This window comes from Lycium barbarum, chromosome 9 (genome assembly GCF_019175385.1).
Source record: "Lycium barbarum isolate Lr01 chromosome 9, ASM1917538v2, whole genome shotgun sequence".
NCBI classification, from domain to species: Eukaryota; Viridiplantae; Streptophyta; class Magnoliopsida; order Solanales; family Solanaceae; genus Lycium; species Lycium barbarum.
This window is the reverse complement of record NC_083345.1, coordinates 69,976,123-70,048,211: the sequence shown is the minus strand read 5'-3', so window position 1 is coordinate 70,048,211 and position 72,089 is coordinate 69,976,123. Positions and strand designations below refer to the sequence as shown.

At 36.7% G+C, this 72,089-nt stretch overlaps 1 protein-coding gene and 1 long non-coding RNA gene across 4 annotated transcripts; one reads left to right on the top strand and one right to left on the bottom strand.

Moving 5' to 3' along the window:
- Positions 1 to 26,086: 26,086 nt before the first annotated feature.
- Positions 26,087 to 57,700, bottom strand: LOC132608928 (uncharacterized). 3 transcript variants are annotated; one of them, XM_060322728.1, is made up of 24 exons: positions 57,491 to 57,697; positions 38,659 to 38,789; positions 37,677 to 37,761; positions 37,098 to 37,151; positions 36,650 to 36,741; positions 36,458 to 36,561; positions 35,274 to 35,349; positions 34,648 to 35,101; positions 32,962 to 33,300; positions 32,658 to 32,867; positions 32,408 to 32,518; positions 32,244 to 32,316; positions 30,648 to 30,763; positions 30,263 to 30,551; positions 29,952 to 30,109; positions 29,742 to 29,866; positions 29,395 to 29,512; positions 28,852 to 28,907; positions 28,611 to 28,701; positions 28,353 to 28,530; positions 28,189 to 28,257; positions 27,994 to 28,097; positions 27,849 to 27,911; positions 26,087 to 26,336 (listed from the first exon to the last, which is right to left on the bottom strand). In XM_060322728.1, exons 1-24 carry the CDS (start codon positions 57,530 to 57,532, stop codon positions 26,229 to 26,231), a joined length of 3,246 nt encoding a protein of 1,081 aa, XP_060178711.1. In that variant the 5' UTR covers positions 57,533 to 57,697; the 3' UTR covers positions 26,087 to 26,228. The 3 variants fall into 3 exon arrangements, with proteins under 3 accessions (XP_060178711.1, XP_060178712.1, XP_060178713.1); XM_060322729.1 differs by lacking the exons at positions 37,098 to 37,151; positions 37,677 to 37,761; positions 38,659 to 38,789; positions 57,491 to 57,697 and having other exon boundaries at positions 36,642 to 36,726; XM_060322730.1 differs by lacking the exons at positions 26,087 to 26,336; positions 27,849 to 27,911; positions 27,994 to 28,097; positions 28,189 to 28,257; positions 28,353 to 28,530 and having other exon boundaries at positions 28,637 to 28,780; positions 57,491 to 57,700.
- Positions 57,701 to 58,759: 1,059 nt separating this feature from the next.
- On the top strand, positions 58,760 to 66,492 carry LOC132608926 (uncharacterized). The gene is made up of 2 exons (XR_009570615.1): positions 58,760 to 58,936; positions 65,977 to 66,492. It is a non-coding gene; the product is annotated as an uncharacterized LOC132608926 (long non-coding RNA).
- The last annotated feature ends 5,597 nt before the right edge of the window (positions 66,493 to 72,089 follow it).

Below are 72,089 nucleotides of genomic sequence, written 5' to 3'. Positions count from 1 at the left end.
TATAAATATGTGTGTGTGGCCGTGTAGTGCTATATGTTGGAGAGAACATGGATTTGTTATAATTAGTATGTTAATTGTGTGGTAATCTTGTGATGAAAATGAGAAAAAGTGTTGTTAATTGGTTGTCGGAAAGTAGATGATTTTAGTATAGTTTATGTGATTATGGGAATGAAATTGTAAGAATATGCTATGGATGTTTATGCTAAAGATTGGAGGTTGCGGGTGAAATATGCCCTTAGTAGGAAACTTGTATATTGCGTATATCTTATGTATATTTGGTGAAAACGATATGATATGCCTCCGATTCATGTTGTAATGATCTTGATGAGTGATGAATATGAAAATGGTAAGCTTGGTTTGAAAGTGTAAGGTCGGAATGGAAGATGTTATGTTATGCCGGAAAGATGGCTAGTTATGCCATATTAGGTGTCTTGTAATGCTTGTTGTTGTTATTGATGTTGTTTCTGGGTTGCTGTGTTAATAAATTAAGCCGAGCTAAGTCTCGGGGATGTTATATATATAGGGGAAATGCTGCCGAAATTTCGGTAGGCAAGTATGTGATAAAATTTGGATTCTTAAAGGCTTGAATTTGACAATTGGTAAACATGACCATTTGTAGATTCTGGACGAAATTGGAATCGAAGCCAAGCGAGCGTAAGAAGCAATCGAGGTATGTAAAGCCTACCCCTTCATTCTTAGGCATGTTCTGAACGTAATAGGCCCGGCAGCGAGCCTTAAACACGACTCCGTTCCTCGGAATTCGAGATGGAAATCCGCCCCAATTCCTTCAGTAAAATTGAATCACTTTTCTTATAACGTGTCCCTAAAGTGAGCTTTTGTATGAGACCTTTCTAAACGGAGTCGGAATACTTCCAAATGATTATGGATGACCTCATAAGGTCTATTATCAGTAATTTACGTATGGCACCTCGAGTTGGTCCGAGGTGGGCCCACGGAGCCCCGATACCTATTGTATGATCTAAATTGTCTCATTTCTGTCCGATTTTCACAAGTAACATCTGGACTATTATTCTGATCATGATATGACTACTTTTTATATAAATTTTACAAAATGGCTTTGACATCTGAAAATCTGATTCTGGTAATAATCTGTCGTGCCTTCCCAAGCAGGATATAGGCGCATATTATGAACGCTATCCGAATACTCTGATTTGATTCGCCATTTGGCCTACTTCATTCGAATTGAGTCGGTATAACGATCTGTATGTATGTGGTTTCTCATTAATCTGTTCGTGGATGTCTCAATGCTTCCTTTCACCGGATCCCGGGCCGGTTTATATCGTGCGGATGGGTCGCCGAGTCCCTTGTCGGGGGCCGGGTCCCATGCATGAATTTCGAAGTATGATGTGTCCGGTTCCGGGGTACTGTGGTATATGTCCGTCCCCGGTTACCGTGTATATGTTACGAAGTATGATGTGTCTGGTTTCCCGGCGTGTGATCTGTCCCCGGGGTTACCGTGGTTATGATATGATGGGTTATGTGACGGAGATGTTCGAAGATATGAAAACTTCTGAAATATGATATGTTGTGGCGCCAAAGGTAGGAGTGGCGACCATGTTCTTGTGCCCTATTATGATTCTGTCTGTCTGACTGGATTCTGATTCTGTCTGTCCGTATGTATGGATTTTGATTCGGTCTGTCCGTATGGATTATTATTCTGTCTGTCCGTATGGATTATAATTTCGTCTGTCCGTATGGATTGTGATTCTGCCCGTCCGTCTGGACCATGATCCTGTCCGTCCGTTTGATTTATGGTTCTGTCCGCTATATGTCTGTGCTTCCGGTTCAAACTTTGATTATGTTTGTTATGTTTCTGCTTTACATACTCGGTACATTTTTCGTACTGACCCCCGGTTCTTCGGGGGCTGCGTTACATGCCCGCAGGTACAGACGCACCTGGAGACACGCCGCCAGTCTAGGGCTCAGATTCTGCTATTTTGAAGAGCTCCTTTGATCCGGAGCGAGTACTTTTGGTATATACCTTCTGACATCTGTATATTCTGTATGTATGGTAATTTGGGGTACGGCGGGGCCCTGTCCCGCCATCTGATTCTGTATGTCTGTTAGAGGCCTGTAGATATGTATGTGGGTTACGGGTTACATCTGTTCAGGTAGGTGCGTACGATTTTGCGACTCTGTCTGTTATGTTAGCCTCATCGGCTTATGCAAAAGTTTCAGTATGCATATATATATATATATATATATATATATTTTCGCGCGCGCCGTATCTGTATTGGCTTGAAGCTGTAAACACCTATTTGAAATGTTCTGTCTGGTACGCCGATTCTGTCAGGTAGGTACGTATGGGTATCCAGTTAGGATACCAGTCGCGGCCCACGGGGTTGGGTCGTGACAGAAGTGGTATCAGAGCGGTTTGTCCTCGGAATGTCTACAGGCCGTGTCTAGTAGAGTCTTGTTTATCGGTGTGTTGTGCACCACATCTATAAACAGGAGGCTACAGGACATCTAGGATGTTACCCTTCTTTGGATCTTAGATCGTGCGATAAAGCTGTATGGTTAGGATGTTGCTTCCCTACGAATTGCTGTATCTACAGCGGGGCTCCAAAAGAGCATCAGTGTCAGTATTTGGGGAAAATGTTTCTGACCCTCTTCCTGCAGGTGATTGTAGATTGACAAGAATGAAGAGGACTGCTTCTGATGATGGGGGTGCTAAGAAGGCCCCTAGGATATCACCAGGACCGAGTAGGCAGATCCCCAGCTACTCGATTAAGACAGACCCTTCGGAGGATCCAGAGACAATCCCTCCAGAGTTTCTGATTCCCCGAGCAGAGGATCCCAGAGAAGATAGTTATGATACTGACCCTTCGGAGGATCCGGCGACGATACCTCCAGAGCTTCTTACTGTTGACACCCAATTTTGTCCCTCCTTTATTTCAATTTACTTACTCGGGCTTCTAAATTTACTGACGAGCCAAATACTTTATTTTCACTACTCTATTTTGACTTCACTACTATTATTTTCGCTACTCTTATTTTCAACATTACGAGCATTACTTTACTACAAATTTTAGATGATTCGTCATCATTTTATTTTTTCGGGTTTGGACTCGTTAAATTAATTACAAGACAACACTTTGTAATTTTTTTTTCTATATATGAATTATTTATTATCTTTGCATAATATATATTATACCAGTTATTAAATTAGAAGCCCAAAAAATAATTAAATAGCGGAGGAAGGATCAACAATTTTCAGCCAAATTAATGGCTTAAAATACAAATACAATGTTATTCCCCTACCCAATTAAACAACCCCACATTTTAAATACCCAACCCATTAGCCATTGAAATAAATCAGCCTACCAGCCCATTACCTAATTCTACCCGGTCCAGCCCAAAACAAAAATACCCGACCCGGCCCATTCTTTTTTCTTCTTCCCCTAAACCTATTCTCTCTCTTTCTCTTATTCTTTCCGCCTCCATCTCCCTTTTCTCCTTCTTTTTCGCCTTCTTCTTCTCCTCCATTCCCGCTTCTTCTTTCCGCCTCTTCATCTCTATTTCTTCCTTTTCCCCCTTTCCTCCGCCTCCACTCACCCGACACCACTCCCACTCGTCGCTGTCCCCCACTCTCTGTCCACGCTCCTCTCTTTCTCAAACCACACCAAGCCCTATAAATCTAGGACGAATTGTTCTGACAAAGGGGGAGGTTTTTTTCAGAAAAAGGGATTAAAAAAAAATCAGACGGGATTTGGGGGGAAGAGACGAACAGATCGACAAAGATCTGGAAATCAAAAAATCAAAGAACAAAAAAGGAAAGAGAGGAATCGGAAAACCTAATCAACTTTAGGAAAAGGAACCACGAAAATCCCCTGCAAAACACAAGTAAAATCGACAAAAACAGCCAACATATCATTCTATTTTCTTTTTTTATTATTTTTTGGTTTGAAGTTTAGTTATTTAAATCGAGTAGATTCGAGACATCGACCCCAGTTCACTGCACCCACAAAAGGTCAGTGTATTCTTTTCTTTCAAAATCTGGAATTCCTGGTGTGTTTGTGTGTGTGTCGTTTCGGTCGGTTTAATTTCATTTAGCAGCTTAGTGTCATTATGCATGTTCATGTTTAATGAGTCCAGGTTCGATTTAGTAATTAATAATGTTGTATGTATGTGCCTTAATTGGGTTTAGTCTCAGTTTGGTAATTAACAACATCCATTTGTTTACGTCTTAACTTTAGTTTAGTTAAATTTCAGTTTTGTGGGTTTTAGATGTTCGTACGAGTTTATGTGGGGATGATTATGATGATGGTGTTTTGACATAGTTACGTTTATTTGGACCTGTTTAGATGAGTTTAGGCATTGGCTGTTTGTCATCTAAGGTGATTTTGGTGTTTGAAGTCAGTGTGTTCTTCAATCAAACTCATGTTGATTCAATTCCTGCAGTTTGATATCTGTATATATGTGTGATCATGATTTTGTGTTTACCCATCTGCTTAACTCATGTGTAGTTGATCATTAAGTATTAGCTTAGTGATTAGTGTGATTCTGCTGGTATTCGTGAGCCATGAATCAAGTTTTTCTTTTTAGCAGTTTATGTATGTTTAATATTAATCAGATGTGGTCTGGCCAATTATTTGTAAACGTAACATTTTGTCATATCAAGTTGTTAGATTAGATTGATAATTATGCATTAGATGCTGTTTGGTTGGCTTAATATGATGCCTAGTGCGACTTTAATGATTTCTGGCAGAACCATCTGTTAAAGGGCCCTTTATATATTTGTTCGATATGTCTCTCTACTTAATCTATAATTTAGTCATCTATCATGTGAAATTTAGGACATTTACTTGCATTCAATCTCACGGCATTCAATTTTACTTCATATATAATGGATCCAAAACTCAATAAACTTGTCTGCTGTCTTTTTTTCTTCTTTTCTTTTCTTCCTTTTGGGATCCTTGCATGTGCGCATGTATGTAGTTCATTTGAATGATTTTTGTTGAACAAAGTGGAAAAGACTAACAGTCAATCTTATGTGTTCATAGGTTGTCAAATATTCTGATTGTAAAAGATAATAAAGGGAACCGGAATCATTTCCCCATAATCTGAACTTAGTTCCTAAGAGTTTATTTGGAACATTTAAATTTCCTTTGCATATCTGTTTGATGTTGAAGTATGGACTATTCCAAAGCACTACAATTGTTGAAACATGTGTGCCCTTTCCTGTCCTCTTCTCTGCATTATCTTCTGTCTCTTGAAGTGTATTCTTTGGATTCATATGAATGTATGAAAATCCTGTAAGTTGGTAGGTGTTTGATAAATGAACATGTAGAGATGGATTTCATTGTGAAGGTCCCTTTCTTTTAAAGGGAATACTACATTCTTTTTCTCTCAATCTGTTTTTGAATCTGGGTACTGAACTTTTCTCCTCAAAACTCTTCTAATTCTTTGAAATAAGAAATGCTCTATGATATTGAACTTGATTTGAAATAGTGTACTCCTTTTCCTTACATTTTTTTTGAAGCATGAGTTGTTTCCTTTGACACTGCTTCTGCCATGTCCCTATGTGTTTTCTTTTTCTTTCTCCTGCATTATCTTGTTTGTCCTCCAGAATATATATACTTTAACCTACCTTGGACCTGAGTGTAAACTCTCTCTATCTGTGCTTAAGTGTGTAACTCGTAGTGAGTCTTGTATCTCTGTATTGTTTTTCTGGCTAATCTGATAATAGAGTACAAGTCAATCTTTAGTCAAAATTCTAAACCTTTTGCGTACTAGCTGAGCCTTACCCTGATTTGTGTACAAATTTTGGGCATGCAACTGTGTTTAAATATATCAGTAATTCCTTGACATGTTTCTGCTAGCTATAGGGTATATCAGGCGTTTCATTTTCCATATTTGCCACTGTCCTATGCTTTCTTTTTGTGCTCTCATGTCTGAATGTCACCCTAATTAATCTTGCAATTGAGAGGCTTCTCATCTTTTCCTCTGTGGCCACAAAATGAGATGCAACTTCTATGGATCAGATATTGATCTTATGTTGTATGTTGTCTCAGTCCTGAAACCTGAAACTCTTGGGAACACATACCTTTTCCTTCTGTTTCACATTATCTGAACTATTGGGAATTGTTCTAATTCTGTTATTCCATGGATTTTTTTTATTGAGTGCTATGTTCGTTGTATCCTCAATAACATTGGGCTGCTGTTTCTCCCATTTTGTGACTTTGTGTTTTGTTTCTTTCCTTTACTTAAAAGAATAGAAATGCTTAACTGTTTTGCCCAGCTGAAATCTGACTGTACACTATCATCCATGCTATCTTGAGTAATTTGCTTGGTTTAACACTCTTGCCTAGACCTGCTTAAGTCATGGACTTAATTTCTATGCTTAATATGTGTGTGTCGTGCTAATAGGTCGTTTCCTCTTTCCTTTCTGGAAATCCTATAAGCTCAATACTCTTTTGAATGTTGCTGTTATCATTTGAGTCGTTCTGAGTTTTTTTTTGTTTCGAGTTCCCTGCGCTCCCTTGCCCCATTTTCGGACATGTTTGTTTTTTTAGATGGACCATGACAGTTTGGGGTCATCCAAGCCTTTCCCGGTGTTAGCCATGCCTGGGATTCATGAAATCTCTTGGAACTTGTGCGACATCGGGAAGATGGAGAGGAGGTTTTCCAACCTTAACCTTTTACACATCCTTATGAATATGTATGCATGAGATATATTTAAATATACACAGAATATATACAACCTGCTGATCTGTTTTGAGCGTGTATTTTACATATTCGTTGATCATATACTAATCGTTTCCTCTCGTTTTATGCATGATCATCTCGCACACGAGCCCAAGGGACTCGTTTTCTTCCGTATTTTGGCGTTGGGCTAAAAGCCCAACATGATTCCATTCTCTATTCAGCCCAGCCTGCAGCACCAATAGAAGATAAAATTTGGGCCAAGCCCAACAGCAGCAGTCCTTAAAAATGGGCTGAGCCCATTTAAATCTATTTGCTCCTCCATTTTATTTTTGTGCATTTAATTGATAATTGCATGACTGATACTTTTACTTGTTTATTTGCTTAGATTAATTAAACCTTGGCAAAATTAGTGGGGTTTGGTTCTAGTAATAAGTAATTAATCTAAAGAAAATCAACTATTAATCCCATAAGTTTAACTACTTATAATATCCATACTGTCTTTTTCTATTATTAGAATAATTCATTTCAAAATAGTATGACTACATATTTTGAGGATTAAGATTTATTCTTAATATCTTAGAAACTTTAAGACGCTACTATTCTTTACATTAACGTTAGCTTACTCTAAAAATAGGCAAACTAGTTTCGATGAACAGCTCTTTCACTTTAGGTTCTTCCCAGCACTTAAGTAAAAATACATATTGAAATACATATTTCTCTAGAATAAATCTTTAAAAACTCTTATCAAATAACTCTTTTAAATTTTAGTCATTTCCTCCACATATAAACATTACATGCCTCACTTCTCTGGGTTTATTTCTAATAAAGCTCTTTTGTACACTTACTATTTTATACAAGTATTATTTTAAATAATGCTATTATACTTTCGTCTTAAAACCTTAATCATATTTATAAGTTGTATTTCAAAACAGCATTAAAAGTACTCTTTTATACGAATTATTATTATTTTTACAAGTTCCATTTTAAATAGCATTCTTACATATTTATTTATAACTTTTAGTCATACTTATAAGACTACTTTCTTTTTTCTATAATACTATATTTACACTTAGCCTAATTAATTATAAGTCCGGTCGGTTAACCATTGTTAATGGGTCTTAAAGGGTGCCTAATACCTTCCCTTTAGACTAATTGAACCCTTATCCAGAATCTTAAGTTTCACAGACCTTAAACAGAGTTAACTTTAAATATAACTTTAATAAACTTTAGGTGTCCTAATTCACCATAAAATAATTAGGTGGCGACTCCTTTAATGTAAACAAAAACAGGAATCTCCAATACGTCATACTTCTAACTTTAACTCTTCCAGGGTTAAAAAGGGGTATGACACTTACTCCCAGGGAGGAGGATGGCCATGATGCAGATCCCCCCGAGCATTCCTCTGGGACGCCGGAGGAGGAGGTTTCCGGGGATGTGCCAGCAGCTCCTGTGATAGAGCACTATGTTAGACAGGCTTCCCCGGAGAGTGTTACGCCCTATTCCAGTCCATTGTCCTGGCCATCAGTGAACCAGGAATTGCCGGGCTACCTATACTCCTCTGATTCGGACGCAGGTAATAGCGAGGGCCAGGCGAGTGGGGGCCAGACAGATGATGATGATGATGGACACAGTTCCCACGGCAGCTCCCCAGGTTAGACCCGAGATTGATCATTTACGAGTACATAAGTTTCCTAGAATTTCCGATGTGTGTATGATATCTGTAACATAGTATTCGATGACGACGACGGAAAGTTTAAAAGGATTAAAGACCTAGTGGTTAAAAGCAAGGGTGAATGAGATGGCTCCACTATCAGTGTGAATCTAGAAACCCCAGATGAAGGTGAATATTGAAGATTCAGAAAGACAACATGGTAATTGTATGGTATAGCCCGGGGTGGGACCCACTACGAGAATTTTCCGAAAATTTACTAAGACCCCGATCTGCCCTAAATTACGTGGCAAAGGTCGTGCGGGGCAGTCGACGAAATTACACTAGCCTTAACGCGTCAAAACGCGTGAAAGTTTCGAGGTTAAGCGTGCTAAGGCTAGAGCAATTCTGGGATGGGTGACCCCCTGGGAAGTATGCAAGAATTTTATATATTCCGATATAAGAGACGAATGGAAAGTTAAGATAGCCCGAGTGGGGTTAGTATATGCGAGATGGTTGAAGATCATAAAAGGCCACACAGCACGCGATCAGATAGATTAGAGAAGTAACAGAAAAAACGCTACAGCTTGGGAATTAGAATAGGTTTGAACGATGTTTGGGGATAATGTGTGGCCTAGTTGAAAATAAATATGTATGCACATATGAATGTGTATGATGCTTTATCTGTGATCGTACTAGTGAATACGTGTGTCCCCGCGACCGGTGCTAGAATGCGAAAGACACCAATTGAATAAGGGTACCGAGCTCCAAGTAACAACAACAAAGGTAAATGGTACAAATGTTATCAGGTAGGCTGTTGTCATCCCCTCTATCTGTTAAGTTTGGAAAGTTCCAGTATAATGATATTGGAAAGGAAAGAGACTAAGGGAAGCAAAAGCAAAAAGGTCAAACATTAGGAGGAGACGAAGGGTAGGAAATATGACCGAGTTGAACCTCCGGAAAAGGATGGAGTATGGTTATATGAAACGAGGGAAAAGTGTGTGGGGTCTGAGAAACTGACTTAAACAAGCGAGACCAAAGGGTGCAATACCGCTCGGAAATTGAGCGAATTTGAATAATGGTCGGAGACGTTCGCAAGTAAGATATTAGTAAATGTATATGTATGTGTGTGATTTTCGTCTGATACCCATATGGATCAAGAGTCGGGTCCCGGCGACCAACGTTGTGATAAACGAAAGGTCTTACTAAACCGAATACACGAAACGAAGCGGAGGTGAGGACACGAATGTTGTCAAAGAATAGAAAAACCCCGATTACCTTACAACTTGGTTTAGTGCGACGATATCTGAAAAAGAAAATGAGTATGGATAGTAGGAAAGATGAAGGATAAGAGATGTGATTAAGCAAAACTTTCGAAAGAGTCGATAAGCGACACGTAAGACGATTTATATGACAATTTGACGAACAAGTTTATGAATGAGTGAACAGGTTTCGATGAGATAACATGTGATACAATGGTCGGGGCGAATAACGAAATGTCGACAAAGGGAAATTTTCGTAAATCACTGGAGCCTCAATAGGAGTGGTCTGGTCCTAATCAAAACTCTGTTTGATGTACTTCTGCACCTCTGATTCTGATGAGGCTCTGTCTATTACGCCTCTGTACTTCTGAATCCGATTACGTTTCCGTCTGATATGCCTCTGTCCGATTGACTCTGGATATGAATCTGTCTGATATATCTCTGTATGTCTAACCCTGATTACGAGTCTGTCTAACACATCTCTGTATGTCTGACTCTGATTACGAATCTGTCTGATACATCTCTGTATGTCCGACTCTGATAACGAACCCGTCTGATATATCTCTGTACGTCTGACTTTGATCACGAATCTGTCTGATACATTTCTGTCCGTCTGACTCTGAACACGGATCTGTCTGACATACTCCCATACGTCTGATTCTGACTACGAATTTGTCCGCCATAGTTTAGTACGTCTGCCTCCGATTGCGAATCCGTCTGATATGCTTCTATGCGCCCGATCCCAGTTGTGAATCTGATTGGTATGACATGGGGATACTATGATGTGGTAAGGAACCGAGGAGTGTAACAAGAAGGGATATGGATTATGATGTCTGAAAAGCTTGGAAGGAAAGGAAGAAGGGACACAATGTCTGTGAAAGAGCGAAAAGCATCCATCTGTTACTAGAATACAATTCATGGCCCAGCGATTATATGGGATATAAGAAAACACGTTATGAGAGCATATGAGTCAGTAATGTGAAGAATTACTCCGCCATATTGGTAAAGAGTCCGTATCGAAAAGTCGACAAAGGACGATTATAAAAAGGACCCTCCCGAAATGATATGACGCCCCATGAGGTCAATTTAACATTCGAGGACGAATGTTTTAAAGGGGGGGAGGATGTTACATCCGGCATTTTTGCATGTTCGAAAAAAATTGAGATAACTTAACTTGTAATGAATAAGGCCCTATTTGGACCTTACTTGGTATGAATGTGTCGGCTATGAATATATTGCTGTGGAATAACGAAAGGAGGCCAAGGGCAAAAATTGGAATTTTGAAAATTTGCTTCATGAATTACAAAATGTAACCATTTGGACTCAAAAAAAAATATAAGAGAAATGAGGCCCAAAATGGGAGAGCCCAACCGGCCATAGGTTGGCCCAAGTCCATGGAATTAATTTCCATGTGATAATTAAGGATAAGGGACCATATTATATGCAAGTCATCCTTATCAATTAGAAGCTTCAAGTAAAATCAAGAACAAAAAAAAAAAAAGGCTCACGGCTAGAAAGAAAGAAAAGGAAAGAAAGAAAAAAAAAATTCTTGGAGCCTAATCTTGGGTTCAAAAATTCATTTCTTGTGGGATTATTACCAAGCTCAAGATTCTCTACAACTTGGTATAATTATTTTGGCAAGAGGACAACTCTAGTGGCAAGTGAAGAATTTGAAGAAAAGGTAAGAATTTCATGCCCTTGTTATGTTATGGAAGGTGTATGCATGTTGTAGAGTGTGGAATTGAGTAAGGAGTATGAAACTTGTGTGTTATGTGTATGAATATGTGTTGGCCGTGTGGGAGGTTTTGACCGTGTGTGTGTGTGTGTTGTATACTTATGATGAGTCGAATTTATGTTATAATCTAGTTGTGGTGATGATGGAATTTGTATTGGAAATGAAAGTTGAATGAATTAGTGAAAGTTGGAAATTTTAGTGCATGGCCGTGTGAATGTATAAATATGTGTGTGTGGCCGTGTAGTGCTATATGTTGGAGAGAACATGACCATTTGTAGATTCTGGACGAAATTGGAATCGAAGCCAAGCGAGCGTAAGAAGCAATCGAGGTATGTAAAGCCTACCCCTTCATTCTTAGGCATGTTTTGAACGTAATAGGCTCGGCCGCGAGCCTTAAACACGACTCCGTTCCTCGGAATTCGAGATGGAAATCCGCCCCAATTCCTTCAGTAAAATTGAATCACTTTTCTTATAACTTGTCCCTAAAGTGAGCTTTTGTATGAAACCTTCCTAAACGGAGTCGGAATACTTCCAAATGATTATGGATGACCTCATAAGGTCTATTATCAGTAATTTACGTATGTCACCTCGAGTTGGTCCGAGGTGGGCCCACGGAGCCCCGATACCTATTGTATGATCTAAATTGTCTCATTTCTGTCCGATTTTCACAAGTAACATCTGGACTATTATTCTGATCATGATATGACTACTTTTTATATAAATTTTACAAAATGGCTTTTACATCTGAAAATCTGATTTTGGTAATAATCTGTCGTGCCTTCCCAAGCAGGATATAGGCGCATATTATGAACGCTATCCGAATACTCTGATTTGATTCGCCATTTGGCCTACTTCATTCGGATTGAGTCGGTATAACGATTTGTATGTATGTGGTTTCTCATTAATCTGTTCGTGGATGTCTCAATGCTTCCTTTCACCGGATCTCGGGCCGGTTTATATCTTGCGGATGGGCCGCCGAGTCCCTTGTCGGGGGCCGGGTCCCATGCATGAATTCCGAAGTATGATGTGTCCGGTTCCGGGGTACTGTGGTATATGTCCGTCCCCGGTTACCGTGTATATGTTACGAAGTAAGATGTGTCCGGTTTCCCTGCGTGTGATCTGTCCCCGGGGTTACCGTGGTTATGATATGATTGGTTATGTGACGGAGATGTTCGAAGATATGAAATCTTCTGAAATATGATATGTTGTGGTGCCAAAGGCAGGAGTGGCGACCATGTTCTTGTGCCCTATTATGATTCTGTCTGTCTGACTGGATTCTGATTCTGTCTGTCCGTATGGATTCTGATTCTGTCCGTATGTATGGATTTTGATTCGGTCTGTCCGTATGGATTATTATTCTGTCTGTCCGTATGGATTATAATTCCGTCTGTCCATATGGATTGTGATTCTGCTCGTCCGTCTGGACCATGATCCTGTCCGTCCGTTTGATTTATGGTTCTGTCCGCTATATGTCTGTGTTTCCGGTTCAGACTATGATTATGTTTGTTATGTTTCTGCTTTACATACTCGGTACATTTTTCGTACTGACCCCCGGTTCTTCGGGGGCTGCGTTACATGCCCGCAGGTACAGACGCACCTGGAGACACGCCGCCAGTCTAGGGCTCAGATTCTGCTATTTTGAAGAGCTCCTTTGATCCGGAGCGAGTACTTTTGGTATATACCTTCTGACATCTGTATATTCTGTATGTATGGTAATTTGGGGTACGGCGGGGCCCTGTCCCGCCATCTGATTCCGTATGTCTGTTAGAGGCCTGTAGATATGTATGTGGGTTACGGGTTACATCTGTTCAGGTAGGTGCGTACGATTTTGCGACTCTGTCTGTTATGTTAGCCTCATCGGCTTATGCAAAAGTTTCAGTATGCATATATATATATATATATATATATATATATATTTTCGCGCGCGCCGTATCTGTATTGGCTTGAAGCTGTAAACACCTATTTGAAATGTTCTGTCTGGTACGCCGATTCTGTCAGGTAGGTACGTATGGGTATCCAGTTAGGATACCAGTCGCGGCCCACGGGGTTGGGTCGTGACACTGCATGAGACACATTAACTTCTGCTTCTAACTCTGAGCTCAACTGATTCTCCATATCAGCTGATTTTGCATCTGTATGGTTCACATTTCTTTTTCTCAACCCCTTTCCTAAGACCTTTTCATCATGTAAATCCTGCACAATTCTGTCTCTGACCTTTGCTTTCATCTCTGGAACTGGTATCGCAAGAATTCTTTTGTTCTTATGAGTGCACCTGTTTATATTTGATGCACACTTGTGCAGTTGAAGCCAATTGTCAACCTTTGAGTGGTTTTGGGTTGATACTCTTTGTGTTGTATTTGCATGGTTGCTGCTGGCTGGTGCTGGTGCTGGTGCTGGTGCTGGCTGCTGTTGTTGATTATGAATCATTTAGTAACGGGTGACTATTGCTTAACCAATGCCAAAAAATCGAATTAGAAAACCGAAACCAAACCGAACCGAACTTCAAAACACCGTACCGAACCGAACTAATTCGGTGCGGTGTTCGGTTTCCACTTTAAAAAATCCGAAACCGAAATACCGAACCGAACTTTGAAAAAACCAAACCAAACAACCGAACACCCACCCCTAATTAAAAGTAAATTTTCACATCTTATCGAAAGTCAATTTTTGTGTCGGCATCTAAAAGAATATTTACTTCCATTGGAGCTTTTGATATTATAGATATACACTTAAAGTGTGGCAACGCACTATTAAAACCATTTTAGTTTAACAGATTGAAAGTAATTGATAAATATTAAGGTTGCAAAGCAATTTATGAATAAATAGTTAAATAAATATTAATGTTTACACTAAAAAAGAGTTAAATACTGCATACTTTTTGTTTCTAGCTTTATTCAAAATAAAAAATAATAATTTTATAACAAATTTATTCAAAATACTACAAATCTTAGCTAATTCTAAAGTGATTATGAGCTGACAAGTCTAACTTGACTTATGACAAATTTTGAAGTATAAACACTTTTAAGTTTATCAAACGTAAATAAATCAAAAGGCATTTACAAGCTGGCATCTTACAGGTTTTACTGAAACATCCTTCTAATCAACATTGACATCAGTAATTTTTTGGCTCCTACACCTAAAAATTATAATCAGGAATCCTACACCAAAATTTAATTTTTAAGTTTACCTTTGTGGAATATCTCTTCCGCGTATCATAATTTTTAGGGTTTAGGACTAATACTTTCTTTTTTATTGGGCATTATGCTACACAGATACATATGGAAAATTTATGTGGTGTAGAGAACATTTAAGAGGTATTTATATTTAGTAACTACAGTTACTTTAATTACATATGGTAGCTAATACCTTTTAACATACGGTTCCTTCCCCTGCATCAAAATTATTCTACTGTATTCAATCTTTTCCCTCAACCCTCTCTCTCTTCTCCCTCAACTCTCTCTCCTTTTTCTCTCTCTTTTTAACAATGGATTCACTAGAATCTCTCTCCATACGATTGCCCAGAACTTAATTGGGAAAAGGGTCAAATTTACCCTCCAACTATGATTTATAGTTTAAATTTGCTCTCCGTCAAAGTTTGGGATCAAATTTGCCCTCCCCGTTAGGATACTTGTTATATTTGCCCTTTTTTGGATGGAAATATGACTTGGACTAAAAAATTAGCCATGTAGGCTCCACATAGACTCTCAAGCCCAATTAATTTAACCCAATTTGAGTTTCAAACTTCGGTTCTTAGGGACACTAGTTGCCAGCAGACAAAATGTTCTTGTCAACACCATGTTGCATGAGAATATACAGTGGTCTGGATCTATACTGAAGGTAGTCCAACAATTAAACAAAAGAAAATGTGTGGACAATCATGTGTTAGATAGGCGCAACCACATTCAACAATAAGAAAAGGTCTAACAAAAAGGGAATGTAATTGGAAAGAAGCATTATCCTCCATAACTGTTGTGGGAGCTGAAACTCACCTCCCACTCCAGCAAAGAATCATATGTTTTCTTCTCACGCATGTCAAACACTGTAATGCCTGTGATTTTCTGTACCCCGTGCTTCACAGCAATCAGGTTCTACATGGGAAAGTGCAACAAAATCATTTTTATGATGCAAGGAAACAACTGAATGATCAAATAAACGACTGAAAGATATATTCGATAAACTCCGTCCCAATTTATGTGGCACCTAGGTGTAATGGTTCTTTTGTTTGTTAATAGTAATATTTACGGTTTACCAAAAAAAAAAAATTGTATGACACCGTTTGACTAGGCACAAAGTTTTAAGAAAGAAAGGAAGATTGTTGAAATTTATGGTCTAAAATAAACCTTAGACATTTGTACGGCTATAAATCATTTCATTAAAGGTAAAATCAAAATTTTAAAGTTAAATTACTTCTAAATATAGAAAGGTGACATTATTTTGAGACAAACTAAAAAAGAAAGAATACCATATAAATTAGGACGGAGGGAGTCTATGTGGAGCTTATATGGAGCGTACATGGCTAATTTTTTAGTCCAAGTCATATTTTCATCCAAAAAAGGGCAAATATAACAAGTATTCTAATGGGGATGACAAATTTGATCCCAAACTTTGACAGAGGGCAAATTTAAACTATAAATCATACTTGAAGGGTAAATTTGACCCTTTTTCCGAACTTAATTAGTTTAGGACTTGGTGCAATACAAACGTGGTCACACATACAAGACTTCATCCTTCACTGCAGATCTAGCCAATTTGACTCGTTATCAGAGGCGGATAGGATTTGAAGGTGGCGGGTGCCACAATTTTCTTCAATATACATCTTGTTAGGAACGTATATTTAAATCAGGTCCATCTCTTTTTAGCTTATTCGAGTCAACTTAATAGGCTTTTTATTTATTTACAAATATGAAAATTACACCTCAAAAATTTAAAAAACGAACATATTTTTCGCATCTTAAACAAGGAATCACACTCATTAACAACAGAAGTAAAATCAACATTTTCACCAAGGGACTTGCATCTCTTATGTATATTAAAAATGAATTTGCACAAGTAAAACAACATCTTCAATAAGGGAATTACATCAATCAAAATAAGAAAAATAATAGAAAAACTCTTCAATAGGTAAGTACTCCCCATAAGTAAATGTAAAATTAGATAAACTACAAGTTCTAAAAAATAAATCATAAATTTCATGTTTTTTCTAAGCAGTACTTACGAAATTTCCATCACAATTTAAGTAGTAAAGTGATTTAGATTGAATTTAACAATTATAGAATAGCATAAATTTTTATAATACACTCCCTCAGTCCATTTTTATTTGTCCATTATACTAAAAAATATATGTCCACTTTTACTTGTAAGTTATATAGTTTGAAAAACCAAGACATAATTTATCATTTTATACCTATTTTACCCTTATTATTAAGTACTCCAATTCATTTCTCATTTTATTTATTGCTTATTAAGAGTGTCTCAAGTCAAATATAGACTAGTAAACATGGACGGAGGGAGTAATAAACAAAAGAAATTATAAATAAATAAAAAATTGAATTTTGATCTCAATCCAAAATTTCCATTAAGACCCAAGTTTTTCGATTAAAATACTCACAGATTTGAGATTAAGAGAAATGCTTAATTTAAGGAATTTTGAAGTTTCTATTTGTGTGTTCTCGCTAGAGATCACAGATAAAATAATAGAAAAAGGAAAGGCAATATAAATAATAAAAAGATAACTAGAAAATTGGGAGGGCCGAAAATGGTGCAAAGGAAGTAAAAAGCGCAAAGAAAAATGGGAGTCGGAAAATATTCAAGATAGATTCGAACTTGTCTACCAGCGGTGACATCTTTGTCTAATTTACGACTGGGGGTGGCAGGATAAAAAATTAAGCAGATTACAAAGTATATAAAAAATTTATTTATCGAGGGGGTGCCATGCCACCCTCAACCTATAGGGTGGATCCGCCCCTGCTCGTTATCAACTTGTTTGAGTATATTTCTCATAACCACCATTAAAAGAGAGCTCCACCATTAAATAGAGCTTCATCGTTGGCTTCTCCTTCAAAATCGCTAGTTTCCCTCCTCCCCGCCGTCGTCTTCTATGGCCGGAATCCATGGCCAATCGATCGATTTTTTTCCAGATCTGAGTGTATTTTCTCAAATCTAAATGTATTTTATTTCTTGTATCTCAGATCTGGCTGTATTTTATTTCTTGTATCTCAGATTTGGCTGTATTTTATTTCTTGTATTTCAAATCTGAGTGTATCTTTTTTCTTGTATTTCAAATCTGATTGTATTTTTTTTTTCTGTATCTTAGATCTAAGTGTATTTCAATGTGTTCGTTATTTTTTTAGTGTAAAATAGAGTGTTTCTTTATGTATTTTCGCTTGTATTTCGAGATTGTTTTATACAAATGAATACAATGAATTTTGAATAAATCCCAGTGTTTATTTTTTGCATTTACGTTGTTTGAATACAATCGAATTTAAATACGATAAGTTGAATACAGTGTAAAAGTATTTACGAATGAATACATTTGAATTGAATACAGCGAAATACAACAGAATTGGAATACAATCGAATTTAAATACATGTTACTGTAGCTATGAAATGTAATTAGCAAAAGTGTAGATATGCCTAAAAAAAAAATCCTAAATTATAGTCATTTGTGTAAGTTTCCCCATATTTAAACAGTGCCTTATCGAATGAAAAAAATAGTCATCCTTAATTTTCGGCAATTTGGCCTGAAACTCCTTCAAATATGTAGGGTATAGTTGGATAATCTCCGCCAACTAACGGCCCGTACAACTTAGGAAATGATTGATTAGAATGCTCTAAAATTGAGACGACAATTTCAAATACTTCAAACCACATGAAATGATTGGCCAGTAAATAGGATTGATAGTGGATTGTTGACCATTATTTGAGTGCGTCGGGTCAATAACCAAGAGTGTACAGAAATAGTTTTCTGTGCTCCAGAATTATTGCGATAATATCCTCATTTCTCTGCAACTCTTCGAATAGTGTCGTGGATACGTCATTTAACCCGTCGAAACTATTTCTTCTGAACAAATAAAATGGAATTCCTCCGTCTCAAAGAGATTGTCTTAGTTTGATTTGATACGGTGTTTAAGAAATAAAGATTTTTTTTTAAAATGTGTGGTCCAAAATAAGCCTTAGATATTTGTGTGGCTATAAATCATCTCACAAAGTTAAATTGTTTCTAATATAAAAATATGCCAATTTTTTAGGAACAAACTAATAAGGAAAGTAAGACCATTTTTTTGGGACGAAGGGAGTATCAAAATTTGAGTGAGGCTTTTCTTTACTTCTCATCATCCTTTTCTGGATTTCTTTCAGTTTTTGTCCAATTTATCTCGTTTATTATTTTGTTCTTAAACTAATGGACGAGTTATAGAGTTAAACAAATGCTGTACATGGTAGTAATACTTAAACGACGAGACTAAGAATATTGAAAAAAAAAAAAGTGGGAGATTCTCCGATCTCTGATCCAACTGGCATTAGGGGTGAGCACAGTTTGGGCCAACTTGAAATCCGAACTTTTTTAATATTTGATTTGGATATTTGGATTATGGATTAGACTTCGAATTTTATTTTTAAAATTTATGAATTTCGGATTGGATATGGATTTAGTACTACGGATTTTTGGATATCCGAAAATTCGAAATTTTCATACCTTTTATCTAGACCTACCTATATCATATGTGCTCAGTACTAATAAGTCTAGTTTCTAAAGGTTCAATAGATTAGTACCTAAGGCCCTACCCAATAAAATATTAAATCTAATACACAATTCTCTACTAAACCAAATGGAGAATTGACATAAATATACAACTCTTAAATAAAATTTGCATAAATTTAACCAAATATTTTATTTAGCAAATGAAACCTAAAAGAAATGGCATTGAGTAGCCATTTGTAGGGGTGGGCGTTCGGTTTTTCGGTTCGATTTGGCTATTTCGGGTTCGGTTTTTTGAAGGTAGACACCAAACACCGAACCAAACTAGTTCGGTTCGGTTCTTTCGGTTTCGATTTTTTAAAGTTCGGTTCGGTTTCGGTTTTTTCAATTCGGTTTTTTTAATATAATATTATAAACGATTCCATTGACACTAATTCATATTCTCAAAAGCAATAAAACATACAACTGATAAATTGAAATCAAAATCAAACAAACAGGATACACAAGAACAGAAAACTATAATCATGACATAGGATTACTAGGTGTTATATACATACCGTAAGAATAATTAAGAAAACACATAAAGGACATACATTAATCCTAAAGAGACATCCTAGTTACCTTTCTTTGTTAAGGATATTTGATTTTTTCAATTGAAGTGGAAAATTAGGGATACAAATGCAAAAGAGGACTTATTACAATTGGGTTTTTTTTGCTTTAAAATTAATGGGCCTAGACTATTTTAATTTTTTTGGGTAATGTATTAAATTTCGGTGCGCGTTTGGTTTTTCGGTTCGGTTTTATCAAACTTTGGTTCGGCTATTTCGGTTTCGGTTTTTTTACGATGGACACCAAACACCGAACCAAACTAGTTCAGTTCGGTTCGGTTTGTTGAAATTTCGATTCGGTTCGATTCGATTTTTCGGTTTTCGATATTTATGCCCAACCCTAGCCATTTGTCTTATGCCGGATCAAAAATAAGGGAAGGAATATTTCCCCCCCTAATCTCACGCTATTCACCCCAAAAATAGGGTAATGGATATCTTTTTATATATTTGATTAAAAACTCCTATCAATAACAAAAATAATTTTAAAAAAATGCAACTAAAGATAAGTTGTTACAAATGGATACCAATTTCAGATATTAATTAAATTTTTACCCAATTATTATATACTTAAAAAGTGGAGAGTTGGTAGTAAAGGGTATTCAAATAAAGATAATTCCTTATTTCAAATTATTGTATCCTTAAAATTAGGGATACAATTTTTTCCCTTTATTTTGTTACGTGATATCTCTAAAATTAGAGATCCAGGAACCCAACAAATAGAAAATTCTAGTAAAGAAATCTATTTAATGTTTCTCTCTTTTATTTCTTCCATCTCTCCATTACTGTGTATATCTCATTAATTTTTTTCACTCTCTTTTCTTCCATGTTCTTAAATTTCTCCGATCAAAATCGAAAATCTATCATGATATATTATAAAGTACCATGTACATATATATATATATATATATATATATATATATATATATATATATATATATATATATATTGAAGTACCATGTATACATATTGATGTATGCTATGAAGTATCATGTATACATTATAATATATATTGTGAAGTAACATAAATTTGATTAAAGAGAATAGTTTACGTATACATTTGATGTACAAAATAAAAAATAAGTTGTTTTCCTTTTCAAGAATAATTTATGTATACATGTAGTCGTCTAATAGAATACTTGATGTATACATTTAATTGATGTATTCTTTTATAATTTAGAAAAACGAGTTCAATTTGTTATGTGCACAACCATATGTATCCAAATCAGAAGGTGTATACAAATCTATGCAAACCAAACTAAAATCAAACAATAAACCAACTGTATTCAACAAACAAGCACGTGTATACAATAGATGTATACAAGCATATGCAATAAAACCCGGCATGTGTATACATTTCGTTTATATAACCAAAAGGTGCATACAATATATGTTTTTTTACAGATTCAACAAAATACAATAATCAAACATATGTATACATTAGGTGACTATAACAACCTGAAGAAGAAAAAAAACTAGAAGGTGTATAAAATATATGTATACAAAATAGCGATGCGATAAAAAAACAAGAACCCAAACATATGTATCCATTAGGTGTATACAACTCAAAATTGCATTCATCATCCAATGCACGAATTCTATCAAACAGATTTAGAATCAGAATTATCCATATCAGAATATTTGAAATCAGAATCTTCAGATTCAAAATTATCCATCAGAATTTTTGAAATTGGAATGTTCAAAATCAGAAACAGAAGCCCGATTCTTGAACTCCACTAAATTCATTTTTTTTTTAAAACAAGATTCTTGTAATGGAAGTTGTAATTGTAATGGGAGTTCTAATTGAATGATTTTAGGAGAAGAAAGTGGTGGGGGGAATTTTGGAGAGAGAATGAGAAACTAAGAAAATAAAGTGGACAAAAGAAATGGAGAAACCAACGTATAAGGAAAACAAAGTAGAGAGAGAATGAGAAGATGAGAGCTATTTTTTCTCAAAAGGTTATGGGTCATGTTGTGCTAAAATACTTGACCCAAAACATATATATTGGCCTTTTTATGCCAACTTATTAAAGATTGACTAATATATGCCAAATTAGTCTAACACTTGGCACACTGTGCCAAATTCCCAAACCAAATATAATATAGGGTTTTCTTACTTCTCAAGTCTCAAAAGTCTCACATTAGTGTCACCCATGACAGAATTCTTTGTTATTTTTCCAGATGATTACTTAGATTTTATTTTGTTCCTTTCCACTTTACCAGAATGCTTTTATTTGGTATGAATTTACTATGTTGGACATGACTTGGATTTGTTAATCCTAATTTAAACCGGAAGACTTCTTTTACTGAGCAATTAAGATTTAAATTTACCTCTGTGGAACTAACATATGAATTTCTATCCTCATAAGTTTGCCTTAAGTTTCAAGAGTCAAATCCGAAAATCCGAAATATCCAAACCGAATAATTTGAAACCGAACTTAAAATATCCAATCCAATCAGAACTTATTTGGATTGGATTTGGATTGTAATTTCTTCAATTTGAAAACTGAATATTTAAACCGAAAATTTCATGTCCAATCCGATAGCCCAAACGCCTACTCCTAACTGGCATTGATTGATTTGCTGTTGACTATTGTACTCTCTGTACATGCCACGTCTCTAGTCAAATAGTCCTTGCTCCCGTATATTTTTAAAATACATACTTCTTGTTGATTTTACTTTTTGGGTCATCCTAAACAAAAGTTGTGACTTGGAAAAAAGAGATTTCCCATTTGGACGGTGAGCTTAGCTATTCCGGAAATAACATTTAACTCATTCTTATATTATTTTTCAAAATTGATATTCAGAATTGGAAGAGCTCTTTCTTAACTGCTATTTTGCCTAAAAATGAGTTTTAAGGACACGAAAGAAAGACAATTGGGATAAAGTATGCATTCACTTCTTGTAGCTGAATTTTGATGGACGGCAATGATATTGATGGCCATAGGACGTAAAGGATACATTCTACTGGTTAATGGTGACATGAGAAAAGTATGCTTAATTTGCACTACGTTGATAAAGTAACTTCTTTAGAAAATAGCAGAAATAATAAAATAAGAATCACGTTGGGGGAAACTGTTGTCGAAGGGGATAAATTTATTGACACACGGTATTAAATCAACCAGTTAAATACATGACATACTTCGTTGTATACACGGTTTTCACTTAATTGTAATTAATTAACAATGTTATCACTAATCGTGACAAATTGATATTTGGTGTAAATATCAAGTGTGAGTAAATTATTTATGTTGTTTCAGACTTAGCTGATCAAATCACAATCCAGTAAAGACAGTCACACCCAATTTCCACATTTCCTGCTTTTCTTCAATATGGGGGTGTGTGGTAAAATATATTTTTGACAAAGACGTTTTATAACGTTTCATTAATTACGTTAAATTCTAAAATGTTTTCTCTATGAAAAGTATTTGTCAATAAACAAATGTTGGAAATAATAATTCAAAGTTGTAGGAAATTAAAATTAATTAGGATTTGATATTTTAGTTATGTCTAGTTAGGATTTATAGTCAAATTAATATAGGAATAGATTTTCCTTTTTTGAGTTAAAGTAGGTTTCATACTATTATAAATAGGGATGCTGCTATCTATTTTCATAATAAGAGAAAAAAAAGAAGAGAGAACAAGAGATATTGTAGATATTCATACAGTTTATCAATAAAATATTTTCCTTCAAATTGATATCAGAGCTTCTACGATCCTGATAGAGAATCAAAGAGTTTCCGCTGCTGACAGGGGGCTATAACTCATATATGCGCCCGTCTGGCTAGGGATAATTATGTTGGCAAACACAAGGCCAATGATATGCATGAAAAATAATCATGCTGAGAATGACCGACAAAAATATTGCAAGTTTAAAGAGGTGCAAGAAAATATGCACAAGAGGAAGGAAGGAACAATCTTCTCTAAAAATTGGAGAAGTGGGCTAAAAAAATTGAGTTTGGGTGACAAAGTGCATCAACGAGAATTGGAGAGAAAGTACTTCAACATTGAAAGTGCATCAACTATTGGAAATCAGAGCTAGTTTCTTATTTATAGTATTAGGTTGGTCGGAAGATGACATAAAAGTCGAGATCAAAATTCCCCGCCTTGAGATGTTTCACGGCATATTCTGATCAGAACGTGTAATTTATGGCAAGTGCCGTCCATGCTTGTGGTCAATTTAAAGACCATGTAATATACTCTAACAGGGAATTATTAATTAATGTATTTTCTAAAGTTTGTGGGGGCCATTTGAGGTGAATTGGAACAAATTAGTCAAATTATAAATTTTCCTTGTGCAACACTAAAGAACGTCAACAATTCACTGTAGACCTTTAATCCTTTATGCGCTTTAAAATTCGTTTTTTCTGTACCATGTTACATGGGAAATGAGCTAAAAGGGCTCTTTGAGAGTGATATGAAGAATAGGGGATTTCTATTTTTTTTTTCTTTTTTTTTGTTATAAATATTTAATTAGGGGTTAATTATGAAGATTCCATGAAGAGATGGGGTTGAATTAAAATATTTGTAAACTTAGGGTAAAAAATTAAAAGGGACTCTATCCCCCTAAATTTTTTTAATTTACACAAAAACCCTTAAGTTTTTTTAATTTACACAAAAACTCAAAAATAAAAGCACTTTTTACCAAAAAAAAAAAAAAAAAAAACTGTACGTTTTTCTCTTAAAAAATACGCAAGCAACTATTGGTTGCTTAAACAATTCCTTGTTGCTTATACAATAACCTTGTATCTCATTAAAACTAGGTAAACAACTAGTAGTTGTTTAAATAAATAAAGGTTGCTTATAATAAACAACACAAAGTTGTTTAAGCAACTCATTATTGCTTATACATGAACTCAATTGGAAATTAATTGATTGATCAATGAAAATTAACTAATATAAAAATCTTGTTTCTTGTAAAAACTAGTCATTTGATGAGTGATTAAATCGAACTTATTAATTTTATCACAATTGATCGCAAAATTGATTGACTCAATTAAAAGATCAAAAACTTTTAACAAAACCCAAAAAGTTGCTTACAATAAACAACAAAAAGTTGTTTCGACAACTCCTAGTTGCTTACAACAGAACCCCAATTCTTGTGAAAACTTAGCAAACAATCGATTGTTGCTTAAGCAAATAGTAGTTATTTATGTTAAACAACACGAAGTTGTTTATGAAACTGTTGGTTGTTTACATTAGAACTTATCGAACGGGTCATTAGATGTTCAATTGTTATCAAGTGAATACGTTGATGTTCAAATATTCATATAATCAAACAACATTGATTCCATTATCACTAGATTAGTAAGTTATTGTTAAACTATTGGTAGAGTCAATCAATTTTGCGATCAATTGTGATATTATTAATAAGTTGGGTTTAATCACTCATTGGACGACTCGTTTGATATTTAATTGTTATCAAGTGAATACGTTGACGTTCAAATATTCATATAATCAAACAACATTGATTCCATTATCACTAGATCAATAAGTTATTATTAAACTATTAGTAGAGTCAATCAATTTTGCGGTCAATTGTGATATTATTAATAAGTTGGGTTTAACCACTCATTGGACGACTCGTTTGATATTTAATTGTTATCAAGTGAATACGTTGACGTTCAAATATTCATATAATCAAACAACATTGATTCCATTATCACTAGATCAATAAGTTATTGTTAAACTATTAGTAGAGTCAATCAATTTTGCGGTCAATTGTGATATTATTAATAAGTTGGGTTTAACCACTCATTGGACGACTCGTTTGACATTTAATTGTTATCAAATGAATACGTTGATGTTCAAATATTCATATAATCAAACAACATTCATTCCATTATCACTAGATCAGTAAATTTTTGTTAAACTATTAGTAGAGTCAATCAATTTTGCGATCAATTTATGATATTATTAATAAGTTGGGTTTAATAACTCATTGAACGACTCGTTTGATATTTAATTGTTATCAAGTCAATAAGTTGATGCTCTAATATTCATATAATCAAACAACATTGATTCCATTATCACTGGATCAGTAAATTTTTGTTTAAACTATTAGTATAGTCAATTAATTGATGATAAAATTAATAAGTTGTATTTAATCACTCATCAAATGACTAGTTTTTACAAGAAACAAGGTTTTTATATTAGTTAATTTTCATTTGTAATCAATCAATTAATTTCCAATTGACTTCATGTATAAGCAATAATGAGTTGCTTAAACAACTTCGTGTTGTTTATTATAAGCAACCAATAGTTGCTTGCGTATTTTTTAAGAGAAAAACGTACAGTTTTTTTTTTTTTTGGTAAAAAGTGCTTTTATTTTTGAGTTTTTGTGTAAATTAAAAAAACTTAGGGATTTTTGTGTAAATTAAAAAAACTTAAGGATTTTTGTGTAAATTAAAAAAACTTAGAGGGATAGAGTCCATTTTACCTAATTTTTAAAACTTGAGTCCTAAATTCTTAAATAAGTAACTCAAAAGTCTCTTTTAATAAAATGCCCCATGTTACATAGAGAGAAATGTATCATATTCATACGCGTTTACAATATGCACAATTATGCATTTTTTGTTGTGTGTGTGTGTTAACCTGCCATGCTATTACAGATTTACAGGTTCCACCACTTGCGTTTCTCCATGGCCTTGACAAGCTCACCTGCAAGATCCGCAAAGTTCTCGGCACCGCTTTGTAGCTCTTGTGTGTTCTTACTGAGCCTCTGGTAAAGACAGTTACAGGAAACAGGAAAGCAAAAAGGAGGGGTATCAGAGTTTCAATCTCAGAACTGAGCATTATTAGATTAAGCAGATTTTACAAGGAAAAGATGGTAGAACGTTAAAGACACCTATGTAAAAGAGGTGCGTTTTTTATGGAGGAGAATGTTTTATCTTGAATTATTTTTAGTGTTTGACATCATATAAAAGTAAGTGAAAATGGTAGCCCAACAAGGGGTGTGATAGGATATGAGTGGCGGAGCCAAAATTTTCAATAAAGAGATTCAAAATATTAAAAAGTAAATATACCAAGAAGTCAGGACACCTATGTAAAAGAGGGGAGCGTTTTTTATGGAGGAGAATGTTTTATCTTGAATTATTTTAGTGTTTGACATCATATAAAAGTAAGTGAAAATGGTAGCCCAACAAGGTGTATGATAGGATATGAGTGGCGGAGCCAAAATTTTCAGTAAAGAGATTCAAAATATTAAATAGTAAACATACCAAGAAGTCAGCGGATTCAACATCTCCTATATAAACATAAAAGATAATTTTGACCTCATATCTTATATCTATAGTAAATATTTTTAATGAAGGGGACTTTGATGAACACCCTTGCGATACCCTAGCTCCGCCATATGACGATAGTGTTCTAATTAATATTTTTGGGTATTGAAGTGGATAACAGCGTCTAAGTGTATTGATTGAAGCAAGTGATACAGAAAAAGAGTTGGAGATACTTTTAAGGAGAAAGTTAACGGAAATCATTTTCCCCTAATTGGTGGAAAATATTCTCCTTGGAGAAACATTTTCAAAAACTCAAAGGTAACCCAAGAGTATAAATAGGATTTCATCAAGGGAAGTTTTTACTGACATAATAAATACACCCGAACAGTTGTAATGTGACAAAACATTGAACCCATGCCGAGACAAAGAAGCACTGGTGCCATTCTTTTCTAGTAAAGCCATAAAGTTAAATAACACTACATGATCCGAAAAAATCATATGGTCTTTCTTGGAGCTTAAGATGAAACAAATTATGGAGGAGATAAATGGTGTTTGCCAATTTCTCATGATACATTTCTAATTTGAATTAGTCCATTTCCATCAAATCAAGACACGTGGGAAGGGAGGAATTATTCATGAGGTTGGGACAACCCACTGAAGCTTCTAGCCTAAACACTGCACTCAAGAAGCCAATTGTCCAATTAAAATTAAGAGAAAGATTATTGCGATCTAAAACAATGCCACAAACTACGCCTCATCCAGGTCTTCTAAAGTAGAGCCAGGCATCTTAAAGTACAAAAATGTCTTTTCAAGGAGGTAAAGAGATGATACTAGACTTTGGGAGGCGAGAATTCAGCTCATTATAACCTACTATAGGTGTCAAGGTTCACGATTTTGACATGTGACAACTTAGCATCTCCGAAATGACTTCTTTCAATGTCATTTCGTGGAAATAACCACCACTTTAAATTGCTTGAGGAAGGTTAACTAAAACTTGCTTTAAGACATACCTCGAGTTTCTCCTGACGCTCGAGAAGCTTATCTTTTGCCTCTGCTGCAGCAGAGGCAGCATCCTACAAGTAATGAGCAAATCAGTAAATGCAAATGCCCAAATGCAGTTATTCATAGTTAGATATATTTGTAAGATAATATTACCCCCTTGTTTCTATATTTAGCAATGATTTCTTCACGAGTTCTTTGTCTTGGCTTGGCATCACTAGAACCACCTTCAAACAACCTGTCTCTATCGGTTCCCTTTTCTGGATGAGTGGAATAAAACAACAAATTCATCAAGGATTGAAGAAGGAAATAAAAATAGGATTCTATTGACTGTGTAGCATCAAAAAATACCTATTTTGACATCATCACTGCTGAGAGATGATGAATTAACATGAACATGTTCGTCAATTTCAATATCATCTGTAACAGAAGAACACAGGCAGTTAAGGGAAAATCTGTACTGGTGGACCATAACCAAATTTCAAGAATGGGCATAGTAGGGCCAAGGAAAATACCTAACTTCAATTCCAGGATTCCAAGGTCATCTGTTGCATTTGTTGCGTCTGAGAAAGGAAATCTTGAGAATATGTTTTCCAGATGAGTAACAAGAGCATCTCGAGCATTAACGTAATCAGCAGCCTGCTGTCCTTTAGACCCTTTCATTATGCCACCAAAAATACTGGTGGTAACATTCTAGCAAAAGCAGAAAATCACCTTCCATAAAAGGTCTACTAAAAGACAAAAAATAGAAGCCGGTATCACATTGTAGGAACCTGTTTCTTCTTTTGATGTTGGGATGTAGTGACATCGTCTGCAGCAGCCGCAGGGGATTTCTTATGAAGTGAAGGTAAAGCTTCCGGAATCCTATAAACAGGTCATTGTCATCCTTTGTATCATAAACAGAAAGCTCATGAATGTGTGGGGAAACTCTTTTCATCGTCCCCTGGGCAGCAGGCCGAGTATTTTAGGAATGGAGATTACATGCAAGACAGAATATAAATAAGAGTGACAGACCTGAAGTCATTTCCGAAGGCCAACAGTGTAAAGACAGCAAATTCAGACCCATTCACCTACAAATTGAAAGAACACTTAGCAAAAATATTAGCACAAGGAAAACACAATCAAGAGTGAAGTTAATACTGAACCCTTAGCAGCCTATCATAACCCCTTAGATTGTACCAAGTTATCCTGCCTCATTCTTCCAGGACTGTTTCATAATTGCTTGACATTTTGAAACATTGTCATAGACTGTTAACCAGTTGTAATTGTCGGGAAAATATTTACAACAACCATAAACTGGGTAGAAGCATTATGGTGAGAGTTAGAAGTTGTCCTAACTATATCTGGAGCGTGGGCAGGGAAAGCAACCGTAAGCAGTTCTATTGGTTTCAATATATCATAGAGAAACACTATACTAATGAAATGTTGTTGACAACAGAATAGTTCCATAACGTAAATAGCAAGCAGTAGCAGGAGTCAAACAAGCAGTAACAGGAGTCAAACAAGTAGTCTATCTTTTTAAGCAGAAGGGACAAACGGAGTGAAAATAATACTAACCAGTGAAATCATCGCTTTACCAGGAGAACTTATGGTCTTATCCATGTTTATCTTGGAATTCCACCGAAGTATAGACAGTAATGAGAATTCTCCCAAGACATCAAGATCTGGCAAGGACCTGGCAAGAGATTGGATAGATTAATCATAAATTTTCCATAAACATACATCAAATACTCGAACAATGACGAATGAATCTCGAAGAATTGGTAATCTCAGGAAAAAATAAAATCCATCACCAAAAGCATACAATCAGCACATGCCTGTAAGCCAGTATTTTTCATTTCACTGCTAAGGTATGCATGAGAAGAGTACAATACTAAAGAAAGATGTAAATAAAATCCTTTTACCTTATTTCAACTGCTCCACTCTGATATACTAAAACCAGTCCATAATTTTCAGCGTCATTCTTAAGAATGGAAGTCCAAGAACATGGTTTAGGAAGTTTCACTTTATGTACAGGGTTGATATCGTCCTATAGTTACATAATCTATTACAAACTGGCGAATTTAGGAGAATAACATGAAATGCTACAGTAGTGAATTGTAAAAGAAAGGCACCTGAATTATAGAACTTAAAGAGAACAAATGCAAGCCATCCTGACAACAAAGTAAAATTTGTGAATCCATACATTTCTGTGTCAAATCTTCAGGCTGTACAGCACTGTCTAGCGTTGAAGAATGCTTTTGCGACTCTTTTGAGACAGATGTGATGCCATCTACAGACAACAAAAAGTTTCGTAAGAAGCTAATAACTTTTTCATTATTGATAAGAACTAAAATATGAACCTAGTAACATGTTTCCTTTTCATAAACGTTTTCATACAGAGCTAACAACATAAATTGATTAAAAATGAGAAAGTCACGCTTGCCTAAAAAATATAGAGATATAGCAGTTGACATCTCCTTTGATTGTTTTGCCTGGGAGCTAATTTTTTTGCCAGTGGAGCCATCAAGCAATACTATTTCTGCATCTCTGGTTAATACTGAAATAACCTCTTTCACATATGCATTTGTTGTTCCCTCTTCACTGTGTTCCACACTGTCTTCACGGGCATTACCCAATGTTTTCACAGCCACAGAAGTGATTCCGGAACTTGAGCTGGATAAACTATCCGTAATGAACAAGACTGATGATGAACTAACATCAAGCATGGCAACCTGACAGGACAACAGAAACATTAACATCTGATAGATTTCCAAAAATATCTGCCACGACAATTAGTAATGATCACAAGACAGTGTGCATTGATCTACCTGGCCACTTTCAAATCCTGCAACCAGTCTGGCACCCACAGCTACAAATTTTAGGATGCATACTGGAGATTTTATGACGGAGAACTGAAATCCAGTATCACCTGGACAGAGCTCAACTGAAAACGAACTACGTAGGGATCACCATAATGATGCAGAACGAGATGGCATGTATGTAAGTGGTAATATGTAGTGACAAAGAACTTGATGGAAAATCATAAACCTGTTTATTCTTTCATTAGGTTAGCTACCATTTCAGAAATGACATGAAATTCGTTTCATCATTCATAGGTAGCCCCTAAAACGTGCTAGGATATTCCATTTAGACACTCGAACTAAGCCTTGTTCCAATTGAGCATCTCAACTCCTCATAAATTGTTTCAATTAGACAGTTTCGGTTTAAGTTTTGAAAAACAAAATTGCGTGTGTTTTCATTCGTCTATTATGTAGAGTTAACCACATAAATTATGTCATCTCCTTTAATTATACACTTTCGCCTCAATAAGCCGTAAAATCCCAGGCATTTCTGACTTGAGGTTGATGCATATAATTAAAGGAGATGACATATTTTATTTTGTTAACTTAATCACCTAATAGGCGAATGAAAACACACACACACACACACAAAAAAAAAAAAAAAAAAAAAAAAAAATCTGAACAGAAAGTGTCTAACTGAAACACTTTATTAGGAGTTGAGGTGTTTAATTGGAACAACGCTTAGTTTGAGTGTCTAAATGGAATATCCTGACAAGTTTAAGGGGCTGGCTATGTGTTAAGCCTTCAAAATAACACAACAACAACAACAACAACAACCCAGTGCAATCCCACAACGTGAGGTCTGGGGAGGGTAGAGTGTACGCAGACCTTACTCCTACCAAGGTAGGACGGCGGTTTCCGAAAGACCCTCGGCTCAATAGAAAGCATAAAAAGAGGTCAGATAAGGCTAAGAAATTCAAAGCGATATGGAAATGAAAATAACGAAAGCGACTAAGCCATGATGAAATAGTTTGCAAAGGGGCAGTAGCTATCACAGATAAAATAAGATTATCAAAGTACAGAAAATAGCAGAGAGTAGCAGAAATCAAAGCACAAGAACTTATATCGCGATAATGCGATTCCTAATATGAAAGGATAAACGATACTATCTACTAGCCTTCTACCCTAATCTGAGTCCTCCATACCCTCCTATCTAAGGTCATATCCTCGGTAAGCTGTAAGTGCGCCATGTCCTGTCTAATCACCTCTCCCCAATACTTCTTCGGCCTACCCCTACCTCTTCTGAAACCATCCATGGCCAACCTCTCACACCTCCGCACTGGGGCATCTGTGTCTCTCCTCTTCACATGTCCAAACCATCTCAGTCTAGCTTCCCGCATCTTGTCTTCCACCGAGGCCACTCCCACCTTGTCCCGGATAGCCTTATTCCTAATCCTGTCACTCCTGGTGTGCCCACACATCCATCTCAACATTCTCATCTCGACAACTTTCATTTTTTGAACGTGAGAGATCTTAACTGGCCAACACTCCGCCCCATACAACATAGTCGGTCTAACCACCACTTTGTACGTTACTTAAAAATTTAAGAACATAAAGGCATACCATCCTGTTCAGCATCCGTAGCCAAGTTCAAGCTAGTTGTCTTAGACTTCCCATTGAGGCTATAAACACGCACCTACACAAACCAAAAGTCTCAGTAAGTTACGCACAACTGGTGTTACTGGATTCTCAAAGATGTAGCCAACTGAAAACATGACGGGTCTTACCTGGCCACATTGGTGTCCAATGGCAAGAGTTAAAGCTGTGGAGGAGAAGTCCAAAGCGGATATTGCTGTTCTAGGACCAGTGTCTTGAATGCCCTCCACCCCGGAAGCATACTTGAAATTTAAGCTTTCAGTAAGTATCGACATGCCAATGAAACTAGAGACTATTTTTATGACTATATAGGTGAATATGAGAACACATCAAGGCAGTAACTTATCAGTTAAGAGTGAAATAAAAGCAAAATGCGAAGACCTGAGATTCCAGAACAGCTATAAGTGTAAAGACCGGAAATGTTGCATTCCACAAACGGACAGATCCATCCAGATAGCCAGCAACAAGTATTCTCTCGATTCCATAATCCTCAGTAGGAGGAAGTTGTCCGGGAATACTACTACTTAGAGGCAGTTTGATTTCCAATTCAGTCACACCATGAGCTGGACGGAGTTGCGCATTCATAACTTCCTAAAGAAACAACTAATATTAGTTGAAGAAGATTATTAAAACAACACGATAATGGATTTGTATTGAATGATTTAAATTAGAAAGCGTCTAATACCTCTGACGGAGTCCTTGAGGAATTCCATTTCCTATCAACTGGATATAGGTTTGCCACAGTTATACGTGGTTCAAGGGTAGGTACAACTGTAGGATACTTAACAGCAACATCTGCATGCTTCTTCTCTGGGTTAGATTCTAAAGCAGACAAGCTAGTCTTATCATAAAAGTACAGTTGCCCTGGATTTGACAACACAAACAAGGAAGAAGCATCATTAATTCCTGTTTCATTAGCATTTGACACAACAATGGCATCTGCAAAAGATCTATCAAGTCCAAGGTCTACTCGTCCAACACATTTCAGGGCTCCTATCCCAGAGGACCAATCAAGATTCAGAACCTGCCTAACACAAGCAGAAGAAAACCAAAAAAATGGGCATAAGTGTAGGCACACATCAAACTAGATACCACAAAAAATCATATATTTCTTCTTCTTTGTTTCAGAAGGTAACTAATTTTATTAATATTGGGAAAATCCCTGTATACAAGCAGTATACAAAAAAGTAGAAAACTTAGGTTAAAATATGGTTCTACAAGAATGCGAGAAATGTTAAAAATTCCATATGATTCGTTTTTTTAGTTACATTATGGAAACTATTTTGAGCTTTCCCACATTCTTGTAATGTTTTACTTTTTATTTAACCAATTTAACATGCTAATTATCCAAAATTAACTACTCCTTCCGTTTCAATTTATGTGAACGTATTTGACTGGGCACGGAGTTTAAGAAAGAAGAGAAGGCTTTTAAACTTGTGGTGTTAAATGAGTCACATATATTTTGTGTGGCTATAAATCATTGCATAAAGGTAAATTCATAGGAAGGGGGTCATTCTTTTTGGCACGGACTAATAAGGAAATAGTTTCACATAAATTGAAGTGGAGGGAGTATTAGTTAAGATAGCCACGCAAGTTTGTAGAATGCAAATCTAAACCATGCGATGATGTGATGAAATTAACAGGTTGGGGTCATAGCCTAAACCCGCACCACAATGGTAGCCTTTTGAATTAAAAAAATAACAACGGCCCTTCTCTCTCTTTTTACTGATAAAAAAGGTACATGCCATGATATTACCTTTGCCTAACAAACTTATAGCGTTAAGTGTGTGACCATCTCATCTAAAAGATTAAACTATTAGAGAGAGAACACTTCTATAAACTTAATTATGTTCTCAACATGACACCTCAGGTGCGGGCCTGATTATTTTTTGAAGGGCCAAGAATGTGTAAATTCTTTTTGATAACAGGTGGCAGCAAAACTCGAACCGAGGACCTCTGTCTGCTTTGGTACCATGTTGAAGTGTGTGACCATCTCATTTTAAAAGCTTAAGCTATTAGGGAGTGCACACTTCTAATTATTTACTTAAGTATAGTCTCAACACTTTGATTAAAATTTTGAAAATCAGTTTTTTGTTACCCTTTTTAGATGTGTACGTCAAATTACTCCTTCGTATTTTACCAATTACAGCAACAATAATAACAACCACACCTCAATTTCAAGCCAGTTAGGATAGACTATATTGTCCTCCATATCTTTTTCACTTCATCTGGATCCACTTCATTAAAAAACACAATAATTTGAGCTTTGATTTTGCATGTCTCAAGTTTTACAAATGCCATAATGCTGCTGAATGCTAACAGAAGACAAGAAAAGACTAAGCTGAGAAATTACATTAGGATTAGTGCTTACCGTCAAGGCCTCCTCTGATCCAATTGAATCACCACCGTAGACAAACAGTTGGCCCCCACAACCATTCTGTGCATTGTTAGCAGACCAACGCAGAATAATAACAGGGAGTCTTTTGTCTCCTGCTGAGAGTTGCAGCTTGACATAACTAGACGAAGCTTCAGCCTCTGAACTTTTCTTGCCAGGAACTGATAAATTCCACAACAAGATATCGCCATCAACATAACCAACAGCCAAAATCGACCCATCAGATGACAACCAACAGAGTGAGCTTATTTCTTTTTCCCCCTCTTGCTTATCTGATGAAGCACGAAACTTCTCTTCACTAGCATTTTTAGAAGCATAAACAACAATTTCATCCTTTGATGATAGTTGTTTATACTCTCTAACAAGAACAGCTCGATCTTCTGTAATGTCCCAGAGAATAATTAATCCATTCTCATAAGCAATCAGGACCCTGATGACACAAAAAGAAAAACAATGCTAAGAACCTAAAAAGTATTTGAGTGCCGGAAGATACCAAGAATAGATGTGTGATAAGAAGCAGAATAATGTGCATGCTGAAAACAACTCTAAAAATGGAAAACTAAACACGAGAATATAAGGGCGAAATTTCGGTCATCTCTTACCTATTTCCTTGTGAACTAGGTTGGGGAAGTAAACCAACAATGGCTAGTTGGTCGGGCATTGAAATCTCAGCAGCTTCTGCAACAGATGGTTATGGGAACATGAAAAGACATTCACATAAGTTAGTCTACATAAATTTTATTCATCTGTACACTTGCTTTTGGGGGATAAAAACCACACTTCAATTTACACAAAGTGGAAGATCGAAAAGAGCAGGATACTGACTTACTCCTACAAGTCAACACCAAAAGGGAAGACTTCCACGTAAATGCATTTTTACTCATATTGACCTTAAGAGTTTCTAATTATCAGTTGCCATTTTACTCTTTTACCTCCTAGTTCGAAAGATTCGTATTTCTCATGGTAAAATCATAAGCTTATTGATGATGCACTCCTCTGGGAAATCCTAAAAATATGAACCATCGCTGACAAAGCAATTGAGTTATTCAGGAGCATCTCAAAACTAAAAGAAATTTCCAAAAGACAGGCTGGTGTACCGTTTGTCATACATCGCCCTCAGAGTCAACGTAAATGTTTTTATATGTACCATCAACCTATGTGCTAATTAAAGCTTCCTAGATGCTAATCATAAATAAAATATAGCAGATATTCTTAGTGGTGGAACTGCATGTCAAATAACACTTCCCCGCTTGGCCTCCAGTTCAAGTTTTAGTTTTCCAGTAGTTTTGTTTGTGACTAGAAATGCAATCGAGCTTAGAAAAAATTTGTCAACTAGTTTAAATAGTCTTTTCGTGCATAATCACATGACTGCAAATTGATCAACCGTAAGTTTTCCCTAAAACCTATACGTATAACAAGAGAAATAACCAGGGTCTCACTAATGCAGATCTGAGATACTGTGTCAAAACTAGAGATAAATCCAAGAATAAGAACGGATTACAAAAGAACATTCCGAACAAGAGATAAAATGACAGTGATAAAGCATCAGGAAAAGAAAGATATAGCAATAGGTTTTTCCCTCAGTCAAAATTAGCTAAAGGTTTGCACAACAGTAATTAAAATGGAAGACTAAAAAGAAAGAAACATAATGGCTTCACATCATCTTAAGTTTCTCTGGAGAAAGATGCAACTAAAAGAACATCGAATCAATAATTTCAGGTAAAGCCACGATGCTTTAACTATATGAACCTACTATATACCAGATTTCTGAAAGCAATCCCATTACCAGCTATCAGGTTCGGAGGGATGTGATAAGGCAACAGTTCCATGCTTCCTTCTCTGACCTCATACTTCAGAACAGAGAGGTAACCATATTCATCTCCCACGAACCTGCGTACAGTCATATCGCATGTATCAAACAACAAACTAACTGTACGGCAAACAAAATCCTTTGAAACAACAATATCTACCCATTTACATGTAATTAGTGTCATAGATCACGGAGAATGCAGTAATATTGGACTCCCACTGTAAACTAGAAGATATTCTCCTGTTCTCTAGATCCCAAACCTGTCAATTGTTAAAGGAAATTGACTGTTAAAGAGAGATGAATGCAGCATATGGAAAAGGGGGGAAGATATAAAGCAGTGACAGAGGAGAAGAAGAGAGGTGCAGATTCATGGCTGACTAACAGTAATCCTATCTCCCCCAAAGACGCATGAATGCGAGAGAAGATTTTGCTGGGTGCCTGAATGAATATGATTTTACCTTCTTAAGCAAATAAATATATATGTGTCTTGTGTGAATTAACTTGCCTACCACTCTCATATCAAAAGCTTCCCTCAAAGTAAAATCACATCGCTATAAGTTATGCCCAGATTGGAAACCAGTCTTTACTAGCTTAGATTGCATAGCAGAAAGATTACCTGAATTTCATTTCCGTTTGAGACGCCCACTAAAAATCCTTGGTTTTGCAGGAACTGGAAAGAGGTAAGAGAAAAATATATTTATATCAAAAGAGCACCAACCATTATGCACCATGAAAGTATAATGGTTGAAACTACAGATTCCAGATGGGCACAGCACATTTTTACTATTTCATTTTACCAATATCACAGCCATTTCTAAATCTCATAATCATACACATTTGAAGTGCATGCTAACCATCACCGAAGTAGTAAATTATATAGCATAAAATATTTGGAAGTGTAGAGTCAAGCATCAGCTTGCCAAAAATATCATGAAATCAGATATGAATTTCATCAGTTGATAATGCCAAATTCCAAAACCAAATCAACAAGCGATAAACAAACCTCTCGAGAAACGTCCCTTGGAAAGAAAGAAGAAGAAAGACAACCTAGAAAAAAATCAGTCCTATATTTTGACTATAAACTAACAGAGAGCCTCAGCACCAAAAAGAATCACATGCTCGCAGTCTTAATTTAGAAAAGTGCATATGTGCAGACACACACACACAGAGACTTCGTGCAGCTCAGACTACAAACCTCCAAATTCTTGAATGGCAATGGCTTCGGAGACAAAAGAAGGCCCTCGACATTAGATCCACCAATCACTTTAATCCTTCCATCCCTGTAATTATAATGATTATTTATTGTATAAAAGAATTAGGACAGAGAAATGAGGATGGGACATTTCTAGTTGATGGAAGTTCCTTCAAGCTACGCATTCCTACTTGTTGCACATGAATGCGGATGCTGAAATGACATGTTTTTGAACTACATTTGAGGCCGAAGAACTTTCATGTATTTATAGGATGGAGTATAAATTCAGCTTCTTTGTACTGCTTACAATGGCAAAATGTTATGTCCATGTGACCTGAAAATTATGGCAATTGGTCCTAATATGTGTTTTACATGGTGATGCTTCAGCCTTGAAAATACTATAAATGTATCTATTGCACAAGTATTGTGCAACCTCGCTTTTTACCATTAGGCCTCCCAGTGTTTATACTGGTTCACAGCAAGAATGGGTTATGCAACAATCATGAGATCATTTGAAGCTTTCTACCTCTCTTAAATGAGAATGGGATGCTATGGGAAGTAGACTGCACTTCTTGGGAATAATCTACAATGGTTACTTTAATACTGGTGCTAATTCACCTACTGAAAGATTGCACTATAATCAACTGAGCCATGAGAATATGTAATGATTATTTCAGTGCACTTGGGAAGAAACCAATGATGGGATCCTGCTAAGGCTATCACAAGGAATATCAGAAAAATTCATGTCATTAGTTATGTTCGCTTTCTCTCAAGGAACTTATTACTCCCCAGATGAACTAAAATATTGTGCTACTTCTAAAGTTGAGAGGCTTCTGTACCTTGTTACTGAAGGGGACAAATAATGCACTATCATCTGCTTCTTATAAGCCGTACAAAAACATGTAATAAAAGGTTTTGGTAGACGAAACAAAGCAGCATCATAAGAATCTTCAAAGGCATTTAAAGTAATATGCTTTTTACTCACAATGTTCCTATTGCCAAGAGTTGTTGAAGAGGGTCAAAGGTCAGAATGGAAGCTGTAGATGGAATCCCATAGTGAACAGCAACTGTTGCTTCCAGGTCTGTCAATTTCTCACTTCCTTGGGGTGCATTATTCTGAGAACAATGTGGTAAGAAAGTTTTAAAACACAGTACAATAAATTCAGCAGATAGAGACTATTAGGATTGAATTATATGCTATGCAACCAGACATTAGTTCTAGTTTGTGAGGTAAGGGAGCAAGTATTGTTCATGCAAGCTGGAAGACTTTCTAAATGCACTATCAAACTGTAACATATGTTGCACTGGTAGAAGGAAATGAATGCATGGGAGCAATATTAATCATCTCTTGCACTGGCAAAGCAGCACAAGTGAAACCTGGAATTACCATTTCTCTCCCTTCATGTTTTCTATCTTCAATGCAGTCTATTCCTTGGGTTTTAAAGAAGAAAACATCATTCACTTGGTTCTTCTTTGCTTCCTCCATCCTTACTAGATCGGAAGATGCCGACACTACAAGAGTCAACATCAGCTCAAGAGAGAGTTAACTTTCTTTGATTTCCCTTCATGAGCAGGAAGAGAACGAAAATAGACTACAGACAGTATCGTGCTTGATTGAGGATCTTATAAGATGAAGCGAGCTCTTACATTGTGTTGCATTTCACTTGGTAGAACTCCTGACCCACTCTATTTTATTTGTATATTGGAGCGATTCAAGAACAACAATTAGCTGCACCTAATGTATGGAGTTTACCTTTCCCTTCTTGGTATTGTCTCAAGAAGAAAACTGCTTACCCCATTTTAAAGAAAAAGATTCTGAAGGGATAGCTAAGGGCAAAGAGACTGAAAACAACTCTTATGACACTGAGAAAGAATCTCACAAAAAGGATTTTGAGGGAACAAAAGCCCAGAACAAAAATGCTGAAGCTGAAGTTGAGAATACTACAGTACAACAACATAAGTCTAATCAAGGAATTGGTGATAAGAAGGGGGAGTCCAGTGTCCCAAAGAATGATAATGCTGAGGATCAGAAGGAAATGCCTAGTAAGAGGTTCAAAACAAGGTGAAGAATAAAAAACCAAAAAAGGACTCCAAAAAAGAAGAACAAGGTGGTGTTCAAGACTGGTTCCTGGGGAAATTGCTAAAAGATTAAGAAGAAGTAAAGCTGTTCCTTACAAACAACATGTGGTGGAACAACAAGGGGATGATTATGAGGAAGAACAAAGGAATGAAGAGCAACATACAGAAGTTGGCAAGGCAGATGAGAACCATAACAAGGCTATCCACATTGATAGTCAAGTGGAGTTTACTCATGTTAGCAACACTGAAGAGGATGATGATGATGATGGTGATGATGATGATGGTAGCAAGGATAATCTGAATGATCAAAAGGCTAATTTCAAAGAAATTGAGGAGAAGCTAGAAGAAGGGGAAATCCAATCTTCCACCTTGCCATCCCATATAAAAATGCTAAAGGAATCGACCTATTAACTGAGATCAACTGTGATTCTCAAGGGAATCAAAACTTGATAAAGAAGAGTAACAAAAGTCAACAGATGGAGGAGACTTCTAAAGAGTCCAAGATTGATAGCTCAAATGAAAAGCTGAAGGATATGCAGGCCAGATGTATAACAGGCAGGAAGAAAGATAGGAAATTTGGTAGAGCTCAAGCTTTGCCAATTGAATCTACTGATTCCAGAAACAACATGATACTGCTCAAAGTCAAAGAAAGGACATTTTTACTGACCTAAGGGGCAGAAGCAGAAAGAAAGCTAGGAACACCAAAACAAAGCCTACAACTTCACAAAGAGGAAAGAACAGAGTTCACAGACAAAGTGCCTCCCCCTTCATCCATGATTAGTGCAATCTTTTGGAATATAAGGGAGGTGAGGTCCAAAAAATCATTTCTCAGACAAAATATTCTTGTCAACATAAATAAATTGGCATTTGTAGCAATATATGAGCCCTTTATGGATATGAGCAAGATCACTGGTTACAAAAGATACTTTAGTTTTCATCACTGTAGGGCTAATTCCAATGACCAAATCTGGTGCTTTTGGAAAGGCTTTGACCATACAGAGATAATTGCCAACACTGAACGACAACTTGCTCTCAAGTTTCAAGACACTCCTAGTGACGAGGGTTCCTTTGTTACTGCTGTTTATGCTAAGTGCACCTTTGAGGAAAAGAAAGATCTTTGGGATAGCATTGTGGACATGAACAACCTTATTGATGGTCCATGGTGTATGGGAGGTGACTTCAATGTTATTATGGATCCAGATGAGAAACTTAGAGGTATTTCTCATAGAGCCTCTAAAAGTTTGGATTTTATTAACTGCATGAATTCTTGTGGATTGAATGATACTGGTTTCTGAAGATTTTTAGCAAGAAGGGTTTCTTGTATTTCTGAATGAATATACAATCCATAAGAATGGGTACTTATACATGAGTTCTAAGACTAAATAAGGAAAGACAATATTACACAATCAATTCCTAATCATTTACATCAGTACAATATATTCCTAAAATTAAGCTATCAATCTTAATCATCAATATCAAATCAACATCTCAATCTTAATCATTAATACCAAATCAACACTCCCCTTCAAGTTGGTGCAAAGATGTCGCACATGCCCAACTTGCAAACCAGTGTATGAAAAGTCCGTTTGTTGAGGCCTTTAGTAAACACATCAGCTAGTTGTTTTTCTGATGACACGTGGAATAAACTCAAGACACCACCCGTGACTTTTTCTTTGATGAAGTGTCGATCAATTTCAACGTGCTTTGTTCGGTCATGCTGGACTGGATTTCGAGCTATACTGATTGCAGCCTTGTTGTCACAATACAAGGAAAGTTTCCTTTTTTCAAACAATCTCAATTCTTCTAGTAACTTTTGTAACCACAAAAGTTCGCAAACACCCTGGGCCATAGCTCTATATTCTGCCTCCACACTTGATCTAGCAACTACACTTTGCTTCTTGCTTCTCCAAGTGACCAAGTTTCCTCCTACGAGTGTACAGTAACCGAATGTAGACCTTCTGTCATCTAAAGATCTAGCCCAATTTGCATCGGTAAAGGCTTCTATTTGGAGGTGACCATGTCTGGAGTAAAGTAGACCTTTTCCTGGAGCAGACTTCAGATACCGCAAAATGTGAAAGACAGCTTGCATATGAGGATCTCGAGGATCATGCATAAACTGACTCACTAGGCTGACTGAATAGGCTATGTCTGGTCTAGTGTGAGAGAGATAAATGAGTCTTCCAACCAGCCTCTGATATCTCTCTTTATCAACTGACTTTCCAACTCCGCTTTGTAGTTTGTGATTGCTTTCAATGGGTGATTCTGCTGGTTTGCAACCTGTCATGCCTGTTTCTTTCAAGAGATCCAGAATATACTTTCTTTGAGAAATAAAGATTCCTCTTTTTGATCTAGCAACTTCAATTCCCAAGAAGTACTGCAATTTTCCTAGATCCTTGATCTCAAATTCCTGTGCCAACAACTTCTTCAATCGGGTCATCTCCTCTTTGTCATCTCCTGTCATTACTATGTCATCAACATAAACTATGAGAAGAGTGAGTTTACCCTTTAAATGTCGTATAAAGAGGGTGTGATCCGCATTGCTTTGTTGGTAACCAAAGGAGATCATTGCTTTATAGAATCTGTCAAACCAAGCTCTAGGAGATTGCTTCAATCCGTACAAGGCTTTCTTCAGTCTGCATACCTTTCCTCGACTTTGTTCAGTACCAAAACCAGGAGGAATCTCCATGTACACCTCTTCTTCTAAGTCTCCATGAAGAAATGCATTCTTCACATCAAACTGTTGCAAGTCCCAGTCAAGATTAGCTGCACAAGATAGAAGAATTCTAATAGTATTCATTTTTGCAACAGGAGCAAATGTCTCTTGATAATCCACTCCAAAAGTCTGAGTGAATCCTTTAGCCACCAATCTTGCTTTGAACCTTTCAATGGAACCATCAGCTTTATGTTTTACAGTGAAGACCCATTTGCAACCAACCAACTTCTTGTCTGGTGGTGATGCGACAAGTTCCCAAGTCTCATTCTTTGATAAAGCCTTCATTTCTTCCATCATAGCTTGCTTCCACTTAGAATCTGCAAAAGCTTCCCTCCAATTCTGGGGAATAGACACAGAAGAAATAGACAAGGCAAAGGCTCTATAGGAGGGAGATAACAAAGTATAGGAAACGAAGTTGGATAAAGGGTGTTTAGTGCAAGATCTGACTCTTTTCCTGTGAGCAATAGGCAAATCTAACTCATTAGGAAGTATAGATAACTCACTAGAAGAAGAAGGTTCGGCTTCGGCAGGTTGCATGATGACTTCTTCTGCTCTATTTCTCCTTGAGTAAGTTATCAAATCAGGCCTATCCAAACGCCCAATAGTCTCCCCCTGAATTCTTTCTCTAATTTCACTTTCTCTTATGGCAGTAGTTTCAATAGTCTCCCCCTGAATTCTTTCTCCGATTTCACTTTCCCTTGTGGCAGTAGTTTCAACAATACAACTAGGAAAAACCATCTCTTCTTCCTTATAATTCTCCCCCTGAAGAGGTGATGGTGTAATACTGAAATAGGGCTCAGATTCCCGAAAGGTAACATCCATACAGACAAAGAATCTCCTAGAAGGAGGGTGATAACATTTGTACCCTTTCTGTGTTGGAGAATACCCAATATTTAAGAGCTCTAGGTTCAAGTTTCCCAGAGTTCCTAGGGTGAACAAAGCAAACACACCCAAATATCTTTGGAGGAACAGTATAGTCATTTTTACCCTTTAAAGCTTCTAAAGGACTCCGGAAATTAAGAGTTTTAAGTGGCATTCTATTGATGAGGTAGGCAGCTACTAGAATGGCATCCCCCAGTAAGGCTTTGGCAGATTCATGGTAAACAAAAGGGATCTTGCTACTTCTAACAAATGCCTATTTTTTCTTTCAGCAACCCTATTTTGTGCACTAGTATAAGGACAACTAGTTTGATGGATTATCCCAAAAGACTCCAAGTAAGCTCCAAAAGTTTTATCCATGTATTCTGTGCCATTGTCAGTTCGAAATATCTTTATCTTAGCCTCAAACTGAGTACAAATCATCTTATGAAATGACTTAAAACTGGAGAAAACTTCACTTTTGGCTTTTAACAGATATACCCATGTCATTCTAGTGCAACAATCAATAAAAGTAACAAACCATCGACTACCAGATAAAGAAAGTGTCCCAGACATCAGAATGAATAGTCGAAAAGGGAATTGTGCTTTTATTGTCACTCAGAGGATAAGAGTTTTTAGTGTGCTTGGCATATTCACATGCATCACAAGACAAAGATTCAAACTCAGTTCTAGAAAATAAACCAGGGTATAACTTTTTTAAAGCAAAAAAAGATGGGTGTCCCAACCGTCTATGCCACTGTATTATTTCTCGGTTGGCATCCTTATTTCCTACAAAAAAGGCCTGACCAGAGTCTCGAGTTCCATCGATCAAATATAAGCCATCATGCAATCTACCAATACCAATCTTGTTCCCTGTATGAAGGTCTTCAAAAACACAATAATCAGGAAAGAATCTGACACTACAGTTTAATTCTTTGGTGATAGCGCTAACAGATAATAGGTTAATAGGAAAATCAGGCACATGAAGAATGGATGATAAGATAATATCAGGAGTACAAAACATTGAACCTGTTCCAGAGACAGGGGCTAGGGAACCATTGGCTATTCTGACATAATCCCCTTTGGGACTAGGAGAGTAATTTTGAAGGACTTTAGAAGAGCCTGTCATGTGTCTATTCGCACCAGAATCAATAATCCAACAATTAAGCTGAGCATTAAAAGCAATACCTGACTGCAAATAATTGGGGCTAGCAACACTAGAAGAGTCAAGTTTGTTCAGAAGACGGCGAAGATGTTGAACTTCATCTTGAGACAAAGTCTCTCCAGAAGTAGTGTCACCCATATTATCTGGATGGGAAGGGTTAGAATAGGCCTACGACCCGAGAACTGAAAAAAATAAAAAAAAAATCCAGAAAAAAATCGCCGGAAAGTTGGCTGCCACACCGGAATCCTAAGTCCGGTGATCGGAAAAAAACAAAACTGATAGGGATAGGCTCAGAATGTTCCAGCAACCCCAACAGAGAAAAATAATCCAGAAACGAACTGAACGAGAGGAATTTTTTTGTGCGGACAGGCACAAAGAGAGAGAAAAACTCGACCTCTTTGATAAAACACGGAACCCTAGTGCTGCGAGGGAGAAAACTCACTTCAAAAAGGTAGCAATGGCTCTGATACCATGAAGATTTTTAGCAAGAAGAAAGGGCTTCTTGTATTTCTGAATGAATATACAATCCATAAGAATGGGTATACATGAGTTCTAAGACTAAATAAGGAAAGACAATATTACACAATCAATTCCTAATCATTTACATCAATACAATATATTCCTAAAATTAAGCTATCAATCTTAATCATCAATATCAAATCAACATCTCAATCTTAATCATTAATACCAAATCAACAGTTTCACTGGTCCAAAGTTTACTTGGTGTAACTATTGGATTCCTAGCAAGAGAATATGGATGAGGCTTGACAGAATTTTGGTGAATGATGAGTGGGCTGAATCCTTTCAGAGTAATGTAGTTAAACATCTCTCAAGGTCTGGTTTAGATCACAGACCATTACTCCTGAAATGTCATAACCCTCAACAGGACCACTTCAAATACTTCAAATTCCTTAATTTTTGGGTTGATCTTCTGGGCTTCATGGAGACTGTACAAGAATGTTGGAATGAGAATGTTAGGGGGAACCCTATGTTGAGACTACAATGTAAGTTAAAAAGCTTAGCAGAACTCTAAGTTTTTAGCCTAGACAGAACATTGGTGATATCAATGAGCATGTTAAAGACGGGGAAGCTAAGATGGAACTGCTGGAAGAATTAGATATGATGAACAATACTGATCAGGGAAGGCAAGATCTTAACAGAGGATATGCTGAGTATGTGAGATGGTTAAACTTTCAAGACTCAATGCTGAGACAGAAGACACAACTTCAGTGGTTTAAAGATGGGGATAACCATGCCAAATATTTCCATAGTGTATTGAGGAACAGGAGAAGAAGATTGCAGATTCACAGAATTAAGAATCACAGAGGAAGATGGGTTCAAGGGGATGAAAAAGTTGCAAAAGCTGCTATCAAACATTTTAAGGAACAGTTCAATTTGAATCTTCCTGATGAAGGTAGCAGTTGAATATATCCCTCAGATCATTTCTAATGAAGACAATAACATGTCGACAAAAGTTCCTGAGGAGGAGGAGATCAAATATGTTGTTTTCAGTTTGAGTATGGACAGTGCACCAGATGGCTAAAATGGTAAGTTTTTTCAGTCTTGTTGGCATATTATTAAATGTGATATCATTGCATTTGTTCATGATTTCTTCCATGGTAAATTGCTTACTAAGTTCTATACTCATTCTTGTCTTGACATAATCCCTAAAATTGATACTCCCACTAGCTTTTCAGAATTAAGACCTATTAGCTTGAGTCATTTTACAAATAAAATTATCTCCAAAATTCTTGCTATTAGGCTTAACTCTTTATTGCCAAATCTGATTTCTGAAAACCAAAGTGGTTTTGTCTCTAGAAGGATTATTACAGACAATGTAATGCTCACTCCAGAAATAATCCATGGGATTTCTAAGAAAAACAAAGGTGGAAATATTGTTCTAAAATTGGACATGGCCAAAGCCTATGATAGGCTTTCCTGGTCCTTCCTTACTAAAGTTTTAAACAAATTTGGTTTCAGTGATGAATGGATTGATCTGATTTGGAGAAGCATCTCCGATGTATGGTACTCTATCATCATTAATGGAACCAAACATGGGTTTTTCAAGTCTTCGCAAGGTCTTAAACAAGGTGATCCCTTATCCCCTTCCCTCTTTATCATTGCTGCTGAAGTTCTGTCTAGATCTTTAAACAATCTTCTGAATAATTCCAATTTCATTCCTTTTTCTATGCATAAGAATGGTCCTCAAATTACTCACCTTGCTTATGCTGATACCATTGTTATCATTAGTAGTGGAATAATTCTATCAAACTTGTCATGAAACAAATTAGGAGATATGAAAAGTGAAAAAGTTGGTTTTTGTTATGTGATAGAAAACTCATGTGCCAATTTTAGTTGGATGACTTTCTATTACTTGGAGCCAAAGAACACTCAATTACTTGGAGCCAAAGGATGCATTGCTTGGAGCCAAAGGATGCTAAGATGTGGAGGCGAATTGAAATGCCCATGTGCTACACTTGGAGCCCAAGTCATTGTTTTCCTATAAAAGAAGAAGCAATTCTTCTTTGTTCATCATCCCAAAAATTCATAAATCCTTTGCAGTGATAGAGAGTTGAGAGAGCAATTCTCTTAGGTGTAATTGGGATCTCTCTCCTTTCTTTGTTAATAATATAAAGGCAACTGTTTTCTGGTGGACGTAGGATCATTTTGATTCGAACCACGTTAAATCTTGTGTTCTTTCTTTTCTTTTACGTTTCCGCTAACAATTGGTATCAGAGCGCTAGGGCGCTTTGACGATCAAAGGAGGAAGAACAAGCAAAGATGAGTTCCATGAAGTTTGAAATCGATAGATTCAGCGGATGCAACAACTTCAATATCTGGAAGATCCAAATGATGGCGTTACTACGGAGGGAAGGTTCAATCCATGCTATTGACGGAAAGTATCCCGATGGTACATCGGCTTCCGACAAGGAGAAGATTGAAGGGGATGCATCGAGTGTAATCCAACTGTCCCTTGCACCTAACATGCTTTGTGAACTGTGTACAAGTACCGAAGAGACAGCCAAACAGTTATAGGACAAGCTACAAGGGCTTTACAAGGACCGATTGGTGACAACAAGGATGTTGTTACAATGACGTCTTCACACATTTAAGATGGGGTCAGGTACTTCGTTACAAGATCATTTAGACGCGTTCAATAAACTTGTCATGGACTTATAGATTGCAGGAATTAAAAAGGACGAGGAGACGCTTGCATGTGCTGTGCTATTTTCATTGACTTCAGGATATCGTGATATCGAGAATTCAATGATGTATAGCAAGGAGCCTATCAAACTTGAGCAAGTGCGACAAGCACTTAACTCTAGTGATGTGAGGAGGCATTTTGAAGGAGACAGAGATGATCAGGCAAGTGGGCTCTTTGTGAGAGGCTGGACTAGCCAGTAGGGAAGGAGCAAATCAAAATACAGATCAAAGTCTCGTGTGAACAAGAAGAATGCAGATTGTTGGGGCTGCGGCAAGAATGGGCACTTTGAATGAGATTGCCCAACGTCAAAGTCCAAGGAAAAGGTAAGTGCATCCACAGTCGACCAGGTACATGATTCTGATAATGAATATGTACTTACAACATCATGCAATAATGGAAGTTATAGAAACAAATGGGTGTTAGACTTTGCTTGTACTCTGCATATGACGTTCCGAAGAGACTGGTTTAGCCACTGTGAGAAAAGTGGAGGAACCGTAGTAATGGGCAATAATGCAACTTGTGCAATAGTTGGCATTGGCTCAGTTCGGGTTCGCTGCCATGATGGAACCGTGAGGACTATTACATAAGTCCGTTATGTTCCTGATCTGAAGAAGAATTTGATCTCCCTGGGTACTCTGGATGAACAAGGCTACAAGTACATGAGCGAAGGAGGAACTATGAAGGTGACTAAAGGTTCTTAGTCATGCTGAAAGGCAAGCTGGAGGATGACCTTTACACATTGGCAGGAAGCACCATTGTTGGCTTTGTAAATGCATCTACAGTGCAGTTATCTAATGATGACAAGGCAAGATTATGGCACATGAGATTGGGTCATATGAGCGCACGTGGACTAGAGATGTTTAGCAACCGTAACCTTTTGAAAGGTGAGAAGATTAGCACACTTGAATTTTGTGAGCACTGCGTTCTAGGGAAGCAGAAGAAGGTCAGATTCAGCACTGGCAAGCACAAGACATGAGGGGTGCTCGACTACATCCATTCAGATTTTTGGGGTCCCTCTAAACTTCCATCGAAGGGCAGAAAGAGGTATCTTCTCATTTTTATTGATGATTTCTCACGAAAGGTGTGGGTGCGTTTTTTGAAGGCAACAAGTGATGCTTTTGAAGCATTTAAAGAGTGGAAGATTTTGGTTGAGAATCAAATAGAGCGAAAAATCAAATATATTCGCACAGAGAATGGCTTGGAGTTCTGCAATGAAGAGTTTAATGATTCCTGCAAGGTTCATGGAATCTCAAGACATAGGACTGTCAGGCACACCCCACAACAGAATGGAGTTGCCGAGAGGATGAACAAAACTCTTCTTGAAAAGGCTCGTTGTATGCTCCTACAAGCCTAAACGTCCAAACTATTTTGGGCTGAAGCAGTTCACACTGCTGCTCATATTGTCAATCGATCTCTAGCATCGACCATTGACTTCAAGACTCCGAATGAGGTATGGTCAGGTGAACCCTCTAACTATTCATACTTACGAGTACTTAGGTGTCCAGCTTATTATCATGTTAATGAAGGAAAGCTTGAACCAAGGGCTAAGAAGGTCATATTCATAGTGAAGATTTTTAGCAAAAAGAAAAGGCTTCTTGTATTTCTGAATAATTATACAACCCATAACAATGGGTACTTATACATGAGTTCTAAGTCTAAATAAGGAAAGACAATATTACACAATCAATTCCTAATCAATTACATTAATACAATATATTCCTAAAATTTAGCTATCAATCTTAATCATCAATATCAAATCAACATCGCATGGTTTCTAAAATTGTTAAGAGACTTAATGCCTGGCAAGGTAATATGCTATCTTGTGGAGGTAGGCAAGTGCTCATTAAAAGTGTCATACAATCTCTGCCTATATATATTTTGTGTTTGTCTGCTATTAATCCTCCTAAGGTACACTGGAGCTCATGGAGAAGCACATTGCCAATTTCTTTTGGGAAGCTATCAATGGGAAGAACAAGTATCATTGAAGCTCATGGGAGAATCTCTGTTTTCCTAAAGATGAAGCAGAAATTGGCACAAGGAGCATGGGTGATATTGCTAATACTCTTGCAGTTAAAAGGTGGTGGCAATTCAAAGCCAAGAAATCTATATGGGCTGAGTTTCTTACTGCCAAATACTGTCCTAGAATGCTTCAGTGGGAAAGAAGTGGCTACCTGGTAATTCTCAAGCTTGGAAACATCTTCTTTGGGGCAGAGACAAAAGTGAGAACTGCATACAATGGAACATAAACTCGGGGACTTGTAGCTTCTGGTTGGACAATTGGACAAAAAATGGTCCTCTTGTTCAAATTTGTTCAGACTACATCACAAGAAGCAACTACAAATCTAAGGTTCAGGACTTTATGGTGGATCACAGATGGAATACTCAGAGACTGTATAACACCTTACCAAGTCAAGTGGCACTGCACATCACCTCTATTGAGATTGAGATTGAAGGGAGGGATGACTATGCAATTTGTACTTCTACTAAGGATGAGATTTATTCAAATGGTTCTGTTTGGAATCTGATTAGAAAACACAGAACCACTGACACTTATATGAGCAACATATGGCATAGATCTATCCCATTCAAAATGTCCTTCATTTGCTGGAGAATGATTATGGGCAAGGTACCCTTCCCTAGGATCTTGGCTCATGCTAGTACTCAAGATAGAGTTGATTGTGTGTGTTGTTATGTCCCTAAACCTGAGAACATGCAACATGTCCTTGTGAAGGGTAAGGCTGCTGATTGCATTTGGAAAGCCATGGGTGTACCTCTTGGGATTGCTCATCAACATTTGCCAATTAGAGCAGTCATTAGTAACTGGTGGAACTTGAAGCCCAAGAACAAAGTTCATAAATTGATTCTGCAAGCCACTCCAGTTCTGATTTGCCGGGAGATATGGAAGTCTTGGACAGCTTGTAGGTACGGTGATATGAGCAAATCCAACCATTACAAGATGGTTACTCAATGTATATGGAACATAAAGGCAGTGATTCAGGAGATCTTTCCTTCAATTACTACTGAGGAAAACTGGATTAGCTTGTCCAACAAAGTGGAGAGGCTCAGTCCTGTCGTGAGATCACTCCTATTTCATGGGAGAAACCTATTAATGGTATGATTAAAGTTAACAGTGATGGAAGCTTCTTCAAAGATACCAACAAAGCAGGCATGGGGGGTGTGGTGAGATCTGATAATGGAGATCTCATATTTGCTTTTCTTGTTCCTGTTGATTGTAATAGCAACAACCAAGCTGAGGCCCTTGCAGCTAAGTATGGTGTCAACTGGTGTATACAGCATGGATTGAACAATTTGCATATTGAGCTAGACTCCCTTGTCATCTCAAACATGTTTAAAAATAAGAATACTAGCAACTGAAGCACATCATTACCAGTACTTCCTGTTTGCTACACAATACTCAACATCATATCACTCATTGTTTTAGAGAAGCCAATCAGGTGGCAGATTTTTTGGCAAAATTGGCAGCTACTAGTGGAAACTGGACTTTATATCATTCTCCTCAAGATCTCTCTAGAGAGGCAAAGGGACTTTTTCAACTAGATAAATGGCAGGTACCTACTTTCTGGAGGAAATATGAGAAAAGTAAATTTTTTGTTAGTTAATTTACATTGTTGCTATGGAAAGGAAACTGTATAGGCTACTTCCTTCCCTTTAGATTGCATTGTCAATCTCTTTTGTAGATTAGAGGCAAGGTTCCATGTCCCCCTCTAATCATTGTAAGTTCTTTTGACTTAAATATAACATGGTAGGGGTCAAGCCAAACCCCCCCACACCTTAGGCTCACAACCTAATGGTGATGGCTTAAATTTAAAAAAAAAAGAAAAAAAAAGCAGAAGTGGTTGGTGGATGGTGAGGCTGTGCAAGTAGAACATCATAAGGTTTAATGAGGCATTGAAAGTGAGATGTATTTGGACAAAAGGAAACAAGATAAAGTATAAGAAACAGCACCAGCTTTAGCCACTATCTGATAAGGGACAAAGTAGATAGAGTGCAGCTTGTTACATGTTATGATATTTAAATACAACTGCCTATAGGGATGGAGCTTAAGATAGACCCAATCACCTAGAACAAAGATTCTATCAGACCTATAAAGATCGCCCACGTTTTTCATGCGTTGCTGAGCTCTAGATAGATGAAATTTAATAAGTAAAAGCTTAGCTTCCACAACATCCAAGCACATGTCAACGGTTTTCAGAGGAAGACTCTCCAGATAGGTAGGATAACTGAATTGGTGAAGGTTTCCAAACATTACTTCATAAGGAGTAAATTTTAAGACAGAATGATGAGTCGTATTATACCATCATTCAGAGAGGGTAGATATTTAAGCCAATCAGGTGAGGCATCTTAAGTATGTTTCAAAGGATCTATTGAGAACTTCTGATAGCCATTTGCTTGGGGATAATAGGCGATAGAATGACATGACTGGATGCCTTGAAAGTCAAAGAATTGCACCAGATGACTTATAAAAAACAGAGTAGTCTTTCTCTAATTATTGCGGAAGGCATGCCATGTAGTTCAAAAATGTTGTCACGGAGTGCGTGAGCCACCATACAACAAGGATGGGAAAGAGAAACAAAATAGGCATATTTACTCAGCCTATCCATTAATAGCCAAATCACAACTTTACTGCTAGACTTCACAAGGCCCCCTATGAACTCCATGGGAACATCTGCTCAGACTGTGCTAGGATTAGACAAGGCTCGCGTCAATTCTAGGCTTGTAGCTCCATCATACTTCATTGACAGATATCACACACTCTTTGATGAATGCAGCAACACCATCACATATCCACTTCCAATAAAATAAGCTGCTTTAATCTTTGCATAGTAGTCTCATCACCAGAATGATCCACCCTAGCAGTATTGAGCCATAAGTAAATGAACTTCTGTTTTGATGGTTATCAGTACCACACCAATTTTTCCTCCCTGTTAAGCTAGCCATTAATCCAAGTAATGGTTGTTGTTCGCCATTACTTGGACATTAAGAATGCTTTTCTCCATGGTGATCTTGATGATGGAGTATATATGGAGCGACTATCTGGTTTTGTTGCTTATGGGGAGTCAAGTGGCCTTGTATGCCGGCGGCGTCGGTCCCTATATGGTTTGAAAGTCTCCTCGAGCATGGTTGGTATGACTCGCAGTGAGACTGAACATTCTATACTCTAAGTATGTCTCATAATTTGTGCATTTATTTGGTCGTTTATGTGGATGATATAGTCATCACGGACAATGATGAGGATGGTATAATTAAAATGAAGTAACATCTCTTTCAGCACTTCCAGATGAAGGACCTAGGCAGATTGAAGTATTTCCTAAGCATTGAGTTCGAGGCAGTCCAAATCAAGAATTGTCATCTCACAGTGTAAGTATGCCCTAGATTTTCTGGAGAAGACAGGCTGTAGACCCATTGACACTCCTATGGTCCTGAATTTTAAACTGCAACCATGATAGGGGGAGCCCCTTAGTGATCCTGGAAGGTATTGGCGGTTAATTGGTAAGTTGAACTATCTCACAATGACTCGACTTGACATTGCCTTTCCTGTGAGTGTTGTAAGTCAATTTACGGACTCTCCATATGATAGTCACTTGGATGAAGTTATTCGTCTTGTTCGATACATTAAGTCAGCACCAGGCAAAGGATTGTTTTTTGAGGATCAAAGTCATGAGTAGATTTTGGATGCACATATGGCAAGATCACCTTCTGATAGACGGTCTACATCTGGATATTGTGTTTTGGTAGGAAGTAATTCGTTGTCTTGGAAAAGCAAGAAACAAAATGTGGTTGCCCAATCTAGTGCATAAGCTGAATACGGCTATGGCAACTTGTGATTAAACAATTTCTCAGAGAAATTGAGCTTTGGAGAAATCTGTCAGATGAAACTTGTGTGCGATAACCAAGCTGCTTTTCATATTACATCAACCCCGGTGTTTCATGAGAGAACTAAACACATTGAGATCGACTGTTACTTCATCAGAGAAAAAAATACTCTTAGGAGACATCGTTACAAAATTCGTGAAGTCAAATGATTCGCTTGCATATATTTTCATCAAATCCCTCACTGGTTCTCGTATTAGCTATATTTATATCAAGCTTGGTACATATGATTTATATGCACCAACTTGAGGGAGAGTGTTAGAATCTCGTAGATATTCTAGAATATTCTAGAATCTTGTAAATATAGTATAGCTTGATTTACTCCTGTAATTATGTATTTTGATTTCCTTTCTTAGATTATGTACACTTAGCTATTTAAACCCCAATAGCTTGAGGGAACGGTCAAACTGAGTCTCTTTTTTTTTTTTTTCCTTTGTCTTACTTTCTAACAGACCTGATTCTGTCTGTTGATGAGGTTCGGTAGATCAGTCATGATCCTTTTGAACATTTCTAGCACATCCTGACTGGATTGTGTTATAGAAAAGGTACTAGTTGCCTACATGTGTTAAACCAAAATGCCAAAGAGAGAAATAGTTCATCTGACACCTACACGTCATGGGCATAAAAAGTCATATGCTTTGAAAAATCTTGTACAATTTGGAGCACATGCGCCTAGCAATTTCTCTTGGAGGGTTAAATATGGTAGTCCCACTGCGGCTCTTAATGACCGTCCCATCTTATCTTGATTTGGTTGTACATGTATATAGCCGACCAATGTGGAGCAAAAAGGGCACTCATTAGTCAGGTTTACCTATTTCCTACTTGCTTTGCCACCTATTATCAGAAAAGGTTCCAAATTGTGGCCTGCCCGTTTGATACCAATTGATATAATTGGAGTTGAAATGTCAATAAATGGAAAGAACTCGAAGATTGCAATTGATCCAAAAGCTTCCAAAGGGATCACGAGATGAACTGAAGAGAATTTAATAAGGAAAAGGTATGGATTGTGTTGGCTGAGTATCAACTAACTGGGCTTTATAGGTACATCAATCAGTTAAAATTCAATCATCAGAAATCTTATTCACAACTAACTATCTCATGTAACTAAAAGTTGTAACTGCTTCATATGAGTGTTGTTGACATAGCATAACTGCTGCTATATTACTCCAACTTAGCTGAACCAGCTTCTATCCTCTGGGACTGAGCTAGAGCAGCTCTCATTCTCTGCACTCGAGCTTACAATATCTTAATAAGCTCAATATCTTCAGCACCCAACTCACAACTTCTGAAATTTGTATCACCATGGATTGCATCCATTCCGCAACTATGATTGCTCAGTAGGCCTAAAATTTAAATATTTATTTTGAACTAGTAACCAAGTTCTCTCCCAATTTTGATATCCCATAACATACAACCTGAACCTCTTTAACAACCATCGCTCTCTTAAGTATTGCAGCTCTGCTAATCTATTCTCAATAGTGATTTTGAAATTTAGACGGTGTTTTTTTTTTTTTTTTTACAGTTACCAGTTTCAAAAAAATAAATAAAAATTTAGACGGTGTTTGGATTGGGTTTTTTAAGTGTTTTTTGGCGAAAATAGCTTTTAAGCTCTTTTGTGGTGCACTAAGCTCCCGCTATGCGCGGAGTCCGGGGAAGGGCCGGAGCACAAGGGTCTATTGTACGCAGCCTTACCTTGCATTTCTGCAAGAGGCTGTTTCCACTTTCCACGGCTCGAACCCGTGACCTCCTGGTCACATGGCAGCAACTTTACTAGTTACGCCAAGGCTCCCCTTCAATTTATTATTATTAAATAAAACAACAAAAACGGTATATGCCTGAAGGGTCTAAAACAAAACAACAAAAACCAAATGAAAATAATTTGAGCTAAAATAGATTAGGAAACTAGGTCTAGAAGCGGCGGTGGTCGAAGCGGCTTGTTGATGTCGAGATTGGCACCGGAGAAGCTTCCATATCCATCTATTCAGCTGATTTGAACTTGCTTTTGTGTTGTACTCAGGTTTGTCGCTGGATTTCTGCTTTACTTTCTGTCGATGAACATTTTGTGTTGGGGTTCTATACCTTTTTAATAATATAGATAGATTTACTTTCGTAAAATGCGACAACCCTTGACCCCAACATTTCTACATACTAGTATCACGCTAAGAAATAAAAGGAGAAAGGAGTGAGTTCTTGGGGCAGTAGTCATTCTATGAAAGGACTCTAAGGTTGAGATGATAAGGAGTGAAAGAGGATGGTGAGTAGTTGGGAAGCAAGCACTGACTAGGATATGGGAGCAAGACTAAAATCTAGTAAGTGAGGAGGGAGCTGAAATATTCGAGAATTCTATAAACTATGGCTCTTATGAGATATATAAGGTAGGGAGAGAGAGGACACAAAAAGGAGAGGTATGGAGTACGTCAAACTTAAGGACATAAATGATTCTAAAAGATGGACTTTTGGTTATTAAAAGATTCGAGAAGTAGAAGAAAGGGGAGCTACCGCAAAGGAATGAGGCAAAGGAGATGACAAGAAAAAAGAAGCCACTATTTTGGTGCTGGAGTTTAGTTGGTTATTATATACTTCTTTACAATTTTAGTATACTATATGCAAGTTAGCTTTGCTAACTGGATGCTATTTAAGGGAAATTAAACATAAGTTTTCTATATTTTAGTATACACTTGACCAAGGTTTTGCTAACAACTCTACAACAACAACAACAACAACAAACCCAGTGTAATCCCACAAGTGGGTAGTGTGTACGCAGACCTTACCCTTACCTTGAAAAGGTAGAGAGACTGTTTCCGATAGACCCTCGGCTCAAAGAACAATGAAAAAGAGGCAGTCGCAATAGGTAGAAACAATAACAAGATAATAAGATAATCGAGGCTAAGGAAACAACATGTAATAATAGTATTTTAAATTAAGGAAACACAAGAATAAAACTAATACTTTGAGAATAGGAAGAACTACGCTCGATTACCTACTAACCTTCTACCCTAGTCCTCGACATCCACACTCTCCTATCAGGGGTCATCTCCTCGATGAGCTGAAGTTGAGCCGTGTCCTGCCTAATCAGCTCACCCCAATACTTCTTCGGCCTACCTCTACGCCTCCTCAAGCTCACTATGGCCAACCTCTCACATCTCCTTATCTGGGCATCTTGTCCTCCACGACGGCCAATCCCACCTTATCCCGAATATTTTCATTCCTAAAATTATCTCCCCTGGTATGCTCACACATCCATCTCAACATCCTCATCTCTGCTACTCTCATCTTCTGGACATGGGAGTTCTTGACTGGCTAACTCTATAAAACAGTAACTTCGTAAAAAAATGGAGCATCTTAAAGAGTTATTCTCCTGTTTGAAACTGGACGAGGATGAGGAAAATGTATCTTTTACGTCTCAAACAACCAAAAATAGTAGCCATTACTTCACTTAAGGGAAGTAATTCAATATGTTTCTCTATTTTATCGACCATTTCATGGAACTAAACATAAAGCTAATAAAAGCTCTAATCCTTTCCACTCAACCAAATACTCCTATGTCGAAATTCATGATCATTCTTTCGGTGGGTGGATCTCTTTTCTCTTGCAGCAATAATTATTAATGCATAATTCTAATGAAGTAAAACAGATTCTCCTTCCTTTTTTTGTCAGATTTATACAAGATTGGACAAACTACATAAATGGTAACATAGAATCTCTAAGAATAAAAAGATCAAACATTAATCAAAAAAAGAAGCAAGAAACGTCTGTCACCGGTTCCCCCTCTCCTAAACAAACAATTCAGCAGAACAAAATAATATAATAATTGCATCATTCCAACATTTACACAGATCGGGAAAGCAAAGCAGGCGGTGGTAAAAATGAGAAAAGAGATTAATATGCAAATATTCACAATTGACCTGTGGGGTGGGATTGAGCTTCTCAAAGAATTTAGCAAACATGGCGCTGTTGAATCCACAGAGTTATCTTTTGTTGAGTTTCGGCTCAATTTGTTGATTGTTGTTGTTGTGCAGGTGCTGCTGTTATTTTGCGGGTAAAATGGTTCATCTTCAACTTTGGCGTGACAGTTGGAAATGAGGATTTCGCAAGCAGTGTAAAAGTGAATAATAGCAATTACGTCATCCTAGTATCAATTTTCTTTCACCTTTTTTTGTACAAAAAAAAAAAAAAAAAAATTAGTGCAGAAAACAATAACGTGCTCATTTTCTTTTATTTGGGGAAATTGTTTTGGACTTGGGAGAATATGCTTCCAAAATACTCTATACTCCATCTTACGAGTATATAGAGAAAACCGACAAATCGTACCAAATTGAAAAAATAACACGGCTATGATTTGGTTTGGTATTGAGAAAAAGATCATGATCGTAATTAATTTGGTTTGATTCTAATTAAAAATAATCAAACTGAAAACAAACCCGACATTACATGTATACAAGTTTTAAAAATATTTTATGCATATGAATATTTATTGTAATGTAATTTTTAAATATTTCTTAAACTTTTTCATAGTTTTTATCTTTTAATTATTATTTGAAGTTTGGTCTTAGATTTTTTGAATGGAAGAAATTGTTTTGAACTTGGTGGAATATGCTTCCGAAATACTCTATACTCCATCTGTCCCATCTTAGGTGATTTATTTTTCGTTTTAGTCCGTTTCTATAGAAATATTTTTATTATTGACACCTAATTTTCACCTCATGAGATGCGCATTTTAATTTTCAAATTTTCCGAGTCGAAGACGGAGTAAGAATACTTTATTTCAATTTTCAAATTTTAAAAATCCCGAGAAAATTGCAAAAATGACGTTTAATTATTATTTCCTGAAAAACTGACAAATATAAGAAATACGAGTTATTTATTTTCATCCCGCTCCATCTAGTCCGGAAAAATTGTTAATTTAAACAACGTATTAATTACGGCTCATTTTGATCGCATTTTTTCACATTTTAAATATCCCCTGGAACTATGTCAATATTGGGCTTGTTTTAAAGCTAATATTTTAATTTGCGAGTTTTGAATTTTAATTTTCCTAAATAATTATTTTACTTAGTAAAATGAGTATTTTTTAATATATGGTTTAAAATGATTTAATTTAGGGAGGGGGTCTTATTTGTTATTTTTAAAAAGGGGTGGGGGTGGGGTTAATGTTTTTAAAAAAAGGGAAACAAACTTCACACCCCACACTCTCATTTCTCTGTCACCCGACTCCCTCGTCTCCTTCGTAAGGCGATTTGCGATTTCTCTAGGGGTCCCTTAACCATGGCTAATTCATGGCGATTTCCGGCCATTTTTGTCCAAATTCTTGAGGGCTTTTATGACCAATCATGAATACTCATGATTTCCAGGTTTATTTTCATTCGAATTTTGTTTTTTCATACTTAAATTGAATCATATTAGGACTGTTACTCGGTTTCTTTATGTGTTTATGGTTGCCATGGGCAGGGCCTTGAGCCCTTGGCCATCTTGTGCACCATATGCATTAAAATAAAGAATCTAGGGGAAACTTCCTAGATGCTTCACGGTTGAGTACAAAATTTGGGAATTTTATCCTCATTGTACTATTTGGTACAATTGTACCGTTAGAATGGTACAAAATTTGTTATGTTTGTACTATCCTAGTATTTTTCTGATTTTATTAGATTTTATATGGATTTTAGGGTACAATTAGTTGTTATTGTGTATTGTCTTATCTGATAAATTTCGAATTTTAAAGATAGGGTACAAAAATTGGGGCTTTGGGGGGGAAATCTAAGGGTAGGTATCCCTATTCTCATTCCTAGGATTCCCTAGAATAGGAAGTCTATAAATAGTAAGTGAAAATATGAAGAAGGGGATCTTTCTTTTTTTGAAAATTCAGAATATATACCTAAAAAGCCAAGAAATATACTAAGCTATTTACTATATATATACAAAGTCAAGAAAATTATTACAAATATAGAAAATATACAATCAATATACAAGAAATATATAAGAAGGAAAATATAAAGAATGGTGATTTTGAAGATCAAAAGGGTTTAGTGGTTTGAAGTTTGAAGATTCAATCCCATTTTGGTCTTTAGGTTGCCCCAACAAGAGGTAAATCCTTTTTTTCAATCTTTGTTTTATTTCAGTTTTGATTATTTACTGTCTTAAGCTTGTTCAATATTTAGAATGCCATAAATAATTAGTATGTCTCTTTATGTTGTTATTCTATTCTGTTTTTGTTATTCAAGTTTATAAAATAAGTTAAGTTTAAATCATGTCTTGTCAAGTAGATACAATGCCTTGTTAGTTTAATAAAATGAGAAGAAATAGCTAAAATGGGGGTTTAAGGCTCTTAAATTTTAGTTTGAAGGTAGCAAGTTAGATGGTTATGATAAGCAGTCTTAGTTGGTAATAATCTATATTTAGGCTATAATCTTATACTTCTCAGTTCTGTGTTTTGTGAAAATATGTGGTTTTTGAGACTGTAACATATAATTGTTGGAAAATTACTCTTCAAAATCTGAAAATGACTTACTTTGATTTATTTGGTCACTAGACCATACATGGTTGTTGAATTAGTTAAATATGATCACTATTAGTCACTTAAGTTCATTTTGGAGTAGTACTTGTTTGATATGTTGAAAACTGTCTTAAGTTAGTAAGCTTTTCCTTTAAAAAGAGTTATGAAGCTGTTTGTTAAAACTTGAAGGAAGTTTTCTTAAAAACTAAATATCTTGAAATTGTTTTTGGTTTGATGTTTATGGTTTGTCACTCTCTCTGTTGTCAAAATGCTAAAAATGACATACAATAGTGCTAAGTGCTTGATAGCTTGATTTGTGATTGGTATACTTACAATTTTTTTTTTTTTTTTTGGTGAAAAGATCTTAAATCATCACTAGAATCTAGTTTGTTAATTTGAAGCTTGAAAAACTGCTCAAGTGTCTATACAGTTTTGAAAGTGAAAACTGAATGGCTTTGATTGACTTGCTATCTTGTTTAGGTAGTTTAATGGGAATAAAAAATGGATTTAATGTCTGTCTTACAGAAATTTTGAAACTTTGGAATTGTTATGAGAAGTTGGTTAAAGTTGAAGTCTGTGTTTGCTAAAAAATGAATTTTCATCAGTCTGTGGGGAATTTATGCTTGCCTCATCTGAGATTTGCATAATCAGAACATGAAAATGACTTTAAAGATGCAGAACCTCACTGAATTGTAATCCTGTATCTCTTTTACTTAAAAAATAGCTTAAAATATGAGCTTGTTTAACCTATCTTTGTACAATCTGCTATGTGTTTTGCTCCTAGTGCATCTTCATGACCTAGAGTAGAGACTAAACATCCTCTAAGTCCTCTGCCTAAATTTTTCTGTAAGTTGGCATAATGTTTGTAGAAAATTATTTGATTATGTGACTTAAAATGGAAAACTTACCTTGAAATCAGCTATTTAGGCCAAAATGTGTTCATTTAGATGTTGTTTGGGGACCATTGTGATCCATTTAAGATGGAAATTGCCTCTGAATGTTATTATTTGCTACAACTTATAGTTTGACACTTCTCAGAACTTGTCTTTTGAAAACTGAGACTGTTATTAGCCAAGTAAGGCCTTTAAGGATTAAGTTGTAAAAAATGAACCTGTTTTGACCCTAGAATGCTAAACTGTGACCATGAGTTACATTGTAATATGTAGTTTTGATTGTTTTCCTAAGTCTGGAAATTAGAAACGAAATGGAACCTACTTTTGTGTCATGAGTTGCTCTTATATGATCCTTGTTAGTTGTTGCCTTGCAACTTGGAATAGATATTGAATCTGAAATACTAAATCTTGTCCTGTTTGTTTGTTCACTCAGTCAGTCAAATGAATTGGTTGTTAAAGTGGGAATTGTGAACTGTATTTGTGGAAACTGTGTATCAACCTCCTAAAACTGAATCTTTGAAAAGCTTTATTTGACTGAGTGTTGCCTTTGCGTTAGCCTAGATTAATCATGGTCTCTAAGTGAGAAATTGACTCTAAAAAGAAAAAATCTGTTGTGTGCATTATGTTCTGGATACTGTCTACATGCATTTGGTTGGTCTAAAATTGTTTGTCTCTTTCTTGTCTCTGGCTGAATGGTTATTTGCTATGCTTGCTTGATTTTGTTAGCCTAGAATCCATAGCATTAGCTGCCACTATGCTTGATTGTTTGTTGAAACTTAAGTAATATGAACTTGAAAAATCCTTAAGGATTCTGTTTAACTTGGAATATTGATGAGTTAAGAAGGGATAAAAATGAAGTGGTGAGTTCAATGGTTATAAGTTGCTTATGCATTTGTCCTTTTTCCCTTTCCTATTACTTGATGATTCTGCTTATATATTCCTGTTTCCTAGATGCCATTTAAGACCTAGGATAGAATCATGACCTTTATGGCCACAGTTTAGTTTCCTTTGGACTCATAAGTGTTTCCATGAGAGTTTCCTATTGTCTATGACTTACTATGACTCTATTTGACACATGTTTACACTTAAGATAGACTTATACTCTCCTTGATTATTGTGAACCTGTTTGATTTTGTCTTAATAACTTTTTATAACTTAACAAGACCCCTGTGTGACTCTTACTTCTTGTTTTGGATTTCTGTGTGCAAATTCTAAATAAGTCTTAATATAAATCTTCATTTAGGGATCCAGTTAATGCTCTATGAGATTGGATATGCACTAAGATGTTCCTAAGTGATTATTTGTGACCTTTGCAACTTGAGAATGGACTAAAACTAGAGCTTAGAAGCTTGGAAAATAGCAATAAACCTGTGATATGACCTAGACCTGCTTAAGTTAACATTGGTTTAGAAAAAAACAACTTTAGACCTGCTACTTGATACTGTGACACTTTGTTTTGACATGAATGAAACAAAAAAATGATTTTAGCCATTAGTTAGCTTAAGAATGATCTAAAGATGAATTTCTGGAAATCATTTGACATTATCTGCTCTGATTGAGACTAGACTAGTCATTTTTTTTTCCTTATTTGCCTTGTCTTGTCATTTCTGAACTTCGCTAAGCACATGAAGAGAAAAATGATCTTTCCTAAACCTGTTTAATGAATTTGAGACTGTCTAGCTTCTAAGTGTCCTGGATTTTGTGTGCAATTGTTGGCTTTATTTATTGGAACTGGAAAAAGAACAGGGATAAGAAGGGTATAAAGAACTTGGCTTTTGTCTAAAATTGAAATAGGAGGGACTGGGGACAGTTTCTAGGTTGATCTTATCTCTGAATTTCTGATATTTCTCTGTATTCTACTTATTTGTAGTTTCCATGAAAATTGCTCTTTGTAGATTATGCTCTTACTAATATAGGGTCATAGTGTGTTTGAGATTTTTTGCTTCACATAGGCCATTAAAGCCAAGTAGAGGAAGACTAGAATAAGATCAAAACTGTTTAAAAGACTGAGTGTGATGCTTATTTTGAGATGGTCACTTCCTTTACTATTTACTTGTTGATTTGAATACTGTCTCATGTGTTGTTTGTCCATATTTGCTCATTGAAACTGAACCATGTCTATTGTGTCCATTTTGAGCCTAGGAATGAGTATCCTGACCCTTGTACCTCAGAACTAGCTTGGCCATTCACTTTGCCTTATTGGTTTTTGATTTCTAAAACTGGGAACCAGTATAGGATCTATGCCCTGTCTTGTTTGTTTCTGTTATATCCCACATTTTGCACATTCAGATATTTTAAGGTAATTGCGACAAGTTAAGGACGAGGCTATATTTTGACCTTGTTTAATGCATAAGTTGTTTGTGAAAATTTTTGATGTGGAAATATTAAAAAAGGCTAGGGGCAAAAAGGGAATTTCACAAGATGGTTCATGGTAATATTGAAGAAAGCTAAGGGCAAATTCGGAATTTGGAAAATAGTTTTTCATGAATTGCAAGACCAAAAACAAAAAAAATGGGCTTGGAAATTAAAGGGGCCATTTGGGCCGTCCAAAATAATTGGGCCAAGGCCCATGTGGAAGCTAAATAAATAAGACCCAAAAGATGACTAAGTCATCATATTATCACTTCCACTTAGAAGATTCAAGAAATTTGGAGAAGGCAATTAAAAGGCCATTCGGCCAAGGGCAACCAAACAAGAACCTTGGAAAAAAATTTGTTCAAAAATTATTTTCTACCAATTGGAAGGTCCCTAGCAAGGTGAAGTGATCATTGGAGCAAGTAGAACATTTATTCTTGCAAGCTACAAATTCTATTCAAGTGAGAAGTTAAGGGAAAAAGGTAAGATTCAATCTTCTTTTATATGTTATAGATGGTTGTGTATGTTGTAGTATGTACAAAGGAATGAAATTCATGAGATTTGGTGTGTTGGTGTTTGGCCGTGTATATGCTATGTTTGGCCGTGTGTGTGTGTTGTGTTGTATAGAGATGATGAACTAATTTTATCTAGCATTTTGGGTTGTTGTTGTAATGAATTCTATGATTCTAGTGAAGTTGTAATAATTGGAGAGTTGCTTTAGAAGTTAATGTGATTTGAATATAGTCTTCTTGTAATTATGGAAGACAATGTTGTTAGTGTATGAATTGTTGGTGTAATTCATGAATTTGGAAGTGAGACATGCGGTTGGAAGATTGTAAGTGGGTTGTTGTGTTTGAATTTGAAAGAAGGAAATATGTTGATTGGGTTGTTTGGAATATTATGAGAATTGTTTAAAGTGTTCTTGAATCATGTAAGAAGGATTTCGGGTTAATACTTGAATGTGGGGTCATTGGTGTTAGCTTGAATATATGTGATTGAGTTGAATATAAATGAAAATGCCATTGAATTGTATGACAAAGGTTGTTAATGTTAGAATGCGTCTTGAATTGATTGTTGATATTGTTAAGTGTGATTGTTGGTAATGTTGTCGATAGTTTGGCCGAGTTGAATTCTCGGATTGTTGATTGTTGATAAATTGGCCGAGTTAGATTCTCGGGGATGGTGTATTTACAGGGGAGGTGCTGCCGAAATTTCGGCAGAATATAAGTAAATTCGTTTGAAGAACTAAGACAAGTGTGTGATGATGTGTCTAATGATTATGTCAATTCTCTTGAATGTAGATTAGCGAGTTTGGACAAATAAGTGTAGAAAATTGGACGTGGGACAGGTATGTAAGGCTTACCCTTTCTTTCTTTTGGCATGTCCTAGAGCTCAGTAAGGTATGACATGACACACACCTTGGGGTAACTCTACTCTTTGATTCCGAGCTTGGTTATGATGCTTATTCTCTTTTGTCATGAGCATGTTTCATATGGATGAGGCTATTGTATGATTAATAAATGAATAAGCTACTTCACATGGTTTTGATATGTATCCATGATTCCGAAGCTCCGTTTGATATGTTTCCGAGTTTGTCTATGATTCTTATTCACTTTTGACATGAGTACGCTCGATATAGTTGAGCTTATTATATGATTGAATAACGAGATGAGCATAAAGAATTCTGTTTCTAAATGAGTTCTGTAAGTTTTAATGTCCCTAACTTTCGTAAAAGATCTTGGATTTGCTTTGAAACGTTCGTAAAAGTTCTGTGGTAAAAAATGTCTGTAACTTTCTCATATTAAACCGGATTGACTTGAAACGTGTTTATGATCCTTCAAATGTCGGTAAGAGTACGTCTCTGTCGAGTCTTGATTTATGTGCATGTGGTTTCGCACTACTCTGTTCGTGCAAGTCTCAGTATGTCCTTCACTGCGTCCCGGGCCAGGGTATGTTCTCGTGCGTACTTCTTTGCATTGTTCACCGCGTCCCTCTCACTTGAGGGCCGGGGCATGTTATATATGATATGATGACATTATGACATGATGACGAGGTGGTGGCATATGATGACTCTATTCACCGCTTCCCGCAAAAGAGGGTCGGGGCACGTTATATGCATATGTGATACATGACATTGGCATACATGATTTTATTCACCGCGTCCCTCAATGGAGGGCCGGGGCACGTTATATGAAAATATGATATATAATGATGACATACATGATTCCATTCACCGCGTCCCTCAATGGAGGGTCGGGGCACGTTATATGCAAATATGATATATAATGACGACATACATGATTCCATTCACCGCGTCCCTCAATGGAGGGCCGGGGCACGTTATATGCATATATGATACGTAGTGATGACATGCATGAATTTACTCACCGCGTCCCTCACTAGAGGGCCGGGGCACGTTCTATGATCTATGACACACGCTGATGGTATACATGATTTCCATTTATGATTTATGATGACATACATGATTTTCATTTAAAAAGGTAAGTGCTTTGATGTTTTAAAAGGTCATACGTGGTTCTGGTAAATCTCTGTTTCAGTTATAATCCTCTTTTCTGTATTCTATGCCTTACATGCTCAATACATATTCCGTACTGACCCTCTTTCTTCGGGGGCTGCGTTTCATGCCACGCAGGTACACCCAGATGAGTAAAGGACATTGCTAGAAGATGCTTCAGCTGGATTGGCAACTCCAATTGCTCCTGGAGTGTTGTCGAGTCAGAGTATATGTGCTATGATGTTTTGTTCGAAGTTAGAGACTTTGTAGATAGAGTCGTGGGTATGGAATGTCAGTGTTGTAAGCGGCTCCATCAGCCGATGTGTCATTCTGTATTATGTGATAAAGTCCATATAATTACAGATTTGTTGGATTTGAGAACAAAGAAAAAGAATATTTCTGAAAGCCTTACCATGTATTTCATGTTTATTTGATTTAAAGGTCCAATAAGGTTATGTGTGTATTAAGAGTCAGAGGGTTCTCTCGGCTCTAAGTAAGGGTCGGGTGCCCATCACACCCTAGCGAGATTAGGGTGTGACAGTTTCTTTGTCTTGGTTTGACATGATCTTCCCCTATCATTTTCCTACATTGTTGTTGTTTGCCCCTATCACCATGAATCCTCTATGGTTTCTATGTTCCTGCTGTTGTGGCTTCTGTGTTACTTGCAACTTTCTAATACTTTGCCTTACTTGACTTGGTAACTTGACACCTCTCTAGACCTTTGTTTGCATCCTGGGATTAGTGTTGAGAGCTTAGATTGAATCTAAATGAATTATAGTAGCTTCTTTGGGTGTTGTGGATCACTGATTAGCCTTGTCAACATTCAGACCTCCTATGCTTTTAAAACCAATTAGAAGTTCAAAGTTTAGGTTAAAAATGAAATTTCTGGGGGTCCTGTTCTAGTTTTGATTTCTGGGAATTGAAATGATTCATTGGGATGTATATCAAGTATATTTGGAGGGTATGCCACTAAGGTTTTGCTCTCCATTGAATATATACTTCGTATATATCGAGTGTATATCATAGCTTTGACACTTAGGAAAAAATTTGAGAAAAATAGGGTAGTATACCAGTGGTATATCATGTATACCACTTTTTGACACTAAGGAATTTTTTTAAGAGGAGAATGGCTTGGGCTTGGGCCTGTCATCCGCGTTTCCATGCTTGACTTAGTATTACTACTATTTTGGGTCTATTTTTACTTGGGCCATTTGATTATCTACTGCTGCTAGTTATAATAAATGGGCTTGGCCCAATAATGCTGTAATTCATTTTTGGCTATGGAATAATTATTGTAGGCTTTAATTTGTGTACTTAGTTTAATTCATGAGTGTATTCTAATGTCTTGTATACCTGTTTGTACCCTTGTCCATCCAAACTCGTTGGTGGGTCCCAACGGGGCCCACTAACGTATCTAGATTGAATCTGCCAACTTGGTGCAAAAAATGGAGCATACGTTTGGACCCGAGGATTACCCCAAATGCATAACACATTCCTATTGGGCTTGGTCTGCCCAATTCCTTATCTCTTTACTTACGAATTTTATATTTCAAATTTGAGCATTTAATTCATTTATTGGAACCTTTAAAAAATTATCCTATAGTTTAAGAGTTGCCAAAACTTAACTTTTCAAAATGTTACAAATTAATTCGAATAAAGAAATATGACTCATACAATTCCCTAAAATTAATATTATTTCGCAATTTGGACGAAAACTGATCGATTTTTTAAATATGAGGACTGAAATAACTATTTATGAAACTTGTGGACTATTTTTGTGGACTTATGGACTATATGGGCTGGTTTAAGACTTGTGGACCGATTTGGACTTTCAAAAACGTAGACTATTTGAAAAGACTAAAATTGGATTAAAATTAAATATAGTTGACAAATGGACAATAATAGTATGCTTAAACCATTTTTTACACTTAAATAAAAACACTTTAGAAACTTAAACAAAAAACCTTTTTCTAAAAACTCGGGTGAGCTTACGTGGTGTTCTACTTAGGTTAACGCCTTCGGGTTTTAACCTAGGTGTTCTAGTCCGAAACCCAAAACGCCCAATTTTGGGCAAAACTCTACCATTTTTACTTCTTGAAAAATGAGTATTTTTTGCATAAATGACCAACATTCATTTGCGGGAATATAAAACAAAAACAATTTTTATCAAAAATAATATATATCTACAAGTCATACTAGAACCCGTAGGTCAATCGTATTTTACGGATCCTTAATATCGGGATGCCTAACACCTTCCCCGGGGATCACCAAAACCTTTACCCATACTTTGGTATAGATTGGTTTTCTTTTAAAATTTAACCGTTTTAAATGAACCCTTTCGAACTGGTTTTCTTAACTTACCTATAAGTTATGCGGTGCCTCTAAAATAACTAGTGTAGAGTGAAATCAAATCCTTACTGATATAGCGCATACTGACCATAGACCGGTTTGGGTATCTTAGACCTACCTGAATCAGACAGGACAGACACCTTACTGTGTTCAGATAGTGTAAAAAACTGAAGACATTGCATCCCACTACTTGCTATTTGGAAGCATTATTGTGCCTTGTGTGAAACAAATTACTGTTCCTGGGGGCGGGGAACTAACAGTGTTCTATCTTGCAGATGTCTCCTAATGTGCAGTTTGATATGATTGTGGGTCTGCCACCAGGTTTAGTGATGTGGTGGGAAGGTTTGACTAATGATCAGAAGAAAGAGATAAAAGGTTGTATATGGCATCTACCTTCATTGATTAATATGACTGGGGATTCGGGCTTGCTAGAGATTATTACTGGTTATTAGGATAATGACAGAGTGATGTTCAAATTTGGAGAAATAGAGATGACTCCCACTTTAGAAGAAATTAGAGATGTCTTGGAAAGCGTGGGAAGCGGTAACAGGTCCAAAAAGAAGTTAGCTCAAAATATCCTCATCCCTTACAAACCTACCCCCCAAAAAATCAAAGACATGTTTGTTGTCAACAAAGCTGATTGGGCACATGGACCCACTATAGCCTTTAGAGAGTTAGTTATATGGGAGGTATTCATCCAAACAGGGGTAAGAAAACCACATTCTTGAGTTTTCTTCACTCAGTCCTGGGAAGCTAACCAAACACTAGCCTTTATCACCTGCCTATTGGGAACCATGGTATTTCCACTAAATGGCTCTCTAGCTATTGACACCCGGGTCGTCTTTGTTACCCATGCTGTCCTTAGAGGAGTTACAACGAATAGGCTTACCAAATATTTTGACATCATCCCTATCATCCTATCAGATATCTACCGAGCTTTGGGAAAGTGCCGCAACCATTATTACTACTTCCAGGGTTGCAACCTCTTAGTCCAATGGTGGATACTTAAACATTTAGATAGGAGTGGTTTATGGTTTATCTTCCTATCAAGATCCGACCCTGAGAGAGGATGATTTGGGAGTCACTGTTGTGCCTTGTGGGGTTCAACATAAAATATGATGGGCTCACATCTTTTTCAGACTAAGAGAAGAACATATCAGGTGGAGAGTACCTGATTTTCATTCTAAGACTGTTTGTGTTAAGAGCCGTACGCGTCCCTATTTATCGCTTATGGGCATTAGGGGGATCAGACCCTTCGCACCATTGAGAGTACTTAGACAGTTTGGTATAAGACAGGTTATCCCAAATGTGGGAGATATGAGAGAGTTTGTACAAGATTACGAAGAAGGTCATATTAAGGGTATAAAGGATGCCAGAAAAGATTGGAAGAATGTGATAAGGGAAGATAAGTTGGATGAGGATCCAAACAATCCAAGTCATGACAAAGACTACTACGAGTGGCTTAGGGCTGAGCTAGCTGGTACTGCTACTCCAGGACCGTATCTGTACAAGTTTCCCGTAGATAGGGAAGCCGCGAATGCAATTCAGGTTAGAAGAATGAAACGACGGGTGGAAGGGAGAGAAACAGATCATAAAAAAAAAATAGAATATGACTAAGAGATAATTAAGAGTTTAACAGACGAGGCGGATGCCTCATTGAATAGCTTAGAATGGCTTGACACTTTTGTTAGGGGAGCTGTAGATACAGGGAGGTCGTTGACTGACGTTTAGAGGGGTCAGTGGATCGAGACAACATTGATGCCAGCCCATGTAGCCATTCAGACCGCCCTTCGAAGGGCCAAGAAGGCACGAACTGAGAGAGAGCAGATTTCGATCCGAGGAGTGGACTTCTTTTGATATTTTGCATTTATTTACTTTAAAGCCTTGTAATCCCACTTGGGAAGATATTATTAATAAAAAGCATTGGGATTTTTATTTTTGGGAACAAATAAAGTTGTTTTACATATGGCATAATTTTACTTCATACGTCAGTAGCCTCGGAGCAACTGGGTATAAGAAAACGAATCATAGATTGTCTAAATGCTTATTTGATATAACTGCTGTGTGAAAATCATATATATTATTAAAACTCTTAATTGGTCCACATTCCGGACACTACCTAAAAGAAAAACGAAGAAAATAACCCCTAAAACTAAATTAGCTCCACTCTTAAGAGATTGATATCCTTATAGGAAATAGAGACTCTAGACAGCATGAGTGTGTCTTCTCCCTACGTCAACCTAGTCAGTGACGATGAGAACATGGAAGCAACAAGTAAGAAAAACCGATAGTGGGACGATAGTATGGCCCTGGCTACTACTAGAATGAAAGAGGTTGTCCAAACCACTAAGGTGGCCAACGAGAAGATGAAAGAAGCTGAAACTCTCCTAGCTTATGTTGAGGAGCTAACTAAGCAACATCCTGCCAATCGGGTAAAACGGGGAAAAGAGCTTGAAGCACCACTAGGGAGTTATGTCCCATTCAGTCAACAAGAAGGGCTTGACCCCATACCTTATGGAGATGACAAACTACTTATCCCCAATCTGAAAGTCTATGGAGACCCGTGCGAATCTCAACTCGAGAAACCTCTGGTTTCATGCACAATTGTTCTTTAGGGCACAAGATCGCATAATTGGGGTACACCAGTAGAAATGTCCAAATAAGAACTCTTAGAGACTTTGGGGAGTTTTGGAGTGTACGCGCAAAGCCCAAATTTGTTGCCGTCGTGTGCTCCTTCCATTATCTACAAAAAATACCTCTACCACTGAAGTCAGTCGAGGCATACAACCAATGAGTGTGGAGCGTTGGAAAGGAAGTTGATCCAATAGATTGACCAAGGGAGAATTAGCTAACTATAGGGGCTCCACTCTTTCTTGACCCATGACCAAGGGAAAAATCATCCAGAAAAGATATCGAGGGTTAGGTTCTGGAGAAGCGACTTCTCCAAATTCGAGGAGTCATATGCCAGGATTCACTCCCTATTTTGTAGTGTGAAAAAGATAAGAGCAGTGCCGCAAACCTAACAGGGTCGCCCAGGATCTCCAAGAGAAAGGGTTTGCGTATTTCATCATGGTCGCCCTGGCCACGACATTGAGGAATGTGTGGATTTCAAGCTTGAATGGGAACGCCTTGTGAATGAAGGCCATGTTTGAATTATTGCAAGAAGACAAAGTTAGAAGATGAAGATGAAGAAGACAATGAAGACCTGCTTAGCAGGGTTGGGTAGAAAAACATAAGTATCCCTTTACTGCTTTCAATAAGATAGAATATCCCTTTCTCTTTTCATGTAAACGGAACCTCGCCGACCTGATGTCCCGTTGGGGATACGTGGGAAGCCTACATAAGGCCTGGTCAAGGTAGAAAATTAAGTTTCGGGTAGCATAGGAAAAAATCTTTTCTATGTATTCCTGAACTACGGACGGACCTAATTTCCCTTTGGTGGGATACATAGGCAGTCTATTTAAGACTCGATCCTTTTATAATAAAAATTAAAAATCCCCCTTAGTACAGGATGGGTAGAAGCAAATCAACCATGAAGACCATTTACCAAAAATCAATATTCCTAAGAACACAAAAAGACCAAAGTACCCTCGGAATGTAAATCAATCAAGAGTTGAAATAAAATATATGAATCTATGTGCTATAAACTACAAACAATGTGATATCTTGTGTTTCGTGCTTAAGTTTAATGCTAACTTTGGAGCTTTTGAGTTGTTTTCTCTTATAGACAGGGGTCGATTCGCTGGCACCAATTACTCGATCAAACGTTGCTGCAGCGTCCTTAAACCCTCAAGAAAAAAACATGCCCGAGACTCCTCCACTAAACAACAACCAGAACAGAACTGCTTTAGTTTAGGGTACCCCAGCAGCTGACATAGTCGGAATGCCTTTGGAAGAGGCCG

Coding starts and splice junctions, on each gene's coding strand:
- LOC132608928 (XM_060322728.1), bottom strand. CDS start 57,532: ATGTTTGCTAAATTCTTTGAGAAGCTCAATCCCACCCCACAG. Junction 30,110..30,262: donor TATATCTCTATATTTTTTAG/GCAAGCGTGACT, acceptor TGTTGTCTGTAG/ATGGCATCACATCTGTCTCA. Junction 28,908..29,394: donor GTAAAGCGATGATTTCACTG/GTTAGTATTATT, acceptor TTCAATTTGTAG/GTGAATGGGTCTGAATTTGC.